Source organism: Onychomys torridus, chromosome 3, assembly GCF_903995425.1.
Source record: "Onychomys torridus chromosome 3, mOncTor1.1, whole genome shotgun sequence".
In the NCBI taxonomy this organism is placed as follows: Eukaryota; Metazoa; Chordata; class Mammalia; order Rodentia; family Cricetidae; genus Onychomys; species Onychomys torridus.
In genome coordinates, this window is record NC_050445.1 from 55,717,611 (window position 1) to 55,783,172 (window position 65,562).

Here is a 65,562-nt window from a genome sequence, read left to right on the forward strand (position 1 = left end):
GTGGTGAATTGTGAGTTGTTTGCCTGTTTGCTGCAGCCCTATCTATTTGTAGAGAAGCAACTGATGCTTTTGGTGTCTGCACATCAGATACAGATGGATCATCAAGTGCACCACTGCCAGAAACTCTCTGATTCTACCTGCCAACTTAGTTTAAATATACATATTTAACTTTGTCACTTGACCCACAAGAGAATGACCCCATAACCACATTTCTCCACATTGTCAACATTTTTTATGTAGCAAAAGTAGGCCAGAAATTTGTAATGTCTAGTTCTCATGCTGTACACAATATTTGTTGGACATTCACAATGAACCAGGTGATTTAGACACATTTATATACTTAAATTCCAAATGTTATTTTGATCCAAAATTTTATATAACTTTATATAATTTATATTTTTTAGGAACATTATAAATTTAAAACTTCTCTTTATTTGTTTTTGAGACAAGGTTCAGTGTAGCCCATACTGGCCTCAAACTTGCTATGCAGCCAAGGATAGTATTTCACTCCTAATTTTCCTTCCTCTACCTCTCAAATCCTGGGACTACAGGCACATGGCACCAAATTTGACTCAAAACTTTGGTTTATTAAATGACCATTTGATCATTTTACTTGAAATGATCAAAGGCCAAAGTAAACTGCTCATTTCAGTAACTCAAACCTATTTAGTTACATCAAATGGTCTTTTACAACAGAACCTTTGTAATAGTTATAGAGTGAAAGAAATGAATAATCTAGTGCAATTTATAAAATTAAAATAATAAATTAAAAATATCTTTATTGATTCTTTGAGAATATCCTCATGTATACATGTATGATTATGTTCAGTCACCTTCCCCAAATCATCTCATATCCATATCACCCAACTCTTCCTGTAGCTGGAGAGCTTCTCTCCAGGTGCCACCAAGCCCCTGCAGTTCCACAGCCCACTTATAAAATAATCACTCAGATTCTTATATTACTTATAAACTTTATGGCTGTGGCAGGCTTCTTGTTGTCTACTTCTATCTTAAATTAACCCATTTCTATTAATCTATAACTTGCCACGTGGCTCGTGGCTTACCTGTACCTTGTCATGGCAGCGACTGCCAGTATCTCCCCGCCTCAGCCTTCCTGTTCCCAGAATTCTCTTCTCTGCTAGTCCAGCCTATACTTCCTTCCTGGCTACTGGCCAATCAGCATTTTATTTACACAGAGTGATATCCACAGCACTTCCCCTTTTCTTTTTTTTTTTAAAGGAAGGTTTTAATTTTTACATAGTACAATTACATATAACAAAACAATTATTAAGTAATTACAGTTACAATATTAAGGAAGATATCCTATCTATCTTATATCTGTGAGTCTAAGGTTTTTATATCTAACTTACCTTTTATCATAACTAAGGAAAATTGTAACTATGTAGCTTCAACTACATCAAAGACCTCAGAAGGATATAGTATTATCTGAGAAATGGGAGAAGGATGCAAGCAACTTTTGGGAGTCTTGCAGGGTAGACAGAGACAGCTGGCAGCCTAGACAGTCACCTCATGTTCCTTTGTAAAGTTGGGGCATCTGTCTTCAGCCCACAGGGCTAGAGTCTCTTGGTCACTTTTCTCTGTGTCCTGTAGAATGTCTGGAAATTTCCTTTGCGAAGCAGGAACCTGAAGGACCATTTTGTCAAGCAAAGTTCAGTAGTCACCTTTCTATGGGTCCTGCATGTCCAGTCGACCAAGCAATCCAGGCAACAACAGTTTCTTGCCCAAATGGCTATTTTTGCCAAGGTAAAGATAAACTCCATATGAAGTGTCTTCAATGCCCATCCTCCTCTCTGAAGTAAAGCTGGTGCTGCCAGGAGCAGACATGTCTCACTGTCCAGAAAGTCTAAATTTTTAAAAATATTTTAAATGCCTTATTCTGTAGGTCTTTGAAGTATTTAAAGATTACCTATCCATCTGAAATATGTCTATGTATACCTAGAAGACTTAACTAAAATGGCTATGAGTATGATTATCATAGATGACTAATTATTAATCTATTTTTAATTATCCATTTCAATTTAAAATGAGCTGTACAAACATAATACCTTAAACAAGAGTAGAAATATACACACAGTATAACAAAATTAACTTTAAGTTTGTATCAATAAACTAAAATCTATACCAATGTAAAACATTTTAAACAAGTTGTTACTCTTTAAAAGTAGGTTCAACAATTTACCCTTTTATCCTATCCTATCTATATCATATCCCCTTTTTTTCTTTAGAAAGAGATCGAATTTACAATCAACCTGATTTAAATAAAAATATTGGTTTTTCTCTGTCCCACACCAGAGGGCTCTTTTGACTTGGGACACAAGAATCTCTTAATCTTTCATTTTAGCAATATGCCTGGGTTTAGAGAAGGAGTGAACCAATTCCATCTCCAAAGGCAGCTTGATATATTTGGGAATTTGGGCATAGTTTCTCTTACTACTTCCTACTGGAGGGGGGTGCTGTATCTTATGGGGACATAAAGAAAATTTTAGAATTATGGAGTAGTCCATGAGAGTGTATCGTTTGAGCCAGTTGCCTTGAAATTGGTTTGGATGTTGGATCATCTGAGCCATGGTGTCATTGGAGACCATTCAGGGGGTCTTGGCTGGTCAAACCTGATGTATCTTAATCTGGAACAAATCCACAGCCTCTGTTCTTTCTGTGGAAACAAAAGCAGAGACTCTTTTCCAAAGCAACATATCCTTATATTCACATTTTGAAGTCAAGGTACCTTTAAAATTTACATATTTGTTTAACTCAACAGCTTTTACAATCAAATCTTTTTCTGCAGTTAAAAATCCCAAAGACAACACAATCCAGAGTCTCTGTGTAATATCCATCTTTACATGGCTTATTTTTATACTACCTATACTGTCTCTTTAAAGACTTTGTTTTTAAAAACTACTTTTTTTTGGACAGAAAATGATTATTTTATTTTCCTGGAGCTTAGTGGTCTACAGTTACCCTGGGCCAAAATCAAGGTGGTTTCTTCTGGAAAGGCTGAGGAGAACCTGTTCCCTCACATTTCCCAGATTCTTGAGGTCCTTGGGCTGCCTTGGCTTGTACTCTCATCCTCCATGTTCTAGCATCACTGCAAATCACAATCTCTTCTTCCTGCCTTCTTCTCTTTTTTCTTTTTTTTCCAAATTATATGGTTATCTTTATTTTTTTGTCATTTTTTTGTTATAAAAACTACTTTTTTATATAACTGTATATATTCCTTTTTTCCCTCTTTTTCAGGCCTACATACATTTTTACACACATTGTAAAGCATTTAAAATCTTGTTCCATCTGAATTTGTCTTTTTGTGAATCAATTGCTTTAAACTGCAGCATTTCTAAGACTGAAAAGGTGCTGTGGCTGCTGGCTCCGCCCCCGTCAGCCTCCCAACATGGCCGTGGTACAGTTTACCGTCAGCTCTGGGTCTGGAGCCTTGTGTACTATCAACTATCAGAAACAGTTCTATCAAAGTAGTGCATAGCCCAGAAACCATTTATTTATTTATTTGTTTGCTTGTTTGTTTGTTTTAACTAGCAAAGGCTAAATCCACCATGCAGTAGAGGAAATTGCTGCTTGTAGACTCCTTATTCCCGCCACACTGCAGGTCAGACGCACATGCCAGGAACCCATCATAGTAGCTCAAACAGGCAGGCTGCTGCTAACTTGAGAGAGACAATTAGGAAGCTGTTTTTAGCTCTGTTTTAGAGTCTTTTTTCTCAGGTTTTAGGTGGAAACTCTTGTCAACATGTTGGGCGCCATTTGTAGATGGAGAGTCTCTCTCCAGGTGCTATCAAGGCCCCACGGTCCTACAACCCACGTATAAAATAATCACTCAGATGCTTATATTACTTATAAACTATATGGCTGTGGCAGGCTTCTTGTTGTCTACTTCTTCTATCTTAAATTAATCCATTTCTATTAATCTATAACTTGCCACGTGGCTCATGGCTTACCTGTACCTTACATCTCACTTGTCATGGCAGCAACTGCCAGTGTCTCTCCGCCTCAGCCTTCCTGTTCCCAGAATTCTCTTCTCTGCTTGTCCAGCCTATACTTCCTGGCTACTGGCCAATCAGCATTTTATTTACACAGAGCAATGTCCACAGCATCTTCCCATACCCACCTTCCTACTCATCCAACTTTGGATCCTCATCATTTTTCCACCTTAAAGCCGATTTCCGCTGCTCACATACTTGGGTGTGTAGCCCTCCTTGTTGCCTGCTTGACCTACTACTGATTTTTTCTGCCTTGAATTTATATAGGTATTGTGGTTTCTGTCATTACCACTCTGGGTCCATATGTGCAACTGCCCTATTGTGTCCAGAAAGTAGTGTTTTATTCAGTGTCTCTGTCACTTACACTCTACACCCTATTCCACACAATCATCTCTGTATCTTGGAGAGAGCTGGTGTGAAATAGATACTCCATTTAAGGCTGAGAATTCCACAGTCTCTTATTCTGTAACACTTGACTGTTGTGGGATCTCTGTTCTTACTGCCCAGTACTGCAAAAGGAAACACTTCTGATGAAGTTTGAGAGATTCACAAATCTATGGGTCTAATGGTCACTCCTGAGGAGTTGGTTTAATACTATTTCCATTAAAATCAGGAACAAGATAAAGGTGTCTCCTCTCACCATTCCTATTCAATATAGTGCTGAAGTTGTAGCTATAGTGCATTTTTGTTTGTTTTTTAAAAGATTTTTATTGATTCTTTGTGGGTGTCAAATCACATGTTCCTATCCAATTCAACTCCCTGTCCCTTCATATTTGCCCTCTGCCCTTGCAACCCCGCCTCCACCAAAAGATACACATTTGAAAGAAAAGGCAAAAAGCAAAAAAGAAAAACAAAAACCAACCAGCCAACAACAAAAACCAAAATAAACCAAAAAAAAAACCAAAAACAAACAAACAAACAAAAAACAAAAACACTAAAACCAAACCAAACAAAAACCCAAAGATCTCAGTGTGCAGGTGAACCAGCCCTAAGGTCACGAGAGCAGGAGAGCTCACTCTTCTACCCCATGTATGTGACATGGTGGCAAGGGGGAAGGAAAGATGCCCTTCCTTCTGACCCTTGCCACCTGCAGCAGGCTGGAGAGCAGGTCCTGCCCCTTACTAACCACAGCACTTGGGAGAACAAACCCTGCACCTTCCCTAGGCAAAACTACAGAGCTGGCCCTCGTGGTGTGGGTGCAGGTGAGCTAGACCCAGGGGCATGAGTGAAGAAGAACTGGCCTGCTCCTTGTTGCCTGCTGCCTTGGGTGAGCTAGCCTGGCAATGCTGGAGAGCTCTTCTAGGTGGTGACGATGAGGGAAAGCTGGCAGGCTGACTAACTCAGCTACCACCCAGGCCCAGAACCAGGGCTGTGAGTTAGCCTTCCCCAACATCCACCTCATCTATGAACTGCTAGAGCATGTGAAGTGGCCAGACCTTCAGAGCCAAAGCTATAGGATCTCCATGACATAAGACAACAAAATGATATCTAAGAGGAGTCCCAGTGAGGGCCCATTATCCATTGTGTAGCAGAAGCCAAAGGCCTCAAACCAGAACAATGACTCATTGAAATGAACACTTGTAAGTAAAGATGTATGGACTAAAGGGTGTTCTGTGTGACTCACTGGGCCACACTACAGCTTCCATGCTGAGATTTTTGTTTGTTTTTGAGACAAGGTTTCTCTGTGTAGCCCTGGCTGTCCTTGAACTTGCTCTGTAGACCAGGCTGGCCTTGAACTCAGAGATCCACTTGTATCTGCCTCCTAAATGCTGGGGTTAAAGGCAGTGTGTAGCCTAGCCAGGCCTCAAACTTGTGATTCTTCTGCCTTTGACTCTTTCAGTGAATCTTACCATTACGCACCACCACAACTGGCTGCTGTAATGCATTTAATGTAATACATATGTGCTGACTAGAGGAAGGATAAGTTTGGACTCAGCATACTGTGACTGTAGTTATACTGTTGGATGGCTAGGATGTGGAGATGGGCTTTTCTTTCTTTCTTTTTCTTCTTTGTATAAAATACACAAAAATAAATAAGAAAAACAAAAATTATACAAGTTGTTTAAAACATAAACAATCACTTTCATTAGCATATTTACTTACATTATTCAAAAATTATAAATATGAATTTTAAAATGCTTAAAAATAAGTCATTAGGGTAAAAGAAATTATGCAAATAAGCTATCTACAGTCTTTGTTTATATGATTAATATTCAGAGCAAACATATTGTTAAAGGCAAGGATAAACCCGTCCTGTCCTGTAGATCAGAATTATCCTAATTCTGAAGAAGTCAGTTAACGAGGTGTTTTGCCTGTTCTGAACAGCACTATCTGAACCATTAATGCACATTCCATATAGCTCATGGAGATGTTTTATGATGCAATCAAGAGTATTCACATGGATCACATGCCCCTGTCTGTTTGCTGGGGCTCTGTTTATTTATTCACTGATTTATGAAGTACAATGTGTTGCAAAGGCTTTCTTGGTAATTATAGAAAATTACTAAGGTTCTCTGCATAGTATTTCTCATTATGCTGTAACAAGTGTTTCTAGAGAATTCAATTATGTAAACTAAAGATTAAGGATCGTGTCCAAGTATGAAAAAGGCCCATTAAGCAATCTAAATTTCAATTAATTCAGAAAAAGAATCTCATCCAACACTTGATTGAATATATAGACTAGTGATTAGTAATCTTTTAATGAAAATTATTGATCCTTTCCCCCAGAAAATCTGGGCCATATAAGAAACTCTCAGTAGAGAAAATAAAAAATAAAATAAGGGATTTTTCATTTACCAGCCAGTTGGCATGCAGCAACAGGCTGGCCCCAACAGTCGCTACCTTCTGTTCCTGAGCTATAAATTCTTCTACCTCTATATTAATTTCTACCTATCCCCAGGTTCAGATTGGAGTTGAGTAAGGCTTAGGCTCAGAAACTGTGGAACTGCTCTTTTTACTGGTACTCTCCACAACTCTGACATTAGAAAAATAAGGCTCTCAAAATTATTCCCAATGTCTTATAGCTTTCGTAAACCTACCATGTTCCCCTTAGAGGACCAAAGCCCTTCTAGGACCTCCTGTTTCCCACAGTCTCTGCTCAATGCATCCTTGAATACGGAGCAGTACTCTCAACCCCACTCTCCCAAAAGTTGCTTCTAGATTCTCTACAGATTTATGAATCCCACTGTATATTTAACATCCCTGAATATTTTCTTTATGATTTCACTGTAAATGAAACCAAGCTATTTCTCAAAGACATTGCTTCCCTGCAATCTTTAAAAAAAAAAAGACTACCCTTTCACAACTCATTTCCACAAAAATTAGAAGGTGAAATATCTTTCATGTTTTCCATTATAGCCTCAAATCATTCCACATCCCCTCATGCAGCTCTGGACCTCAGGCTCTTATCTAAACTGTTGGTCTTACTGAGATGATCTCCTAGTCTCTGAATTCAGTTACTTCTTTTTCAGAGCCTAGATTCAAACTCAGCATCTTTCTCACCATGCCCACTTCTGTCACCATTTCTAGTGGGGCCAACATCGACATTAACACTGGAAAGCTCAGCATCTTAATGACTGCACTGCAGTGACCTCAGATACTACTTCTCTACAGTCTTGGCCGCTAGTCTTATGTTTGTGAGCCCTATCACTTCACAATCTCAGAGATCCCATTTTTGAGTCCCACCTTATATGCTCCAAGCTCACATATTCTATTAGAAACCTCATTCATTGCTGCAACTCTGCATCTTGATCTTCTTCCCATTGCTGAAGCAACCATCTCCCAGCTCCATCTCCCTGTCAGTTACCATTGTCACATTCTTGATTTTCTTCCTTCTATGTACCATCCCTAAAACTCTCTGGTTAAATTTAAATGTCTCTTATATTTAGATGAGGTAAGGACATTATTTTAAACCCATGAATATAAATCTCAGGTGGGCATACAATAATTCCTGGAATATCTGCTATGTTTCTCTAATAAACTTGCCTTCCAACACTATCAAATAAGTATTTCATAGCCCATCCCCTCTCTGAAGCCCCCCTTCACTTTCTTCCCATTTGTCTCTTAATTGGTAACCTTGAATCATTCTTTCTGAGAAGAGAGGCATCATTAGGTATGAACACCAGCAACTGTCCCATCCATAAATTACTTTCTCCTTGTCAGTATCTGGCTCTCCATCTCTTTTCCTATTACAATAAATGTGTCTTCTTGTCCTCAAAAACTATTCTTCCCTTAGCTTGGGATTCCAACCCATCAACCATGAGTTATACAGATCCCTCCTAATGTATATTAAGACATATAAGAACACTAACAGGTTCATGGTTTTTAAGTGTTTTATTTAAACTTGAATCTCTACTTCCCTAAAGAATAGTATCAAATATGAATACTGTTATTATTTATCCCTGGACCTAATCCATGTGCACCAAGCATGTGGTGAGCCTAGAATCTTGGGAGTAATTTACTAATTTTCTTTCCAACAGCTAGTTGTTCATTTTGCATAGCAATCAACAAACAAATCCAATGTCTCTTATGACCTAAGAATCAAGATATCAATATTATCTTCTGCTCCATACAGAGAATCATGTACAACATCCTTGCTATTGGTTTTCAATGAATGAATCTATTAAACACATAGCAAGCAAACATAAAGGAACAACTAAAAAGTAGCAGATATATAGAACCAGCAGATTAATAGTAAGACATCATCAAATCAGGTACTTCCAAGATCCATCAGCAGTGGCTGGAATAGCCTGACTAGGAGATCAAACAAAAATAATATCATCAAATCAGTCACTGACAACACTCAGCATGAAGCTATCATGCTGGAATTCCTAACTGAGATATTTCCAGGCAGAGCAACATTCTCTTTATGGGTAACCCTGTGGCTTCTCATTCTCCCAACACAGGCTTTTATTCCATGTGATAAACAGTACTAACCTCTGTTGAATATAGTTTACCTTCTAGCTGTTCTCTGATCAAGAATTCAACATTTTAAAACCCTTGCTGTTTTCTGTTCCCCATTTTCTCTGTCACAGAAGTAGGGAACCAGTGTTCCCCAGGGAAGAATTTCAGAGGACACGTGAACTAAATATACTTGAGTCTGAGATAAAGGATTTCTTGTTTTCAGAGCTGGCTTTCAACAAACACATATAACACATGACAATTTTCCAACACAATGTACATTATACTACTTTTGAAGGAACATAAATTGACCTTCTCTGTTCCATACTCAAGATGATAGGATCTGGATATCTGTATTCGCTCAAAATCCCAATTTTTATACCTAACCTTCAAGGTGATGATATTAAGAGGAAGTATTTAGATTTTAAGGATGAGACCTCCATATGAGGAGTCCTTATGAGGTCATGAATGAGGACTTACTAGCCTCAAGAGTTATGAGAGCAAGACCTCTCTTTATAAGCCAATTAATTTATGTTATTATATTTGTCTGGATAGATTAAGAAATAGATACAATATATTACAGTACTTTCTAATTTTTTCCAATACTTGTTAGAATCAGAAGTTTAATAGTCAATGAAGATATTAGAGATTATTTTTTCAACATCAGTTTACAGGCTCAGAAAGCAGAACAATTAGGTCAAAGTTATAGGTTAAATACTTGTGATCACAGTGTTAGCCTCATGATCTCTAAGACAGATGCTTCTGTTTGTGACTATGAACTTCTTGCTAAACAGAGCATATATGACCTCTGCCCCTCACCTGCTGTTCCACAGAGGTATCTCCATGCTTTCTATCACTCAAGAGTATCTCTTTATTTTGAAAAAGGCAATCATTTGTCATCTGGTAGTTGCATTACATAGACGTCACCTTATGCATCACTTAATTTTATGTAATCCTTTAAAACTTAGGCATATTTAAGTGGATGTCATATCTAACATCATGAACAGCATCAAATGATTAACAAACTTTAAATCTCTAATGAGTCTTATTTAAATTGTCTAAAGCAAGAAAGGTGTAGAAAATGCTAGTTTAAAATGAGAACTCCCAAAAGATGCTAAATAGAAGATTATGAAAACTTAGCAGTGTTTGCCTCTACCCATGACAACAAGGAGAGAGTTGGCATCCACAAGATCTATTTTTTGAATGATGCAATTTCAGTTCACTGAATTAGACCGCTCACTAATGAACTAATGACTGTTTAATCACATCAAAGAATAATAGGGCTCTGTTAAGTTTATGCTTCTGATTTTTTCACTGATAATTTTAAGTAATTTTCATACTATAAAATTTACTAGTTCTGAGTGTACAATTCTATGATATTTTGGGGGGCGAAGGTTGTTGTTTTGGAGACAGAATCTGTGTTCGGGCTGGCCTTGAGCTCACAGCAGTCCTCCTACCTCAGCTTCCTGTGTGCAAAGATTACAAGCATGTTCCACTGGCTTTGATGAGTTTTAACGAATATATCCAACCATGTACTTAAAGATATCATAGGGACATTCAACAATGTTGTCCATAGTATTTGTTGGTGATGGTGGGAAGGCTTTGTATCTGCCTTGTCTAATTTGGTAGCCATTGATCACATTGGCTATGCTGAGTGCTTGAAATGTGACTTCCGGATTAAGAAACTAAACAAGCCACTTCACTTAATTTTAAAATGATAACTTTAAGCATCTACAACTTAATTTAAACAAGTATGAGGAGTGGCTTCTGTACATTTTCTTTACCCCAACAAGTGACTTATCATCACCATGCAGTGCTACTCTGGTACCCTGTGCTGGCACCAACCTGCTTTCCATTCATCTGCAAATGGAAAGGGTCACTGGATGTAGGCAGACTCCCATTAAAAACCCTTCCTTACAAGGTCTTACCTATTGGAAGATCATAAGAGTTGTAGTTTTAGAATAGAAATTTATATACGGACATCAAATGCCTTTAGCAGTTATTTAAAGAAGATGATGTTTTTCCTTTATTAAAATAAATTATAATATTTGTCCCAAATCACTTCACTTTATATACAACAGTTTACAACTCTGGTTTGTATATCTGTTCTCACACCAACTAAGCTGTCTTATTTTGAAAACAGTTGCTATAAGTCATCTAAGTTGCTCTTTAAAATGTTTTTAACCAGATAGATACTTTTTAAACTATATATTTTTTAAACAGATAGTTTTCCATTGTATTTTAGAATTAGCTTGTCAATTTCTATTAAAGGAAAATCCCACTTGTATATTTAATTGAGTTTTTTAACTCTATAAATAAATTTGAACTTAGTGAATATTTTAATTATACTACATCATCCAATCCATGGATTTTGCTACTATTTTAGATTATATAAAACTTTTCTCAGTAGTGTTTTGCTATTTTTCTCAGCTTCAGATGGTATGCTGGATATTGGATAAATTAAAAATATTTACCCCCTTAATAGGGTAGAGGCTAAACTCTCTTCTGTCTTTCACTTGCTTTATAATATTTCACTTTGTTTCCAGTGTCTGAGATGGAACCCAGATTTTATGTTAGCCAAACATTCTATCACTGAACAATGCCCATTGCTGTTCTAGTACCTAACACTTAAAACAGTATTTAAATTTAATATTAAAAAATATTTGACAACATATTGCAAGTATGTGCTTGAAACTTTTAAGAATATCACCTCTTCATGATTCCTAAAAGCAAACTCCATGATAATGAATGTTAATTATGAGTCAAAAACAAAATTTAGAAATCTACTTTCATCAACATTGTGGCAGCATTTTCAGAGTTTTATTATCTAACTGAATACCAATAAACACACTGTGGTGATGTCTTACTTTTCAACTGCTACATTCTGAAAGTTAGGAACAAAATAGATAACTCATCCTAGTTCCTATAAAGGGTCTTATATTACACAGGCAATAATCCTAAGCTACAGTCATTCTGTTAAAATACTATGATTCTGTCTGCCAAACTTTACTAAATTAAGATGTATGACTTCAGCACATCTGCATGATACAAGAGCCAACTTACAAAATCTCCCCTCTCTTTCACAGCACAAAAAATGTTCAACACTGATTATTTTTTAGATGTAAGATCTCAAACTATTACATTACTAGGGGAAAACATGGGATTTATTAAATATGTCATGAGCAAGAATAGTTTGTAAAAGAACTCAAAAGAACAGGAAACAAAGTAACATTAAATGAGATCTCACAAATTTAAGAAGCTTCTCTACAACAAAGAAAGCAATCAAGAGTATGAGGTGATACCATGCACAAATGAGAGAAATTGTTTGGAAATGACATCTCTGATAAGGGACTATCAATACAACATGTAAGGAACTCAACAGCAAACAAAATCTGATTTTAAAATAAGAAAAGATCTAAAAAGATTTTCAAAAAAGGACATACAAATGGCTAAGAGCTGTGATAAAATGTTCAAATCACAAATTATCAGAGAAGTATAAGTTAAAACCACAAGATAGCATACCCCTGGAATTAGAAAAAAAAAAACAGAACAGAAGAAGTATTTAAGGAAAGGTGTACTTGCACACTGTTGTGGGCAATGTAAATTAGAACCCACATATGGGAAACAGTATGGAGATTCCAAACCATTGAAAACATGGCCTAGTAATCAACTTTTGGGTTCTTTGTATAAAAATATGAATCATTACATTGAAGAGATACTTTTGCACTTATGCCCAGTGCAGCATGACTCAAAATGGCCAAAAATGAGAACAACCCAAGTGTGCATCAATGGTTAAAGAGGAAAAAAAAAGATACTAACACCAAATCCTGTAATGCACACAAAGGGTTAAATGCTATGGTTAATACAACTTTTACAAATCAAGCAGCATAGAGGAACTTGAGGACATTATTTTAAGTAAAATGTAAAGTAAAAGACAAAAATTATATGAGATCTTACTTGTATGTGGGATCTAAATATTCTACTTGCATATCAATCTAGAGTAGATGTTGCTGGGGTGGTGGGTGATTTAGTGGGTGAACTGCTTACTGTGCAAGCATCAGGACTTAAGTTTGGGTCCCAGGACTTTTGTAAAGCTGGTTATAGTACCACACCTGTAATCACAGCTCTCCTATCTTGAGATGGGACATGAAGACAGGAGACTCTGTAGAAGCCCCCGAATCAGCTATCTTGGTACACTCAGCAGAGAGATAGGAAGACCATGTCTCACATAGCTTGGAAGGTGAGGACCAACAGCCAAGGTTGGCCCATAACCCCCACATACATACTGTAGAACTTATGGACCTTCACTCATATCCATGAACATGTGCACACACATTCACACACAACACACCCACATAGAGATAAACAATAGAAGTTGAGAGCACAGTGGTTGTTACCAGAAGCTACAGGATGTAAAAGCAGAATGAGAAAAAGTTGACTAACAAATACTAAATCAAAGTCAGAGAAGATGAGTTCTGGTGTCCTTTACAGTATATAAAAGCAATATATTGTACATTTCAAAAAACTAGGAGAAAAGATTTTGAATGATTTTACCATAAAATTATGCATTGAGGAGTTATATTTAAGTATCATACAATGTATACATGTATGAAAATGTCACATGACACCCACTAATATACACAATTTTGATGTATGAATTAAAAAATTTTAAAAGTTTTCCTATTGTAATGAATGGTCCCCAATTAAATGAAACCAGTCCATGTAAATGAACATAAAAACAATGAAATGCTAAAGAATAAAGTTAATGACAGAACTGTAAAAGTTTATTATCTGAAAAGAACTAAACATCATTGAATTAAATTCAAGAAGACCTAAACAGCGAGGAAAATGTCCCATGTTCATGAGTTGGAAGTCTTGACATTGTTCTAATGGCATTTCTGTCTAAGTTGATCTTTAGACCAAGTAACTAGAATTTCAAGTGATGTTTTGTCATAATTTTACAATGTGATTTTAAAACTCACATAGAATTCCAAAGGGCCAGAAGAGCCAAAATAATTATGAAAAAGAACATTTTTGCTGACTTTAAGATTACAAGGTAACAGCAGTTAGATAACACAGTACCAGCACAAGTATGGCTATCTAGATTGAGTACAGAAAAAAAAAACCCACAAATTTATCTTCAATTGAGAATATAACTCATAGAAAAATTATGAGTGGTGCTGAGGTGCTGGATAGAAATAAGTTGAAACAGCAAGCCACACACAAAAGTGAACTCAAAATGGGCCAGTAGTGTAAGTGCAAGAGGTAACGTCATGAAACTCTTAGAAGAAAATGGAACAAATTTTCACAAATATGAAATATGTTGTAGTTCTTTAGATATACACAAAAACCATGAGAAAAACACAAAAAGTAGAAAACTGGGCTCCACTGTAGTTAAACAGGTACTTGAAAGTACATCATAAAGGACGTGAAAGGACTGTCTTCAAAATGGAAGAAAATGTTTTTGCAAACCATATTTCTAAGATGTTGTATCAACAGTACAAAAAAAGTCTTATCATTTAATAATAAAAGGTTATGAGCCCAATATAAAATGAACGCAAGATCTGTAAAGACATTTCTCTAAAGAAGATGGGGTCAGTTACACAAGTCCATCGGAAATGGCAAATCAAAACCAGGAAACATTGTTCAATGATTGCTCAGATGACTCAACTAGAGCACATAATTACAGGTGCTTGATAACTGTGCTGCTGCAGGGAGTCAGAATCACTTAGTAAACAGCATGGCTCTTACACAAATGATGTTATTTTGTGCCAAGAGATGAAAATAACGCATGTCCACAAAAAAATTAAAAATCTTGTTTGTGAATGTTTTATACCAACATGGCCAAAAGCTGGAAAAAACTCATGTCCATTAAAGGACAAAAAGATATCTGCCCAATGAGATATTGGTGGGCTATACAAAGGATTGAGTCCTACAATGGGCCTGCACCTTAGAATCACTATGCTAAATATGTGTGATTGATAGAAGCCAGTGACATGTTCTTTATGTACTTTATCTGTTCCTGTTGTCTGTTATTGGTTCCTGTAAAATGTCCACAGTAAGGAAGTCTAAATGATATACAGGGGATTTGTAGTTCAATTTAGGTATAGGATTGTTGTTTAGGTATAGGATGGAGTAGAATGTGATGGAATGTAGATAGGATGACTTTAGTGTACTGATTAGGTGTTCCTTTGTAGATAATAAACATATTCACATTCTGCCCTGGAGACATAACTCAATGCCAGGGTGCTCTTCTAGCATGTGAAAGACTCAAGGTTCCATGTAGTACCAAAGACCAAACAAAAAACTTCTTGATATCTTCATGTTTTTAAAATTGACTCTGGTAATAGTTTCGTTTATCTGTGGTGACTATGTTACAAAGCTACCACGCTGCTCACTTTCATTGTGTGAATTATATGGCATGTGAACTGTATGCCATTAAAACTAACAATAAAAAGCTTCCATTTAATTAAATAACTTGTTGGTCATTTCATGCTGTCATTCCATTTATTTAAAGTCTGAAAATTCGTAAAATAAAATTGTAATGTTTTGGGAAACAGATATAGTATATGTCAAAATAATATGATCAAGAAGACATATTTCAAGATAATGGGTAAGCTAAAAGAAAGACAAAAATGTGTGGCTAAGATTGGGAAGGGGTCTTCAAATGCATTATAATATTACATTCTGTTATAAAAGAAAAACCAGAATAACATGACATATTTTTCAAGGAATTTATCAAATCATTCTTTCTGGTTTTACTAGGACAATTGACATGAGGCAATTATCCTAATTGCAACACTACTATCATCAAGTTTATATTACTAGAAATGTAGACTATGGGATTTCTGTACCTTGTATGTTTTGAAAAGAATAAGGACTTGGATGTCTGGTTAAGCATGACTTGCTATGCTTTATTGCTGAGTATTTCCTGAACTCTGTTCAGTCCCTACCCTCCCATACTATTTTTTCTTAAATCAAAATTAGATGTAATATAATTAAATGAGGTTATAATTATATATACATCATATTATATATAATTGAGGAATTTAACAGGTATCACCCCAGTTAACATGGTTAACTCTGAAGATGACATGGGCTATGGGCTAAGGTATTGGTAGTTGCGAACCTCAGACAACCTTGAGTGATTAACATACAATCCTGACCTATCAACTCTGTGATCAAGTATTTGGTTAGCTAGACTTCTTGGTTACTTGCTATAGGAATTATAATTTTTTCAGTGTCTTTAAATACATTTTCAAACCAAGTGTTAAAACTCTACCCTGTATCACTTAACCCCTTAGTCCACAAACTTTACTGAAAGGATGTTCACGACCTCTTTTGCCTTTACCCTGGATGTTTGCATCTTTATGTGGTTCTCTCTCATACCTATTTGCCATGGTCCTAAGACTCATACTATTTTGCTATGGCATAACTCTATCAACATTTTTATTTCTTATTATATTTATTATATTGTCTTAAGTGTCCTTATGATGTATTTTCCAAATTTGAGTCAAAATAAGGTAACAACATTTTGTTTATTTTTGCTGTCTTTACTTCCTAGTCCAAATGCTAAGGACAAATATTTAGACGGCAATCTTTGCATTTGATGTATGTGATTCAATACATTCTTTTACAGTGCCACTAATGCAATTTGTAGAGTGATTTCTTAAAATGTCAGTTTACAATTTTTTTCATGATTGAGTCCTTATTACTTTTGGTGGCAAGACATGTATTCTCTGGACTAATCAGAAAATAGTGACACAATAATCTGATGTCACCACAGAACAGATTAGTATTACCTGCTTCCTCTCTAGCAGTGACATTCCCCAAAAGATTAATCTGAGTGAAAATTTTTCTGTCAGTCAGCAAAATTAAAAAAGAAATTATTTAATAATTTTCAAGGAAATCATCTCAGGTTGGGTCAAACAAACAAAAAATCCCAGTCTCATAGGATCTAGAACAGTGGATCTCAACATCTTTGGTACCGTCAATATTAGATATTTACATAATGATTCATAATAGCAGCAAAAGTACAGATAAGAAGTAGCAACAAAATATTTCAAAAAATTTTTTATTCATTTTACACACTACTCACAGATCCCCCCTCATCACTCCCTGCTCCCAGCCTCTTCCCCCATCCCCTCCTCCAAAAGGTCTTCCAACCAAAGTCAGCAAAGACTGGTATATTCAGGTGAGGCAGGTCCAAGCCCCCCGCCCATGGTAATGGGCTCCAGAAAGCCAGCTCATGCACCAGGGATAGATCCAGATCCCACTCCCACCAGCCTCTCAAACAGACCAAGCAAGCTACACAACTGTCTCCCATATGCAGAGAACCTAGTCTAGTCCCATGCAGGCTCCACAGCTGTTGGTCTAAAATTCCTGAAATCCCACAAGCTGCAACAGAATAATTTTATAGTTGGGAGTCACTACAACATGAGGAACTGTATTAAAGGGTCACAGCATTAGAAAATTTGAGAATGACTGATTGACAAAGATGAGGGGCTTAATTTTCAGTTTCTATGGTAATTCTTCATCCAACGTAAGAAAACTGGTTTCAGGGGTGACTCTTCTCTCTGTCCTCAGCTTGGCCACAGAACCCTTTTCTTCAGTCCTCAGCATCCTATATCTGGAAATCGAAGTGTTGGAACTTTTCTAAGGATGTTCAATCTTACACAACAGACACTTACTCTCAGGCAGCCTGGTGTTTTGTGGGATAGTTTGAAACCTTCCTATTCTCTTTATGTCACTAAAGAATTCAGATGGCCTATCACTGCCATCTCACCTCTTCGGGTTCCTCCACTCTAAACTTCATCTGAAAAGGATTTCCTTGATCTGCTTCCAGAGTAGTTTTCTTCTTTTTGCCCTGACAAAAGCTTTCGTTATTTTTCTTATTCCTGTGTTTCTTCACACATGCACACCCATCCCCACAAGATCTCTCTGTACGGAAACAGGGAAAGGGCACAGAGACATCACATGTTTGCACAGGTGAGTTTACAATATGGTTTGTGAGGTTGAGATTGGGAATTCAATAAGTTAGAGTTTTGTATAAGATGCAGACAAAATGACCTTACAATTTGAGTTTTGCTTAAAATATTCTTTAATGGAGCTGGCTCCTTTGATCTGTAGAAGACCACAGTGCATTTGTTCATTACTGTTTTAAAAGGAGCACTTTTAAGGATCCAGTAGTAGATAATGTAAATTTGAGGTGATGAATGATGGTGTGACACAGACCATCAAGTGAAGAGCCTGTGAAAATTTACAACTTTGGGAAATAGTTTACAGGCATATGAATGGATGAGAAGCTATGGTTTAACAGAGAAGGGGGTAGGACCGACCACACTATGCAGCACGCTCACTCAACAAGACTGAAGAGTAAGGCTGAAGATGTAGAGAAAGGATCTGTGAGGCCCCAGGTAACAAGCAAAGTGAATTTAATGAATGAAGATGTGGGCAGTGATTTTAAATAAATCTACTTAAACATTACCCTCTGGGAAGGGAACAAAGGCTCCAGAGGCAGCTGTCTCTCACTAAGAACTTAAGCACTGCTACTGTGATAAGATCATGTTGTCTGATTATAACTAAAACTTAAGAGAAGATGGGATGGTATCATTTGGTGGAAAGGGAGAGAATAATCTGTGACATTTCTCCTAGGTACAGAAAGATAACCCTGTTGGGCATGAGTGTGATCTTCATCTACCTTAAGACCTTCTCTAGTTCTCTCTAGATGAAAAATCCCTGTAAGATCTTTTTCTGCTCTAGTTACCAGTGAAATAGGTACACTTAGGTGACCTCCAGAGCAGAGGTGAGATTTTTATTGTAGGTACTAGGGAAAATCTTGGGCTAAAGGTGACTCTGGCCTTCTTCCACATTGAATGAACAACTTTTAGATTTTAAGATCTCTATTGAAATATCTCTTGGCTTTGAAAATTAAAATTATTTGTTTACATAGTAATTACTTTAAATAAATTTTCTACTGAGAAACAAATGCCTTTATCTCAGTTTTCTGATTCCCAGATTATTCTACAAAGCCATTTCCAGTGACAGAATTTTTACATATTCCCCCAATACCCTTAAAACTATGCTCATCCTATAGTTAACAATATTGCACTGTGCTCTTGAAAATATTGAGAGAGCAGATTTGTAAAATATTTTGTCACAGCAAAAGATTAAATTAAAAATAGAAATAACATGTTAATACTTCTCTTCAAAGTCATTGCACTTTGATCAAGTTAAGCCACTAGCTTGCTGCTGCCAGAGACAAGAACCCAGCCCAGCCTGTGTCACCTCCAACATCCCTTCCACTTTCCTCGCTATTTTATAATATTAAGCAATTAATTTAGTTGTTATAATTAATTGAACTTCCTCTTTTGACTACAGAATCTATAAGATGAGGGTATCAGTATCACCTCCCTAACCTTCATTTCATCCCTTCCATATCTCATCTACTAATAGCAACCTTTGTGATTTTCCCTTTTCAAAATTGGTATGATTTATATTTTTCCTGTCTTCATAATTGCATGTTCCATAATTTTTAAATACAGTTTTCTTAATCAAGTGGTTTATAGCAGTATGTTAGATAGGGTACAGCTCTTACTTTAATTTGGAAGGATACTTAATTTACTTTTTTATTTTTTATTTTTTATTTTGCCGGAGCTGAGGATCAAACCCAGGGCCTAGCGCTTGCTAGGCAAGCGCTCTACCACTGAGCTAAATCCCCAACCCCTAATTTACCCTTTTTCTTTTTGTCATTTTCATACTTGTATACAATATACTGTGACCATTGTCACCTTCTGTTGCTGGATCCTTGGGGGAGGGGGTGAGAAGGCATGGCATCAATGGCACGGAAACCTGGAGTCAGTTAAAAGCAAACAACAAATGCTTTTATTTAATAATGGGGAAGACCTTATATACCCTCCTCCTAGGACCCAATCTGTGTTGTGATCTGATGGCATTGTGTGGTCATCCCTTATTGCCTGAGCCTGATCAGGAACTGACAGTAACCAGCAATTCTGACAGTGCCTCTTGCTATGCACTTGGCCAATTTTCTTGACCCTATGGGCTTGTCCTACTATAGCCTTCCACTACCCTTTCCCATCCCTACCCACTCCTGCCTACCTCCTTCCCAGCTATTCGCTGTTCCTACCATCATATCCCTTCTTCCATTCCTCCCCTCCCCTTCTTCCCTCTGTTCCTTTCTTTCTTATGTAGATGCTCACAGCTACTGTGGGTTCAAGACTGTAACAGCCGTGTCCTATTCAGATGATAGTGCATCACAGTGCTCTTCCTCACCCTTTGACTTGTTCAATTTTTCCACCAGGAGGAGGTGTCATAGCCTACCAGGAGGTGACAATATAGATGCCTTGTTTAGGGTCAAGGACTCAAAAGGCACTTATTCTCAATACTTTGATCAGTTTTGAATCCCTGCTTTGGCCATTGCCCCATGTCAAATGAGACTTCTCTCACTAAGGCTGAAAGACAGTCTATATGTATAAACATAAGTGTTTATGTCTTCATTGGGGTTTCTATTGCTGTGATAAAACACCATGATGAAAAGCAACTTCAGAAGAAAATTTTATCTTTTTGCTTTTGATCCATCATCCAGTTGAAGTCAATGTAGTAACTCAAGGCAGGAACCTAGAGGCAGGAAGTGACACAGAAGCCATGGAGGGGTGCTGCTTATCGGCTTGCTCTCCACGCCTTGCTCAGCATGCTTTGTTGTATTATCTGGGACTACAGACCAATCTGATGCATGCATTTTCTCAATTGAAGTTCCCTTTTTCAAAATTACAATAGCCTGTATCAAGTTGACATAAAAACTAGTTACCACTGTTTAGAAGGCAGTTTAACTGAGTGTCATTTTAGAAAACTGTCAAGTCCTTGGAGAGCCTTTGATCTTCCTAATCATAGGTTTTCAATCAGGAGTATCATACATGTATGTATTTTGATGGAATAATTTTGATGTAACTTTGCCAAATGTAAAAATTATATTTTAAGCAACAACAAAATAAGCTAGAAACATATACAGTAGACTCCCCTAGGCCACATCAAATCCCTGAGCATGAAAAAAGGTGAAAAATGTATAAGATTATTTATGACAAGTATTGCTTGATCTTAAAACAAATACTAAATGACATGCACATTAGGCCACCTCAAAATGTCATGTACCTTCTATCATTTCTACATTTATTTCGTTAAAGTATATCTCCAGAGGAAAATATTAGAAAACTCCATCTTCCAAATTTGGGGCAGACTAGACAGCCAATCTAAATGAGAATAATAGCAAAGCCTTACAGTAGAATATGTCTAGCAATGTTAATAGCCCTGTGGGGAGATGTTGTAAAATTACAAAGAAAAATGCCTTATAAAAATGAAGTCTCATCTGAAAATGCCAGTGCTAAGTCTCTTGAATAAAATATAAATTTAAAATAGAATACCATAATCTCCAGTTCATCTCTGGTCTTCAAATCACCTAAAAATGTTATTATTCTCTTTTTATACATGTTCTCCAAACAACAATTCAAATGACTTCCCTGAAGCCATAGTCGTGTACTAAAGGGTTTCCACTATAATCTAACCTCATAAAGACTGAAGAGTGCTGTAAATCAACCACACGCTTGGACCTGGTACCACAAATTTTAAATGAAAAAAATCATTATGTTTTGACAAATACAGAAGTGTATGTTATGGAGAGGATTCATATAGTTTAACAATCAATTTACTTGTCCTATTACATACAGCCTTGTGTAGGTAAGAGTTTAACTTTCCTTCAGGAATGAGGAAAAGAGGCACTTTCTTGTGAGGACATCCTCATGCACATGGTGTTACCAGGACATTTTTTTCAAAGGGGAACAGCAAAAAGAAAGAAAATAAAATTATAAGTTACTTTAAAGTATTTTATTTCAGTGGATACTGATTGAGGCTATAAATCTGCTTAAGACCTCTCAAACGAAGCAATGGTTGCTGCTTCTGCTTAACCTCAAAACGAAAAAGTCTCTGCCATACCTTGGTGGAGTGAGGCATTCTCTTGGTCAGCTATGTGTACGTGACAGCACAAGAGGAAAAGTGCTGGACATTTTGGGTCATGCCAGGCTCTGCCGACTCCCCATGGGAGACTCTGGTTTGGAGGATGTGGGGATAGGGGTGGCTAGGGAGGGAGGGCTGAGGGTGGGGGCAGGAAGAAAGTGGGATCTGTGGGTGGTATGTAGGGTGAGTAGAAAAATTCTTAAAAACAAAAGAGCTGGAGATTGTTCAGGTCAGCGCTGATTAGCAGACAGCCTCTAGGACACCCTGGCTCCGACATTTAATACAGAATGCAAACACAAACAGAAGAGAGTGATCAGAAAGTGGACAAAGAGCTGCCTGCAGGAGGCTAAGGTGAGAAGAAAAACTGCGCCCACAGGATGTTGATTGCTTTTGCTGGGTTACTATACATCAGAAGTTGATGAATATCAGTGAAGTGGCCAACAGCAGACACAGAGACTGAGGAAGAGCAGTGTGTGTGCGTGGTGCAGAGCTCTCTAGAGAGCACCTGTCTCTGGATCTCAGTGATAGATCACATCTGGGTTAAAGCATCCAAAAGGGGAAGACCTGCATGTGCAGTTAACGTGAGCGATCCTGAAGGAATGCTCACATATGCTGACGTGGGGGACAAGCGCATGCAGCAGGCTCTGGGCACCTCTCACACACAAACCTTTCCAGTGTGAATGTGGGCAAGGCCTATTCAGGCCAAAAGGATGCAGACATTTCTGGTCCTATCCAGATGTCACACATCTTTCCTTCCCAAAGGCTGATGTGAGGATCTACTTCTTTGCATCTAAGAGAGATGGAATACTGAATATAATCATATAATTATCCTACAATTTTTTGTTTAATGAAGTGATTAAATGCAACACCAAGCTGACATGGGATGAATGAAAATAGAAGGTTAGAATGGAAGAAAAATTTATATGGATACCTTTTATTCTAATACAATCAAAGAAAATCAGCTATACATCTTACTACCAACCAAGTCAGAGCTCCCAATTCTGATCTCTTACCTTTCAGATGATATGCATAGAAATAGTAATTGTTTCTGTGTGCTTTAAAAAATATTCATTTTTTTTTAAAAACATCCAGCATTTGTGGGCTTATCCGTTTTGAATTTCAGAAGTTCTGTTTGTGGTTTTTTAATAATTGGAGCACAAAAGATTTGTGCAGTATAGTAATCCTGAATTCCATGTGTCTGAAGATATACTTTTTAGTCATTTGGAAAAATCTTTATTGTATATCTTATGATCTGTTCAAGGAGATGAGAATATAATAACATAATGACAGCATCTCTGGGTTCATGGACTTTTATATTCTCATGGTGCAGACAGAGGTAAAAACAAAGTAAGTAAGTACATAACTCAAAGTTGTGGTAAGCACTATGGAGGAATAAAGGTTAACAAACTTGATGAGAAGAGGAGGAGCAGGTCTATTGATTTAGGTACAAGAAAATCAGTTGAAGCCTCTCCCTTTGATAATTGGTGGGGAAAGGTGAGTGGTGAGAAATAGCAAGCAAAATGTACATGCTCATTAGACATGTGATGGGAAGCTGGTGTGGGACTTTCAGCAGGGGCGTGAAATGACTGATGATGATTTTGTAAAATCATTTGAGCTGCTATTAAGGGTGGAGTATCTGGGGTCAAGTGAGGATTCAGGGAGTTTGATTATGAAGAAACAAGCAAGATAGGATGACCACTAGGTAAAGATGATGCAGGACTAGAGTAAATACTTTGACAATAAAGGATGCAGCTGGTGGATTTGGTGGACAGAAAATAGGAACATATACATCTCTCCCCCCCCGCTCTCTCTCTCTCTCTCTCTCTATATATATATATATATATATAGAGAGAGAGAGAGAGAGAGAGAGCCTGTCAAGTCTGTATAATGCTATCTGTACACATGTTTTCAGGGCTGACCATTTGACACTGAACAATCAACAGCAGTGCTCTTCCGCAGGGAAGGCCACCCCTCTCGTTCCCAATTTTCTCGGCGTGTTTGTAGTTCTTGGTGTACGACTGAGGCCTCATGGGGTTTTCTTTGTCTTGTTTGGCGTGTTCGTTGGTGTCATCCTTGTTCAGCTCACCTTTGGGCAGTTGTGTTGATGAGACTTTATGGCTGTAGCTTAGATATTACCAGGAGACACAAACTCCCAGTTCCTCCAGCTCTGACAGTCTTTCCACCCCTTCTTTTGCAAGGTCCACTGAGCCTTAGGTGTGGGAGTGTTTTGTAGATGTATCCAATGGGACTGTGTTCCACACTCTGCATTTTGATTATGTGAGTTCTTGATGGTGCTTATGGTTCCTTGTGAAAAAAGCAAAATAGTTCTTCTTGCCATTTCACACTTCATATCCATTCAAATGCTGACCTACTTAAAATACTCAGAGAGCTTGCACAGAAGCGAGAACTGGAATGCAGTCATGTCTCACGTTTACCTAGCATGAGAAAAGGGCTATTATGAAACCTCTGTGTATCCCATTCTGCTTCAGCATATCTATACAAACTTCCCTCTCAAACAAGAACTGTTCTATTTTCTGATCCACTACATACTTGCAGGTTCACATGTGAAATAGTCTGTATCATTGCCCTTAATTCTTCTGGATATCCACATGTGCATCTAGCCTATATCTACACCTGGTCCCATATGATTGCAGATTTCACCAAAAGGTAGGGTATGCTTATCTACATCTTATTTAAAAATAGTTAAATGTTTTTTGTTTATGTGTATATATTCCTGCATGGGTTTACATGCACCAAGTATGTGCAGGTGCAGATGCCTGCAAAGGATAGAAGTGGGTATCTCATTCTCGGGAAAAGTTACAGGTGACTGTGAGTCACCTGATGTGGGAATTGGGATCCTAACCTGGGCTGTCTCTACAAAAGCACCAAATACTTTTAACCACTGAGCCAACTCTCCAGCCCCCTGAACCTACATCTTAATGTTGGGTTGGCTGTTGACTTCTGTGGTTAACAGAATAGAGCAGAAGAGAAAATGAGCCAATTCCAAGCTTAAATTTTATAAAGCTCATTGTATTTCAAGTTACATTCTTTTGCTGTTGCCTTGAGAACATGCCTTGCCTAAGCTACTGAGTCTATGATAAAAAGCATGAGCAACAGGTGTAGAGTAGGTCAGTGAAGTCTTAACAAGCTAAGATGCTCAAATGCAGATAGATACATTCTGATTGTTGGTTGGCCCAGAAATTTGAGTTGTTTTGCAGAAATATTGTTCCTAGACACATGTCAGAGTCCTGAGATGTAAATTGTGTCTGAATCCCAACTTCAGTTTCTAAGGATCCTGCATTATCAACTGGGAAGTCAAACATAGAAGAGTCAGCTAATGTTGTAAACATAAGCATAGCTGCTGGTCTATCTCTGTGGATCAGGAGTCAGATCCCAGGCGAATGGGGAATGAAATAAATATTGTGAGCTAAGTAAGCAGACAGAAACCAATGCTCTGTTTCTTCTACTTCATGTACAAAGTACAACAGAGCAGGGAGTACCTTAAGGCAAAAATTGGTGTGTGTGTGTGTGTGTGTGTGTGTGTGTGTGTGTGTGTGTGTGTGTGACAAACAATTGTGTCTTGCAAGAAAGCTCTGAAATCTGTAGGCAACTAAACTTTGAAGGAAATGAAAAAAGAACATAGATCTGTTCTTTAAAAAAAGAAAATGGAGATAGAAGGCAGTGGAGATACTTAAGTGCTATAAATCAGGAGCTTTGGGTATAATGCGATCAGTGGCTTGCCAGGACATCAAGTGTGAAGCAGAAAGGGGAGTAAGTAAATAACTTCTGCCCCTGGGCCCTCAGCAACCGTTTTGTAAGTCTGTGAGCATGCGCTGAGAGTCACTCCAGGCATTGGCCATCAGATGTGGCTCTGAGCCCAGCAAAGAACAGAGAGGGGTTTCTTAATGGAGAAAAAGGATCAGGATAGAAAAACAAAGTGGAGATACAATCATAGCCGTATTAACTTTAACGAGTATACAGGCAATGTTAGTCCTGGACTTGAGTGATGAATTTAAAATGAGAAAGTTATTATACAGCAGAAAACGGATTATTCAAATCCGCTTCATGGTAGCAAAGAAACAAATTGGTAAAACCCCAAGCTGTTTTTGCCTTAAACATAGGGGACTCTATCTTCTCTAATCACTCTTTAAGATATATGATGAAAATTTGTACATTTCAAACCAAGAAATATTTCTAATAGTGCTTATAATTTTATTTGCATCTAATATCTAAAAACCTCTGATTACCAAGCCATTTCTGAAACTACTAAAATAGGACAGAGATGCATTTTCAAAATGTATGTGCCATTAATGGAAATAAAAATTGATATATTATTATTTTATCCACTTATAATAATACATATAGATAACCATGTCTTTAATATTTGCAATCCTATGCTCATTATATAGATCAAATGCTAAAATCTATATGGAATAAATAGCAACATATTGTAAGCCAAAGGAACTTTGACTCCTCTAAAAAACTGTATAATTCTGACAACAATACACAATTCTTAACAAGCATCAAGCTGACTGAAAGTCGAAGCAATTAATAATTATTATAGTTGCCAGGAATCATGAGGACAGCAGAGAGGCCAAAAGGGGACTGCTGAGAGTTTGTCAAACAAGCAGTACATTTGAACAACAAATTTTAACAGGCTATCCATAGCAATTCAAGACAAGATGGAAAGCTGTCACAGATCCCTCCAGAGCAATAATACTGGGACTTGAGCTGCATAGTAGCAATGGTTATTTGGTGAGTTTAATGAAAATGGGGAAGTGTCTTCAGCTTGTGTTTGCCCCTGTGCAATCTCCTGAGGCAAATAAATTCTCTGAAGGAAAGTTAAATCCTCTGCTCTGGCCTGTACCTACCGAATCTGATGTCCTCAAATGCACCAATTATCTATATTTTTAATGGTCTTCTGGATGGTTCTGTTGTTCAGTCAAGCTTGAAAAACTTTGCTTTTTGAGAGAAGAATAAAACTTATTTATGGCTGACACATTTGAACATGGCACTTCATAGCCATTCAGAACTCTAGGAAACCAGAGCTAGGTGTGGCTTCGGGGCCCTGAACTTGCAAACCTCTCATCTTTGCTCCCAGAGGTTAAGAATATGTCTTCCTTTAATCATGTTGGAAAGAGAAGGCATCGTTATCTACTATACAAAATTTGAAAACTGTTTAAGATGCCTTAGGTGAAAATCAGATCATCCAATGAAGTGAGTAATCTGTGATTAAACTGGCAGAGAATCTGATCAAATGAGTCTAAATTATTAATTATTTGCATTATTTATTTGGCCTTTGTAGCAAAAGAGAACTATTGCAGATAGGGCTTCTCATTAAGTGTGTGTTTTTGGACTCTGTTCATGTCGTTTCACATTTGAAAAAGTACACCCCACACTTAATGCTCAAATCGTTCCCTCTCTGTTTATTGATCTTTAAGTCCGTGTAGCTGTAACTGCACCACTGGTCATGCTACACATAAACTGACAATAAGTTAAAAAAACAAAACAAAACAAAAAAAAACCAACTAAGCATCGCCTCCATCTGTCCATGCAGTTCTAGGATGAGCAATCAAGGCAGGTCACGTGGAGCTATGCTTCTAGTACCAGGACTTCAGGCAGCCTGTGCTGGCCCCTTGTTCCTCAGGGGAAGGATCCTAGTGCTGACAGAAACAACATCACTGAGGGGTGGACAGGAAAACACAGTGGACAGTCTTACCTTCAAAGATGTTCTCCTCTGATGCTTGCGTGGGTTCAGATATGGCTCTTTTAAGGTAAAAAGTAAGCAATGTCTAAAGGATGCATATCTAGGGACCCAGAGATCTTTGGCTTTCCATAGCTGGGAGAACAAATCTACATCTCTGACCTTTGTACAATGTTTTTGAAGGCCAGTTCAGGATATTCTAGAAAGCAGGTGGCGAAAGAGGAGCCCTTAAAGCAATTACAACTATTTTATGATGCAATGCAAGTAGCCCCTCCCCCCTCCCCCACTCCCCCCACCACACACACTCTAAAGACATAAACATTTGTGTCAGTATGAAAGGTTAGATACAAAGAAGCACCAGCAGGGGCAGACCTGATCCAGTTCTGTTTACACAAGGAACTAAAAGCTACTTTGAAAGACTCTTCCAAAAAGAATCAAGTCACATAAGAAAAAGAAGACTTGGAATCAGTTAATTTGCAGAAAAAGAGTCTGAAGTAAGAGTTAAAATATGATAATTTTTTTATATCACCAAATTCCTACTGAGACACAGAGTTTAAAAAATCTACACCAGCCTACTTAATAGAACCAGGGAGAAGGGCCAAGCATGCCCTCTGTTTGGGGCAATGTCCAGCTCCACAGTGGAGGGAGACTGCAGCCTGGGCATGGAGGATGAGCAGCCTCTTTCAGGAATAGGGGACTGGTAATCTCTCCCACGAGTAAATGATGGATGGAAAAGAGAGGTCAGAGTCATGGGGAATGAAGGGTAATGGCAATGTGCATAATTAGTACATTACACAAATGTAGGAAATATCACAATGGAACTATTTTCTAATGTGTGTCAATAAAAGAAAAGAGAAGAGGGAAAATTATTTTATTTGTAAACTAGAAATACTTGGTTGGTTGTATGATAGTCCATGATATATTTCCTCCCTCCCTCCCTCCCTCCCTTCTTTCCTTACTTTGTTAAGACAGGGTCTCACTATGTAGCACTGACTGGGCTAGAACTTTCTATGTAGACTATGTAAGCACACCTGTCTGTCTCCCAAATTATGTGATCAAAGCCAGGTACTATCACACCTGGCTGTATATTTTCAAAATGTAAAAATTTAGTGATCCCTTTTGCTTTCCCACAGCTCAGAGAATCCTGACCTGCAATATCTGATGTTAGCCCCTGTCTGCATGTGGGTAAAAGCACTCACTGTGAAATTGTGAAGACCCACATTTGAATACCCAAAACACACAAAAGACAGGCATGTATGAGTGTAGGAGAGCAGATATAATACCAGTACTCCTACATCAAGGTGTGTGTGGCGGGGGGGGGGGGGGGGCAGAGACAAAAGAATCTCTGGAAACTCGTGATTCAGATAATCTGTCATTGACAGCAGAAAAACAAGAGATCCTGTTTCAAACGAGGTGGAAGGCGATGACTGATATCTGAGGCTGTACTCTAACTTCTGCGTGTACACTGTAGTATGTATGCACCCCTCCTCACACTTTAAAGTGCAGCATGAATCTTAAGAGGTCTTGCCAGTTCCTTAGCTGATCCTGTTTCCTCAGACTGGAAGCTTCTGTCCAGAATGAATCTCAGCTGAACTGTTGCTCAAAAGCCTCAAAGCTTAACCAGCTCTAGTTCCTGGTCCTCACACCTTATATACCTTTCCGCTTCCTGCCATCACTTCTTGGGATTAAAGGCGCCTGTCACCATCCCTGGCTGTTTCCAGTGTGGCCTTGAACTCACAGAGATCCAGATGGCTTTCTGCCTCTGGAATGCTAGGATTAAAGGCGTGAGTGCCACCATTTTCTAGCCTCTGTATCTAGTGGCTGTTCTGTTCTCTGACCCTAGATAAGTTTATTAGGGTGCACAATATTTTGGGGAACATAATACCACCACATTTCCTCTTTTTTTGTCTAAAATTTTAAAAAGCTTATAACTAATACAAGAAAAACTATCCAATAAGTATATATAATATATACAGTAAAGACTTACATTAACAATGTCTAGTCCACCAACATTTGACAAATTCAGACAAAAACCTCCATTATATATATTAACAATGTCCAGTCCAGTAATATTTGATAAACTCAGACAAAAAATTTCATTACTTATCCCATTTAAATCAAGTAGTTCCTTTTTAAAAGTAGATTCAATAATTTCCCTTTTTATCTTATCATATCCATGTCCTCTTGCTGCATAGAAAGCCTCCTCTTCTCTAACACATGATGGCATGGTTCAGTGTCTACCAGCACTGCAACAAACCTCAATCCTCCCCAGTGCTGTATTCTGCTCATTCAATGCCTCTAGAACATCTGCCTGCAATAGGCTATACTTACTTTATTCGCTCATGTGTTATCAAAATACGCTTTTCCCTTACCACCTTCCTTGCAGTCTATGTAGAAGACTAGATACACAGGTACCTACCACCACTCAAAGTCAGGTGCACTCATGGGAGATTATTAAAACTGTAGCATAATTAGAAGGCAACACCCAGAGCTTGCAAGACAGATGTTTTCCTTCCAGAGACAACACTGGCAGTGATCTAGGGATAGCACCTCATGACCCACACTGGCAATGAACACCCCAGCATTGGCCTAGGATAGAAGAACTTCTTGGACTGTGAGCTACTTAGTCAACAAATTCCATCTAAGCCCAAATTAGCAATTGTGGGTTCAGTTGCTTACAAATAGTATTCATAGTAGAAATTCCTACCCACATTGGCATTCACTCTGCAGCAGTTGGCCACACACAACAAAATCTGAGTCTTGTGTTGGACTCGGTGGGGACTGGAGATAAAGTCCCGACTTGTTTTCAAGAGGCCTAAAATTCAAGGAAAAAGACAGTAGTAAGCTGGTAAGAATACTAGACACAACCACAAGAAAAAAACTGCTTTGGCATATTGGAGGCCCAATGGACAAGGGAGGGGAGTGCATTGCAAATGGTTCTAAGAAGATGATGTCTGAACTAAGCTGGAAAACCAATGGAATATTTGTTAGATTGACAATAAGAAAAATGGGGGAAATGCATGTGTAAGGAGAGTAGGGGGCAGGCTTCAGTGCTCAGGAGAGACAAGCAGAGCATGGTGGGTGAGGGGAGGAGACGGGACATCAGGCAGCAAAGCTGAAGATAATGATAGCAGCCAGCGTGATCTGAGTGCTCACAGCATACACTGGCCTAAGTGCCCTCCCTCAGTCATTCTTTCCTCACGGCAGCTGCAGATCGGGAGCCCTGTCATTCTCAGTGTCAGACACAGAGAAGTGATTTGTCCTGGTCATGCCTCCATGGAGGGTCAGCCAGAAGAGAATTTGTACCATTTAATCTAGCTCCACCTATTCAAAACATTGACATATATAATCGAATATCTTCAGAGGACATCATACAGATGCCACAATCTTGATGACATCACCCACTGAAGTAGGTACCAATACTGACTAGAAGTCATAACCCATCTAAGGCCCTAAGGCAGCAATGATTGCATGTATGTTTTAGGACGAACACAAAGTATTAACAGAATGGAGACGAGATTAAGGATGGGAAGCACAGCTTGAAGAGCTGACTCCACCTCCCACAACACACACACACACACACACACACACACACACACACACACACACACACGCATACACACATACATACTTGAGTACCCTGGGGCCTGTCATGCAAGCCAGGACAGGATAACCAAAAAGGAAGCTTTCAGAAGAATGATCCAAAAGCAAGGAAGAGAGAGCAAATCTAAAGTCAATCAGGGTCAGATCCACGGCTCTCAATTTAGCACCTTTGTGACCCTGAGCAAATTGCTATGCACTTTAAACTTCATCTCCACATAAGCAAAGAAACAGAAGCAAAATTGTCATTCTACACTTTGGGGAGGGATCAGATGTGTTTTCAAAAATAATACTTTTATACTATATAATAGAATAACAGTCACATACTGCATATATTATACACACACAAAGTATAAGAGGGCCTCAGACACCACGATGGAAGTACCATTCGGGCCTGGAACCCAGCACATCAGCAGCACCACCTGCCATAACATGAACAAAGACCTAATCCATCAAAGTCCATAGTTCTAGGAAAGTTCTCAAATGTATTAACCTTGTTTTTTAGTTTTAGTAGTTTTGGTTCTGGCTAACTATTTTGCTAACTGGGATATGTCAACCCAAGGTATGGCTTTTGCACTTAAAAGCTCATCTTGATAAGAACTCAAGACCACACTTGGGTCCCAAACACCAAGTGTAGTCACTGGCTGGCTAACAAAGACTTTCTATTGGCCTGGGCCCATATCCTAGTGGTCTTCTCTAATGGATACCTCACAACAAAGTAAGGTTAAGACAGTCCTTTATAATCATCCATTGATTTCTATAGTAAAACATAGGGACATTTGCATTAAGGATAAATTCAAACTATACTTGGATGTGGTACCACATACTACTAATCCCAGTTCTTATGATTTTGAGGCTGGAGATTAGGAGTTCAAGGCCAGCATCAGCTACATTGCAAATTGAGGCCAACCTATGTAAGCTACATGAGACTGTCTCAAAACAAACAAAAAAATATAGATAATCTCATATAAATTTTCACAATAACCTTCTGTAGTGGTTTGAAAGAAAATGGTCCCCATGGAGAGTGGCATTACTAAAAGGTGTGACCTTGTTGGAGGAAGTGTGTCACAGTGGGGATGGACATTGAGGTCTCCTATGCTCAAGCTATGCCCAGTGACACAATTCACTTCCTGTTGCCCGAGAATCAAGATGTAGAACTCTCCGCTCCTTCTCCAGCACCATGTCTGCGGGCACACCACCATGTCCTACCATGATGATAATGGACTAAACCTCTGAAAATGTAAGCCCTAGACCCACTTAGTCATCACCTCAGCCCCACAGTATTTTTTAAGGTAAAATATTGTTAAAAATAAGAAAATCGGAGATAAGAGAATAAGGTGGGAGAAACATTCCAGAAGAAACATATGAAGCACACACACATATACAGAGAGAGATAGAGAGAGAGACAGAGACAGAGAACCTTGCTAAGCAATGATCAATGAGGAAATAGAATTTGTTGAGTATACCGGTGGTTTTCATCCCCTCTTCTCAAGCCCTCATTCTGCTGGTTAGCCTCTATTGGCCCTGTTCAAGTCATCATTACCATCACCATCCTCCTATGAAAACATTGCCATAAGATTTACTTAGACTTTTTTGCATTGCATCTTGCTTCTGTCTCAAAGCCCTATACTATTATTTAGTCATTGTTACTAAGCCTATCTCACAGGTGATACAGTGGGTTCTGGGCAGTGGTGATTAGAACCTGGGTTTTTAGCCTTCTCTCCAACTACACATTACTTTGAAAGGCAGCCCCTACAATTTCTGCAAAATTCTGAAGTTCTTTTAAGTGGAAATCTTAGAAACAAAGCCACTGGGCAAAGCTCAGTAATTTCTACCACACCCCCTAACTAAGCACCAACATGCTTTAGTTGTTTGCCTCCTGAGCCAGACATCAGAACCATCTGTAGAGTGACAACATGCAAATAGCCTTCTTTATTACCAAGAGCGCCAGTTTTTGTTTTTGTTTTTGTTTTTGTTTTAATCCTGACTAACTTACCTGGGAGATTCTTAAAACACAGAGTTCTGGGCTCCATCCCCAGAGATGGTGAGAGTTCTATGCTTGATTATACAGCTCAGATGATGCTGGTACAAAGGTGGTCATGGGAACCACTGACCCAGAAAATCAGAACACACCAATGTTGGACCAGTCACTTTAATTTCTGGCAATTTAAAAATGTGTGGCCACACTGGGGTGAGAGGACAGATGACCTTGGAATGACAATCCAAGCAGTTATAATAACTATTCACTATTCACCATTGGAAGCTTGCAGGGGTGGGTGGTATAAAATTATAAACTGCAGAGCCCCAAGCCACGTAGAACGGTGAATGAACATTAGGTGCTAGAAGATGCTTCTGGAAGCCGCACACAGGCTTGTTGCTGTCCTCCTCCTTCTCCCCCTTCTGCCCTCCCCTCCCTATCTCAAGTGAAGGCAGCTTTCAGTGGCAGGATAACACTTCAAAAATCAAACAGAAACCAGAAAATCACTTCTCTGGCTAGCATCTGTGTAGCAATATGTTTACCACTTCTTTGCAGCTCAGAGCCACTGCCAGGAGGGGAAAAAAAAAAAAAAAAGAGGGCAAGGGCTCTATTCATCTAATTACTTCTGCAGAAGAAAAATGTGTTAATTAACTGACCTTAATAATTCATATGTATCTGCACTGAAGGATCATTAGAACTGCATGTGAGACCTGGGATCTGAATCGAGGGTCATTGGAACACCCTCACAGCCTCATTCTGGAGAGATGATCTATTTCTGTTTTCTCAGGAACAAATCTCCCAACCCCAACATGATTGAAGAATCTCTCTGCAAATTATGGGTTGGCTATAATACCTTGATTCCTTCAATTTTCCTCAGCACCTCCAGGGGATGGGAAATATTTTTAGAATCACAACAGCCTAACACATTAATTGGATTTCATTATGCTGGCTGCTGATTGGAACATTATACAGTAAAGGTGAATGTGACTATGTGTGTCCCCTGCAGACTTCCAAACCAGAAAGAGGAGTAACACCAAAGAGGCTTGCTTTTAGGGGGAGTTAATAGAATCATTCGAGTCACAGATCGCCACCAAATAAGCCATTGCATACAAACCTGACAAGCAGGTAGTTTAACAGGCCTTAGCTTTAGAAGGCATTCTAAAAAAGAAAAGGGATGTGGATAATCTTAGTCTCAAAATAGCGGGGATCCCTAGGTGCAAAGACAGTTTATACTTGACAGTTTGGGTCCACATACAGGGAAGGGGGATGAATCATGATGTATTTTCAATGAAAACAAAGTCATTTTTCAAAATCATTTATAAAACACACCAGCACCATATATGGAGACACACATAAATGGAAGATGTGGATTTGCTTTAAAGTGGCTGACAGCAGCTTTTCCAGTCTGTCAGTGATGACAACAGAGATGCAGCTGGCCATGTTGGCAGGGATAGAGCACCTGCCCCCTGGCAGCTACTCTGGCCCATCTAGCCAAGGCTATCACTGCAGTGTGTGGCCACAGCTGAGCCCTAGAGACAGCAGCAAAGCCAGAGGACACCCACCAAACAAGAGACTGTGCCAGACCCCAAGAGTATTGCCAACACAGGATGCCATGCAGGGCTTCTAGGTGCTAGGCATTGCATTGCTTCCTCTCCTCATGCATATGTTCCTTGTGTCTCAGAACAGGGCCTTATTTGGAAATAAGGTCACTACAAATATAATTAGTTAAGGAGAAGTCATGCTGAAATTAAAGGGTAGCTGCACTCAGTACATCTCTATAAAAAGAATATCACAAAAAGAAAAAGACATGCTGGGAAAATGGGATGCGCCAATATGGGTCTCTGCTACTTGCTAAGAAACCAGCATCACCTAGGAATGAGGCACAGAGCAGATCTTCCCCTAGCACCATCTCAGGCAGTGTGATGACATCTTGATTTTAGATTCTCTTGAACTATGAGACAACAAATGTATATTGTTCTAAGCGTCTAGTTCTGATGTTTTGCCCTGGTACCCCTAGCAAACTGATGCACTGGGCCAAAGAAAAAACTTGAGTGAATAGCCAAGGCTTGACTCCAGGCACTAGCATCCAGCTGCCATGGTTCAAAGCCCAGCTGTCAGGTCTCAGACAGCTTGCCAACTCTTCAGGCCTATTTATCCATCCGTATATTTATTAGAATGCTTGCATAACACCTCTTGCTAAGTAGGTTTGCCCTGAGGCAAATGAGATTATGCTAAGGATGTGGTTAGCCTCATGCCTGGCAAATGGTAAGCATTCAGAATAAATGAATTATCTACCAAGAGGATGCAGGATAAAATTAGCAAAGGAAGGGAAGCTGTGGAGATCTATCTGCAATCCTTTCCCTCCTATGGTTTACCTCCCGTACTCAGTAGCTTGCAATAGACATTTCCATCATGGTGGCTCATGTTATTCATATGCATGACTGAGTCACTAACATTATATCTCCCCTTTCATCCTCCTCTTCATATCATTGCTTCTCTAAATCATGCCTGGCTTTCAAATCCCAGCAGCTCCTCTCTCTGCACCTTGCTCACTGGGGACCTTCATCCATTTGCATCCACCTCCTCACTCCCAGGAAAATGTCTCTTCTGCCTTGTCCTTTCCTATGGCTTAGCTCCCCTCCAGTTGTCAATGTTCTTGCTCACTAGCTGTTCAGCCTGGTTCTGCCTGGAGTAACCTCCCGTTGCAGCCTCCCCTCCCTTTTCAACCCCCCTCTCACCCTACCTCCTCAAAACAGCCATCTACAGGGAAAGGCAGTGAATGGAAGCTGGAGGCAGGTTTTCCCACTCATACCTAAATATCATCAATTCCCTTCTAACCCTAACCCACCCACAGCTGACAAAAATAAGCCTTTCCAACAGAGAATGAGGCATATTAACCCACCTCTCCTCATGGCATCATGAGGAGTTTCCTTTCCATCCCTGTCTGAATCTGCATGTGCAAAACAGGAAGAAGGGCTTCTGGAGCAGTGATCTGGCCCCATGACCTTCTCTGCCCTGCAGTAGTATCCATTGCACACCTCCTGGACACCTGCACACCCACAGAAGGGAACTCACTTTACCCAGCAGCCCGTCCTTCTTCCACCGCTGGAATTAGCGAGAGTCAACCTTTTGGAATTTTCCAAAAATTGTTTCAGAAGCCGCCTTCAGGACAGGCTTGAATAAACAGTATCACACAATTCTGTGGAGAAAGATGTCCTCGGTATTCATCACCATGCAGGCAGTTGATCATTTGGTTGCCTGCTAGTGCTTCTGTATTTTTTTTTTTTTTTTTTTTTTATGGAGGGGGGGGTGGGGTCGGTGGGGACTATTCCTTATCACTTTCATAGGAATCAAATTCAAATGATGTAATCTAATAAAACCGCAGAAGGAAGGGGGAGGGAGAGTAGAGAGAGGAAAAGGAGGGTGGGAGAGAGAGGGAGAGGGAGGGAGGAGAGAGGGAGAGAGGGAAAGAGAGAACGAAATGGAGAGAGGGAGAAGGAGAGAAGGGGGAGATCACTAATACTGCACAGCATGATCCCATTCCACTGTCAACGATGATTGGACTAGGGATAGGCACATGACCTAAAGTAGACCAATTCCTAACTCTAAGCCTAACCCTAACTCTAACCCTACCCTTTCAACATTTAGACTCGAGTTCAGAGAGAGGCCTTTTCTCCTTGGGAGAGCTAAACTGGAAGGGTGTTTGTTTCCATTAACTCTCTACCTCAACACAGCAAGAGATTTCTCTGCAGGAAGTGAGGAACGACAGAAGTAAAGGGCCAGAGACATCTTCAAAGCTAGGGCGGCACCACTCAAGGCAAGCTTCAGGCCATAGCCACCCCACCGCAGACTCTGAGCCCCTCCGTTTCAGAAAACTTCTTGCTTAAAAGGTACGTAGGAGTTCTAGCATCCACAAGCTCATCTGCACCTGTGTGGATGTATTGACGGTTAATGGGCCACATCTGTTCTGTGTTACTGCTTGTTTAATATTTTGTTCAGCACCAACGCTCTGCAGAGGAGTCCTGACCCATCCGAGTGGGTGGCTGGCAGTGCTAAACAGGCCGTGGGTGGCAGCCGCTGTTCTCTGTGTACTCTGGTGGCCTCTTCAGCGTTACTGCCTCTCTACCTTCACCTCAACGGAGACATCAGAAAGGCTGGAAAACTCATTCCCTCCTCGAGAATGTGAAAGGAGACCTGCAGGAGCTGAAGTAGACTTGTTATCTTCTCATAATTATCAGAGGCGCTTCACCAAGAAAAATACCCAAGGTCTTGTGGACATATGCTACAAGAAAAGTCTAGACAGCTTACAAGTGTCAAGTCAAGATATATATATATATATATATATATATATATATATATATATATATATATATATATTCACACACATACATGCACACACATATGTCACATATTTCAAAAGAGAAAAATCCACAGGTTAGGACTCATCAGTCTCCTGGGGAAGGTGGCCCTGCCAACATAAGAACAAATGAACTTTCACCTTTCTAGGGTGACTGAGTTTGAGTGAGGGGTTTCTGAGTAGCCCAAGTGAGATAAATTCAATGATGTCTCCTAAAACTCATATATCAAAAGTCTATTCCCATTGTGACACTATTTGAATTATCTGCCTTTGGTGGAAAAATTGGTTTAGGTAAGGCTATGAGGCTGGGCCTCATTGATGAGACTAATGCCATTTTAAGAAGAGGCATGAGAGAGCCTGTTCTGCCCTCAGTCCCACTTCTGTGTAAATACACAATGAGAAAGTTGCCATCTACAAGCCAGAGAAAGGGCTCTCATCCTGTTCCAGGCTGGCACCATAATCTTGTCATTACTGGGTCTGTAACTGGGAAGAAATAAATTTCAGCTGTTGAAGATACACAGTCTATAATATTTTTGCTTTGCCTGCTAGGGTTGACTAGAACTTATGAAATCAATAATCTGATTCTGAAGCAATGGAGTAAATTGAAAATGTTGAGAAGGCAGTGATTGAATCTGTCTCAGCTTTCTAGACCTTCAGCTAGGAGCAAGCACTCCACAAAGAACTGTGCTGAGTGTCCCTACATTCTCCCCAGCCTCTACCTATAAGGGATGCTCTGTGGATACCCAAGTCCAAGGGAATCTATAGCATTGTCTCCCATGATAAGGCAGATACATTAGGTCCACAGGAATCCTAATACTCTACCCTTCCCTGCCCTGTGTGGCCTTTCTGCCATCAGCTGGCTTAATCCCTGAGGGTTCCCAGTTTTCTCAGAAGCTACTTATATGAACAATAGCCGGTCTGCAAGTTACACTGGCACAATAGTGGCACAGATGTTATAGGAATAACTGCCTACTTTTTAAAAATTATTGGATTTAGGGACCTCTTCAGGAGATAGAACCCATACCTGACAATGCTGGAGTGGCCAAGAACCTGAGACTAAATAGATCATAGGCTCTGTGAGAAAACCTGCTACTTTTATTCCACTAAAGGAACACAGCAATAAAATGACTCCTAAAGAAATATTGCTATGCCCACAGAGCAAAGCATCACTCAGCCCTCATCAGAGTATCTTCTTCTTGCAGTAGATGGTGATTAGCTAAGAGACCTATAGCTAGACAATGTGCAGAGAATGAGAGTTTTTGGAGTATTCAGCCCCAAATGGAATGTCTTTATCAGTTCCCACCCCCTCCATTCAAGGCTCAAGCATCAACCTAAAAGATTGTACTAGCTAGAGGAGAGGACATGAATGATTTGATGGAAACAGTGTCCTCCAGACACAACAGGACAGATACACTTATGAATTTTAAGAGAGAGTGAAAGCATGCACAAGAGCTATACAGCTTTAAACCAGAAAAAAAGAGTCCAAGCACTGAGAAGGGAAAATGGACATAAAGTTTCATCCTAACAAAGAAGCCATTTTTAATTGATAGCTGTTAGGAAAGGGAAAACCAGTTTTCTTCAGTGGAATGTCACTAAGCATGTCAACCATACCCCAGGGCAAGTCCTATGCCCCAGAGCAGCTGCTCAACACAAAATAGACTCCATGCCTTGTTTTGCTTGTTTTGTTTGTCTTTTTGTTTGTTTGTTTGTCTTTTTGTGGAGGTTTTCAGAAAGTGAAGTAGAAAGAACATGAACTTAAGTGGGGAGGTAGGTGAGGAGGATCTGGGAGGAGCTAGGGGAGGAGAAATAACATAGTCAAAGTATAGTGTAAAAAATAAAAATAAATAAATTTAGAAAGGAAAGATAGAGACAAGGAGCAGTAGCCTTTCTCTAGGTTATACTCAGTTACTGAACCTCATGAGCCCCAAAATGTTCCAGGCCTTGGTCTAGTGTGGACCACTTGGTAAAGATTCAGTGTTTTGAGTCAGCCTGACAAATTAAAAGTCCAGATCTTCAGAAGAAGTAGATGTCACTCTATGGTTTCTTATGTCAGTCAGCCTCCTCTCCCCTTGCCATGATCTTATACACCAAGAGGTAGATTGGTTCTTCCAAGTCAAACAAGAAGTTCCCTCACTCTTTTGGGCAGAGTGAAGGCAGTTTGACTTATATGATACATTCTATGAGGAGCTCCGTCACTGACTCAGATTACAGATCTGGTTCCTTGGGGCACGACTCACTAAGGTTATGGCTATTGGGTTCTCAAAACAATAAATAGATACATAGATAGAAACAAAATAAATGGTCTCAAGGAATACTATCAGGGACCTTGTTATATAAGTGGAGGCAAATAGATATTTAGATATATAATTGGAAGCTTTACCATCATACTTCAGGCCACATACATGTGAGTGTGTGTTCCAGTCAAGGCTTGTGGCACATGTTCAGTCAGTAACAGGAATTCATAAGGCCCAGTAATGAAATTTCCATTTAGGCAACTGGGAGAGATTGGAGGGCAGATAGCAATCCTTACAGAGTACGGCATGAATGTCAAAAGTGACCAGTTGCCTATAGATGTATGAAAGACAGACTAGTGTAACAGGGTGACCACTAGTTCTGGGGAAATGATGCACCAAGCTGGAGCCCACCATTATGGGGGTACCATTATGTTACCACTTTGAAAAGTTGATGTACTTGTTTCCCACCTCTGGTAATATCTGCCTACAGCACTGTGACATCCCATTTCTATCCCTGGCTTTGGATCTTGCTTGCCTTACAGTTATGCCACCATTATCAGGAGATCAGCCTAACAATGGCAACTCAATCACTCTGTAGAGGTGGAGCTAGGGTCTTGGGAAATTTCACTCACTGGGAGAAGTATAAAATGTAGAGACAAACCCAAGGGAGGCATCTTAGCTCTGTTAATTCCCCAAAACACTTTTACAAGGGAAAAGGTAAATGGAGGCTAAAGTTAAGTAATAGGTAATGCTAAGCAAAGGTACATGGGTCTGCTAAGGCACTGAGCATCACCAAGTTCCTGTAAGAAACTAACCCGATGTCTGTCATAGATAAAAGTTTTGAGTTGTGCAACAGGTACTTTTGAGATGGGAGAGATTATGAACTAAAATTGTGCAAAACTACCATTCTATGTGAAATAAATCTCAACCATGTTAATTGGTTTCATTGACTAAAAAATAACTCACATTTATATGGTAAATAAAACCTATCCTGCAGGATGGTAGAATGCCTCCAATGAGGTGGCATGTTATTAGCGATGCTATAAAGAGTGGTTCCTCAAAAATGTCTGGTTGTGGGAGGAGGCCTCTTCAAGGTAATTTCCTAATCCCAGAGTAGGGCAGACAAAGAAAAAAAAATATTCCTGAAAACTCCACTCCCTTCTCCCTCCAGGTTGTGCACATAGCTATTCTTTCTATCTCTGCCACTGGTTCACGTCCTTCCACTGATACAGGTGGGCTACTTTGGCCACCACTACCATTATGGGGTTAGTTAACATTTAGGATGTAGACCTATCACCTCAAGCTCTAAACCTGAGTTAGCACTCCCATTTCTTCCTCCCTTCCATCATCTTGCCATCCAGGTATTTTCGTGGCTTCATTTCTCACCAACAGCACCTCTGCTCTCAATCAACCCGACTCGATCACTACCAAATTGATTTTTACTCCTTGTTCAGCAACCCTCCCCTAGTTACACTGAGTAGAACTGCCCTCTCTCCAGAGTTGGGAACCACTGATCTGTGTCATTTCATTGCAATAAACCTTAAGAATTAATTGAATGTAATACCTTCCAGTGATTGCTTTAAGTCCTTCTTGCTAATTATCAAACCTCAGGGTGACCCGTCCCCACCCTTGGAACTTGAAATTAATCAGAAGAGACCTCTAAACAGGCTTTCAATCTTCTGCTTGCTGGTCTTCCGTTTCCTCCTGGCACTCTTCCATTTTCGAAGTCCATCTAAAATGATTATTTTTAGTACAGCACAGGTCTTAGCTTGTATGTCTTCCTTAAAGACTCATGATTATTCCTCCTGCCCTGAAGGAGCTGCTGCCTAGAAACCATTACCACCTTCCCATCTAGGCTCACCACTTACAAATTCCTACTCATATTCTTAGCCTCAGAGATTCTGAGTTCCATTTAGTTGTTCACTGAAATTCATCTATTGACTCCAGGCATGGACTCATCTATCCCTTCTGCCTGGGATACTTCCATCTCATACAGTTAAATTATATACATTCTTTAATTCCACATATTCCACAACACATTAACATTTTGCCCAGCTAACTTTCACACATCCTTTAGGTCCAGATAATTCAGAAAACACTCTGAAACATATTGAGTTTTCCAAAGATGGCTACAATATCTCTCACTGTACATATGTTTTGGAATCCTCACCTGCCTGTGGATGGGATTTTCATGTTGTGAAGAAGCTCAGGTCACACAGAGAGGCCATGTGCAGGTGCTGCAGATGATAGTCTCTGCCCAGGTGCCAGACATGTGAGTTGGGACACTTCCCACAATTCCATTTTCCAGCCATTTGAGTGTTGCTGGCAGAGATCCCAGACACTGCATCAGAGAACTGACCTCAATGCACCCTTTCCAAATCCCTGACCCACAAGGTATTTGAGCATAACTAGGTGGTGAAATCACTCCCAAGGTATGTTATTACACAGAACCAGTCATTTATATAGCTTCCTGGATTACCCAGGTGTTGACTAGCCTACCATTCTCTAGATTCCCATGATCTCTTAAGAATCTCCCACCTGAACTCCCACACTGTCATCTCTACTTCACTGTAGCCGTTATGTCCATGAAGGACAGATCTTATGTAGCTGGAGAGCTTCTCTCCAGGTGCCACCAAGCCCTGTTAGTCCAACAACCCATTTGTAAAATAAACACATAGACATTTATATTATTTAAACTGCTTGGCCGTTAGCTCAGGCCTACCATTGTCTAGCTCTTACTCTTATATTTAGCCCATTTCTATTAATCTATACACGAGCCATGTGGCAAAATATAGATGAATAGAAATGGGTTAATTTAAGATAGAAGAACTAGATAGCAAGAAGCCTGCCACGGCCATAAAGTTTGTAAACAATGTAAGTTTCTGTGTGTTTACTTGGTTGGTTCTGAACATCTATGGGCCTGGCGGGTGAGAGAGATTTGTCCTATGGGCCAGGCAGAAAAACTCTAACTACAGTCTTACTCATCTCATATACCTTCATATTCTCAGTATTTTGCAGAGTGTTTTCTCTGAAAAATATAAAAAATAATTGTCAACACTTCTTCAGTAACGAAGAGCTTTACTTACTTGCTAAAAGCCTCAGCTTGAGATGAATACTCTCATCTAACTTGCTCTTCACATAGGAAAGGGCTGCTGGGTGATACAAGGGTTAACAGGTACCTAAGCACTGTTCTATTAAAAAATGTACTTTCATCCTGTGAATTTTTTATGAAAGGAAGACAAGGTCTGCACAGGAAGAAATACTCAGATAGCAAGAAGGTTAAGAGGCCTAGGATATGCTCTAGGTAGCAAATGATCCTAGGGAGTTTGGACCACTAAGGGACTCAGGAAGAAAAACAATATCTGACTGACCTTTATCTAAAGCATGGAATTAATTATTAACCAGAGAGCCTGACCCAAACCTGCTGAGGCTAGAGTTGAATTCTGATTTCAACAGGGGCTTTTAGGACACTCAAAAGATCTAAGGAAAAGGGCAAGAGTGTCATCCAGAGGAATGGTGACAGGATCGACATATAAGGAACAATGGAGGCTGTTTAGGGAGAAGTCAACACTGTCTTTGGAGAAACTAGACAGAAACAGAAGCGCTACAATTCCTTGGTCAAATGAAAGCCTAAAAAAACTTATGTAACTTTATTTCCTGATTAGAACTACAGATAATGTGTTAGTGTCGGCGTTCATTGGATGACAAACAAGGATCTCTCTCCACACAACATTTAAATCAATCGGACAAGGGAGACTAAAGGTTCAAAATGAGATTCCCTCAAACAGAAAGTAGATTCAATAACAATTATGTTGTCAGAAAAGAATACTTTTGAGATATTTCTTTGTCCAAGACTGAGTTTTCTTTCTTGAAATATAAATATATAAAGACAATGCTTAACCAAATACCAAATTCTGACCAGTGAAGGGTAAAAATACTTGTGGAAAGGCATATCATGGTCAGAGGACAGGAGCCTTATATAGGTTTGCAATGTGTCTTTCAAGAGTAAAATGTGAAATTTTAGTGAATTTTGCTGTGCTAAATACTCTGACAATTTAAATTTCAATAAAGATGAAATATAAAAATATATATTCATGATATAGAATACAAACTAATTTAAATAGTATTTTTTAATGTTTGAAACTGTTTTTCTGAAATTTGAATAACCTTGAACTGTTTTATTTGGAACCTACTTCAACTATTCCATCAACTGTAATTTCATATTTCCATACCCAAACCCAAACTCAGTTGAACTGGTATGTGGTGGTATAGAGTCATTTTCTGTAGGAAATTTAATTCTTTTTAATTAAATTGCTTTCTCTACTTCCCAGCATGGCTGAGACTCAAGACCATGGCAAACTCCTGCCACCTAGTGGCAAAAATTGTCATACTTTCGTCTACCTCCATATCTGAACGTACATTAGCTGTTAGTCCTCAGATCACTGCTAAACTACCTTTAACAGAACAAGCCCTTAAAACACTCCCATGAAAAAGTTTGACAACGTTGGACCCAAGGCTTCAGAAATGTTAGCACTGCAGAAGAGGTGGTGGCTACTGGGCACTGTGGAGGTCTATTTACATCATTAGAACATTGTTCTGCTTTCATGAATATTAATAAACATTAAAATATAGTCATCATTTGGTGATGTGGGATATGTTTAATATCCTGAATCTAGTAGGATGATAAATTATTAACCATATCTGTCTGTGGGAGTCATTCAAAGAAGAAAATCAAGGTTTTTCTCTTGTCTTAAGTTTTTGAAACAGGGATTCTATTCAGAAAATTTTGAAGTATTTTTATTGTGATTATGCTGTGGATGATTGACTGATAAATAAAACACTGATTGTCCAGTAGCCAGGCAGGAAGTATAGGTGGGACAAGCAGAAAAGAGTATTCTGGGAAGTGGAAGGCTGAGTCAGGAGATGCTGCCAGCCACAGCCATGAGTAGCAACATGTAAGATACTGGTAAGCCACGAGCCATGTGGCAAGGTATAGATTTATAGAAATGGGTTAATTTAAGATAGAAGAACTAGATAACAAGAAGCCTACCATGGCCATCCAGTTTGTAAGTAATATAAGTCTGTGTGTTTACTTGGTTGGGTCTGAGTGGCTGAGGGACAGGTAGGTGAGAAAGATTTGTCCTGACCATGGGCCAGGCAGGACTGAGAAAACTCCAGCTACAAATGGCACTCAACAGGTTGGCAAGAGTTTCCACCTAAAACCTGAGAAACAAGACTGTAAAATGGAGCTAAAAACAGCTTCCTAGTTGTCTCTTTCAAGTTAGCGGCAGCCTGCAGGTTTGAGCTACTATGGTGGGTTCCTGGCATACGCATTTGACTGGCAGTATGGCGGGAATGAGGTGTCTACAAGCAGCACATTATGTTGTGTGGTGAATTTAGTCTTTGCTAGTACACACACACACACACACACACACACACAAAGAGGTTTCTGGGCTACACTCTGCTTTGATCGAAGCATAGTACACCTGTTTCTAAGAGTTGATGGCTCCTAGAGCTGGCAGTAAACATACCACCACCAAGTTGGGAAGCTGAAGTGGGCAGAGCCACCAGCCAAAGCTGCTATTTTAGCCCTAGTAATGCTGCAGTTTAAAACAATAGATTCACAATAAGACAGATTCAGATGGAACAAAATTTTAAATGGTTTACAATGTATGTAAAAATGTACGTAGGCTTGAAAGAGAGAGAAAAGGGAACATATACGGTTATATAAACAAATAGTTTTTATAAATAAAGTCTTTAAAGAGACAGTAAAGGTAGTATAAAAAATAAGCCACATAAAGATGGATTATTACTACACAGAAAATCTGGATTGTGTTGTCTTTGTGATGTTCAACTGCAGAAAAACATTTGATTGTAAAAGCTGTTGAGTTAAGCCAATATGTATATTTTAAAGATACCTTGACTTCAAAATTTGGATCTAAGAATATGTTGCTTTGGAAAGGAGGCTCTGCTTTTGTTTCCACAGAAAGCCAGAGGCTGTGGATTTGTTCCAGATTAAGATACATCAGGTTTGACCAGCCAAGACCCCCTAAAAGGTCTCCGATGACACCATGGCCCAGATGATCCAACATCCAAAATGGTTTCAAGGCAACTGGCTCAGACAATACACCCTCAAGGACTACTCCATAATCCTAAAATTTTCTTTGTGTCCCCACAAGATACAGCGCCCCCTCCAGTAGGAAGTAGTAAGAGAAACTATGCCCAAATTCCCAAATATATCAAGCTGCCTTTGGAGATGGAATTGGCTCACTCCTTCTCTAAACCCAGGCATATTGCTAAAATGAAAGATTAAGAGATTCTTGTGTCCCAAGTCAAAAGAGCCCTCTGGTGTGGGACAGAGAAAAACCAATATTTTTATTTAAATCAGGTTGATTGTAAATTCGATCTCTTTCTAAAGAAAAAAATTGGATATGATATAGATAGGATAGGATAAAAGGGTAAATTGTTGAACCTACTTTTAAAGAGTAACAACTTGTTTAAAATGTTTTACATTGGTATAGATTTTAGTTTATTGATACAAATTTAAAGTTAATTTTGTTATACTCTGTGTGTATTTCTACTCTTGTTTAAGGTATTATATTTGTACAACTAATTTAAAATTGTAATGGATAATTAAGAAATAGATTAATAATTAGTCATCTATGATAATCATACTTGTAGCCATGTTAGTTAAATCTTCTAGGTATACATAGATATATTTCAGATAGACAGGTAATCTTCAAACACTTCAAAGACATACAGAATATGAATATAACATTTAAAATGTTTTAAAAATTTAGACTTTCTGGACAGTGAGACATGTCTGCTCCTGGCAGCACCAATTTACTTCAGAGAGGAGGATGGGCATTGAAAATACTCCATATGGAGTTTATCTTCACCTTGGCAAAAATAGCCATTTGGGCAAGAAACTGTTCTTGCCTAGACTGCTTGATGGACTAGACATGGAGGACCCATAGGAAGATGACCACTGAACTTTGCTTGGCAAAATGGTCCTTCAGGTTCCTGCTTCACAGAGAAAACTGCCAGACATTCTACAGGACACAGAGAAAAGTGACTGAGAGACTCTAGCCCTGTGGGCTAAATACAGATGCCCCAACTTTACAGAGGAACTTTGGATGACTGTCTAGGCTGCCAGCTGTCTCTGTCTACTCTTACAAGACTGAAAAGTTGCTTGCATCCTTCTCCCATTTCTCAGAAAATATTATATTCTTCTGAGATCTTTGATGTAGTTGAAGACTAGATAGTTATAATTTCCTTAGTTATGATAAAAGATAAGTTAGATATAAAACCTTAGACTCACAAATATAGGATAGATAGGATATCATTAGTTTTGCCAAATACAAATAGACTAGATGTTGTAGCTGTGACTCTTGCTTGATAATTGTTTTGTTGTATGTAATCTTACTATGTTAAAGTTGAAACCTTCCTTTTTGAAAAAAGACAAAAAGGGGAAGTGCTGTGGATGGTTGACTGATAAATAAAACACTGATTGTCCAGTAGCCAGGCAGGAAGTATAGGCGGGAAAAGCAGAGAAGAGAATCTGGGAACAGGAAGGCAGAATCAGGAGATGCTGCCAGCCATTGCCATGAGTAGTAACATGTAAGATACTGGTAAGCCATGAGCCATGTGGCAAGGAATAGATTTATAGAAATGGGTTAATTTAAGATAGAAGAACTAAATAACACAAAGCCTGCCATGGCCATACAGTTTATAAGCAATATAAGTTTTTGTGTGTTTACTTGGTTGAGTCTGATTGGCTGAGGGACTGGCAGGTGAGAGAGATTTGTCCTGATCGTGGGTGAGCCAGGACTGGAGAGAACCCCAGCTACATGATTAGACAACAATTTTATGATTATTCATAGATTTGTGTGTATTAGAATATTAGAAGCATGTGCATGCATATATGTGAGGATGAGCTCTCTATGTGTGCACCTGTGGAGACATGGTAGAATAAGATGTCTTTTCTAGCACTGTCTACCTTATCATCTTGAGAGAGGGTCTCCCATTGAACCTAGATCTAATACTTTGTCTAGGCTCTCTGGTCAGCAAGCAGGGGGATCTGTCTGTTTCTGCTTCCCTACTACACACACACACACACACACACACACACACACACACACACACACACACAGAGGTTACAGAAGCTTGAAACAACACCTGGCTTCATCTTGTAGGTGCTGTGAAACTACTAAAGAACACCATAGAGGAAGACTTCGAGATATTCACACAGGCAATGACAAACAGTACATCAAATTAGAACATGCCAAACCAAAACCCAAACCTGCTCCAGTAGCAAAAGACACAATGAAAAGAGTGAGGGATCCAGCTGAGCTGCCACATTGTTGCTGCTGCTGGGGCTGCTGAATCCATTGAGAGTAGAACCACTGTTTCTAAGCATTCATTATGGTAGTGACTCTTCTGGACCTTTCTGAGTTTCTAGGACTGCCAGACTCAGACTACAAGGCACCCTGCCCTGTGGACTGAATAACTACCATCAACTACTGTAACCATAAAAGGAGACAGCTATTCTGAGACTACTCCAAGTACCCTGTTCTCAGTGTATGAGGTGTGATTTGGCATCATTATTAAAGTTCAATATCTGTCTCTGTCTGCCTGCCAGTATATCTATCTATCTATCTATCTATCTATCTATCTATCTATCTATCTGCCTATCTATCATCTATCTTTCTATTATCTATCTATCTGTATATATTTAGAGAACTGAACTAAAACACATGTCTTGGTGAGATTAAAATTTTTCAAAACCACACAAAAGTAAAATTATATAGTGAATCCCCAGGAAACTGTCATATAACTTGAAATAGTACAAACTCTGGCCAATCTTGTCTCACAACATTGTTTCCCACTCATCTTCTAGCTCACTTTCATATTCTACTTGTTATTTAATGTGTCATATTCTTTCATAAGTAATTGTTTTATAATATTTCTCCAAAAGATGTTTTAAAATAAAACATGGGCATATATCTAACACAACATGTTTAATGAAGGATCAGGAATTTTTTGATAACATGATCTATTTTATATTCGAAGATATTCCTATTTTATAAATGCTATAATTTGTTTTCAACATTTAAATTTGTATTGTATTTGAAGAGATAAATGAATTACTAATATTTATTCCAAATTTTTCTTTGACCTTAGCATTCATTCCTCTTTTTCATACTTTTGATAGAATACAACACTACTTTGACAAAGATCTCTTGTGGCTGGCGTCTTCACATTTCAACTCGTATTTCCTGTAATGTGATTACTCACTACTAGGTGGCAGTACATTACTTTCAATTTTGTCCTACTTGATTAAACTGAAGAACAAGAGTAAGAATTTCTGTATTCTTTCCTGAAATTTAATTTAATGAGATTTTTTTCTTTTGAAAATGTCAATAAACTTGTATTAACTAAACTTTTTACAACTTTTGGTAATAGAATTAACATACTATCTGACTTTATCTCTGTTTTTATTTTACAGAGAGTTTCTTGATCCAAAGTTTCTTGATCCAAAGCATATATTCAAGTACTTGTTTGTGATGACTTGACTACTATTATGCATTTGGGACTAAAACTACATTGTGGTATGGCTCTATATTTCAACTGTATTGGAAACACTTATCTAGTGAAGATAAAACTATGAGCACATGCTGTAAGATAATGTACGAAATGACATGTGATAATGCTTTTCTGTTCTGTATGAGAAATGAACAAATGAAAGATATTTAGAGTATGACAATGTCTTTGAAGGTTTATTAGAAGAAGGATGAGCAACACTGATATTGATGATGGCATGATGCTTCATAACCTGGAAGCAAGAATAAAGGACATCAGCGTGAATAAGCAGCAGGAACAACTTCTCAGAATTCTTTCTAGCCCTCTTAAGAATGCACTCTCTGAGATGGAGATATTATTACATCATCAAAGACTCTCTCCTTTGATGTAGATAATTCTGCATATATAATAAACTTTTTACCACATGAAATACATGGTTTGTACAAGCTATTTTCAGTTCCCAACAAAGCTAGGAGGGTAATATGTGAAAAAATGGAAACTTTGGGGCACTGAGGTTTGTATCTCTGGGCTTTAAGCAATGTGATTCATCTGGAGTACTGAGTACTACTTAGATAACACACTTATACCAATGGGGTAACTGAAGAGTCTTTGAGGAATTAATTTCTATAAAATGACAGGTAACTGATTGAACTCCTCTATAACTTAGCAGGGGCATTAAAAAGGACTTAATTTTTTTTCTTTTAGAAAAAAAAATAAGAATAGTTTCTTTATAGGGCATAATAGTAACTGCTACACTCTTGTGCTGTTCGCTTAGACTAACTTTTCTCTCCATCAAGTGCACAGTTTCATGTTGGAGATAATAGGTGTGATGGAAAAGAAACAAAGATTAACATAGATGAAGAGAAAATGGCACAGCAGAACTAGATACATAGATTCAGGCTGGAAAATGAAAAGAATTATCTGTCAGGACAGTAGGAGAACTGGTAGTGGGAAAAGAGATAGTAACTTCTAGAAAGTTGTCAGGAGAACAAGGACTCAATATTGAAAGTTAGACATGTGTCAGTTTATCCCTCAGACAAGTGTGCAAGGTAATCTCTGTGGCCATCATGTGCTATCATAGAGAAGGCGAAGCTACAACCACAGAAGGGATGAGGAGAAGCCCTGCCTTCTGGTCCTTTTGACTGCTCTTGATGGACAGGCAGTGGACCTACTATGCTGGACACACTGGTAACGAGGATTCTTCTTGTCCTTTATCACACTACAGGCTTGAGAGAAAGAGCAAGTGAGCAGAAGAAACATAAACAAGGTAGAAAGAATACTGTCTTTATGTAGAAGCTGTTCTCAAAAGGCATTTAGGAAAGTTGTTTGGCCAACATGTAATGATGTTGGGGACTTGAGAACAATGGGTGTTTCTCTTCTCAAAGGAAGAAGTGAGAATCCAATTGGAGCTCAGAGTAGAAGCTCTGAGGACAGGAGAAGAGAGCCCAGTTCTAACTGCCTCAGTGTCTGGATGGAAAAAGGTAAGTTTGGATTCATTTTCGGAAGTCACAATTGCTGCACACAGAAGACAACTAAAGTGTTTTTTTCAAACATGAAATCACTGATTTCTGTAAAGAAAAAGAACCTTTTGATCACTCTCAGAAATGCCAATCAATTCATGGTAACTATGTCTACAAAGCAAACCTTGTAGGTGAGCTGGATACCTCTGGTAGTATGTGATGTTATCAAGCTATACCTACACTGAACTTGGCTGTGTTCTACTGAGGCTGAGGCTGGCTATGCATGTTGTTGATGCTCAAAACTTAGTAACAAGGGGCCTCTTAAGTGTACCAGTCCTCCTGCTGAGGATGTTCAAAGCATAATTATTACAATATGGTGCCTTGACCAACATTACTCAAAGGAAATATTACCTTATCATTTACTTATCAGAGCAAGCAACCACAATGCACAACAATGTGCTACAGATGATGGCAACATGGGCATCACCATCCATGGCCTTCCCTAAAGATCAAGACAAAATGCCAAGCATTGTCCTCTCACTTTGCTTCCTTCCTCCGCTCCCACTCGCACACACCCTGTCTTTTTGACATATGTGGGTGTCTCATATCTTTCATAGCTTCATTCAGTCTTCCATCTTTTCTAACACATCAAGGGGCTCACCAAGTTACTATAACTAATTAGCAACTGGTGACGTATAAACCCATCCAACTGGGTCTCAGAAACTATGTTCTTAACCACTGTAACTATAAAACACCAATTCTCAAAGTGTCCCCCAAGCCAATAGCAGCAATTTTCTACGGAAACTTGGGAGCACTGACAATCTCAGATGCTTCCTGACCCACTGATCCAGAGCACTCATGTTGGGACCAGCAACCTGACTTCACACACATGTTCCAAGACACAGAGTCCAACATCCATTCAAATATGAGAAACTTTTCTTCAGAGAAAAGTGGCAACATTGTTAGGGTATTCACCATTTTTATCTAGCAGTAAACCATTCTACATATTCATACATATCCAAGTTTTTCTTCATCCCAGCAACTTTCAACCAATCCTAATTACAGTTTGTTACAATTAAAGTAAGAAATATTGTTTTGGTTTAAGAGGGAAAGAGAAATTTTCAGGTTTTAACTGGTGTCTCAAGCAAAGGAAATTGTTCCAATAATTATTTTTCCTCCTCAGAGCAAATACTCAAATTTTCACTTTGGGTCTCCAATTCACTTCTTGCTACTGGTCCCAGACAAGAGTTCCAGTCAGGAATTGGGTCAGGTCCTATAGGGAGTGTTTCCTTCTGAGATTTCCATTCATTAACCTACTCCACGTTTTCTCTATGGAGGCAAGTTTCATACTTCAAAAGCTTGAAAAATACATCTTCATTTTGCTAAAGACAAAACAGAAACAGAGATCCCTGTTTGTTCTTGTTTGCTTATGCAGGCTGGCTCAAATGGTGCCTGACCCTCTCTCCCATCTATCCACTTCATGTTCAAAGCCAATGAGACTTTACCCTTTATGCAGGAGAGCTATGGTATCACTCTTAATGTTCAGTATTGTCATGCCATTGGAATTTTGCTAATGAATCTCTTTTAGAAAGTTAAGTGCATCAAACAACCAACTTTTTTTTTTTAATCTATCAGGTCTTGAACTGAATTCAGATGTTTTCCCCCGTCTCAACCAAAAGATGCCCAATTACCTGGAAAGACAGATAGCAAAAGCCAAATATTGATTTACTAATTAATATTTAAACCTTGCTCTAATTTCTAAAATAAAACTGATACTGCAGGAAAATTAGTAATTAGCAGAAATCACAATGTTTTGAATCCACAGTTCATGGATGAGTGATATCCTATCCACCCAAGATGAAATGATTGTCCTGCATGTCCTGGATAGGAGCTGGGAGGAAACTGGCAGTAGAGAGGGCACAGAAATCAAGAGTCCACTGCAATCATGGTAGGGAAACAAGGCAGTCCCCTGCTCACTCCTTCTTCAGGCAGATCATTCTCCTGAATATGTCTTTGAATTTAGAGTTGCTCAAGATGATTATGACTGAATGGCCAGCTGGATATGCTGCCATGACTTCCTTCACCACAAAGAACTGATGACTTCTGTATGGAATTCTAAATGTCATATTTGCCATGAAGGCAGCAAAGTAAGAAACAAAGAAACAAAAGAACGTCACAACAGTTTTTAATGCATTTATGTGGGCTTCAGTTCTGGCATTTGACAGCTTCTGAGATCCACCTTGCATCCGGAATGTGTGCTTGTAAAGAGAAATGAATAACAGACAGGTGCACTTCACAAACACTACGAAGGGAAGTAGTAAGGTCAGGTTAACGAGGAGCAAGTCATTATTTTTCATTACCTTGACATCACTAATGTTTAGTTCTGTGTATCTCAGGACATACCCATCTTCAATTAAAGGGAAACCTACCTCAATACTCACAGTTGCAGTGCCCAAAGAGGCCAGTAAGCTGCCCCAAAGCAGCCAAAATATGAGCTTTGAAATCCTGAATTTCAGCCAAAGAAACCAGGGCTTAGTGAATCCTGAAATCTTGAGGCAGTAAAAGACAGAAAGACAGGTGGCAAACCAGAGGCCAATCGAGCTGAAGAACATCCAAATGAACATCATCTTTGAACCATAAATATTTTCCTCATATGCAAATGGGAAGAACACAGAGAAGAAACTCTGTGTCATCAGCATCATCTGCAGCCCGAGTCTGGACAGCCCTGTGCATATCAAGAGGATCTGTAGTATCAGCAGTTTTCTGCTCTTGGCCAAGTCATAGAAGTTCACAATGATAAGGAATCCATTCACTGTTGTCCCTAGGAGGAACTCTGCTGTCATGATGACCATGTGAAGAATAGCTAGGAAAAGGAAAGTCATGATGAATTTCAACGTTTCTCTTGATGACCTCAGACTCTTCCTCCTGAGGGTCTTGCACACGGGAACCTAGAGTCCTGAGCAATCTGGCTGGCTGCTGGCTCCTGGAATGTAGGAGAGGCTTATGCATGTTTTACTAGAAGGAAGAAAATTAGATGATTTTTTGAATTGAGTGCTCATCATGTGAAACTAAGAATGCAAATCCAAACATTTGAATGATGGTTGATTCTTCTAATTATATCCTCAGAAAAGAACTGCCATGTCTGAACTACTCTGTTTTCTAATTTTGTCTTGTAAAAAAAAAAATTTGATTGTGAAGATGTTTCATTTCAACCACTGCCATTATGTTTTTGTCTTTCATTTTCTCCTAGTGTCAAAGACAACATCCCTAGGATACATGCTTATTTCTCTTTATTGTAGCATTTAATCCAATCTCAAATGTCGCTTGTCCCAGGATAAAGGACTCTTTATCCAGCCCACTTTTGACTCACACTATTTCTGGAAAACTTTAATAAATTTTCTTCTCTTTATTCATGGATAGGACAGAGGAAGGAGTGGAGGAGGATAAGCAATACCATATGGTGACCTACTAGTTTATAAGCTTTCAAATATAGGTGTTTATGTATGTGCATATGGATGCATGTACACATATGTATGTGTACATATAGTTGAGTTTAAATGGAGTTAACCCTACCCAGGGATAATGTTTCTCACAGAAGCCATAGGTTCCAAAATAAAAAGCACCAGTTCCAGGTGTGGGTAACTTCTCTTGAGTTGTTTATCAGACAGACCACAGAAATCCACCAAACAATACACTTTACTGCTATTGCTTTTTGTTGCCCACCAGAACTTGAGGGTAAGATCCTATTGCTGAAGATAGCACACACTTTGGTCACAGAATTTGGAGAAATCAAGCTGGTGCTGATCTGGAAGCTTTGTGTATGCTGGTTAGCTTTTATAGTATTGGAAGCTGCTATGCAGGCTGCTGAGGGAGAAAAGTCATCATTGGTCTATCTCAGTTGTGAACCCTGTGAACTACAATAAAGATTGGCCTGGAAAGACATGCCCATACCTGCAGAAATGTCTTGAATGCCCTAGGAGTAATCAATCATTTTCTGATGAAATGTAAGGTGCACTGTACAGGAGGAAACTTAGATAGTATAAATCCGACCAAGAACCTGGGACTAGGAAGCTCATAAGTTCTACGGGTGAATCTACTATTACTATTTTGCTAAATGGACATAGCGTCAAACTGCTGTTGAAATATGTACTTTACTTCAATACCCACAGATTTATGCAGCTCTCAGTCTTCATTGGAGAAGCTTTTTCGTGTGTTGGACTGTAGTTAAAACACAGACACACAACTGGTCAAAGTGCTGAGATCAAGTGTCTGTGGAGTGCTCTTTCATAAATTGGACATTCCCACTGGATATATTACATTCCCTTCCCAGAAGGGGCAGAATGATTATGAGAGCCAGAGTCAGGGAGTGTCAGTGTCTTCTGGATGTGACAAGACAACTGTACTCATAAACTCACAGCAGCTTGGCCACTTCTGGGCACCAATACAAGAGCTGCACAAGATTAAACCAGTCAGCATTGCAGCGTGGGAGGAGGTGGAGCACATGCAACCCTCCTCTGGATGAAGAGCTCTTGAGAGTTGATGGCTATTAGGGGAAAGAGAATCAGGTTTCTTTAGGTCTCTGGTCTCTGGTAGGTTGACCAGACTGGTCCCACACTCATGCATATGGACTCAGTAGATTATGAAAACACAAAGAAAGGCATGAAGTTAGGAAAGGTAAATGGGGGAGATTCTCAAAAGAACTCAGGGGATGGGAGGTGAATATGACAGAAATACATTATTTGTATGTATGAAAGTCTCAAAGAATACATTTAAAATATTATATTAAAATAACAAAATAAAACAAAAAGTTCCCTTCCTGGAGCCCAACTTTCACTTAGGAGAATTGCTGCATTAGACATCAATAGCAATTTCTGGGATTTAGTGCTTTAAAAACAAAAGCCACACCTTTCCCTTAAAACATACCGTGTTTTCATTGCCTTTGTGTTGGTAGAATGTTGACTTTGGAAACATAGTAACAGGTGATCCTGCCATACAAAATAGAAGGTTCAGAAATGTTTAACAACCAGCAGGGGTAATAATTACTGTGGTAAAATAAGCTCCTTCTCTGGGTCAAGAAGAGGTGTTCATATACCCTGTTCAACTCACACCAGATGCAAAATGTATGAACTATTACTATATAAGATGTCATGAATTCTGGATGAGTCACAGCAGACATGACAAATGTTAGTTGCTATAAACATTAAATATCAATCTTTGTAATGTACTTTTTCATATATGTAGGTATATGTACACATATTGTAAAAAATTATATTCTATGAAAAGAATAATATGTTAATATATAATATATAAGATGTAATTATACATTGATATAGAAAATATTATGTTAATACAGTATTACATATTATTATAATATATTAATATATTATTTATACAGTGTTATTGCATAAACACATCTCATGAAGAAATAATTTCTACAGGAAGTTAGAAAGAGAAATATGTAAGAACATTAAAAAAACAAAAGGCAAACAAGTGGATTTGCCACCCTCTGTTCCTGCTGATTATGATTTCTTCTACAAAATGTCACCTACTACCTCTTGAAAGCAAATGTCATTACTCTGTGCAGCATTCTGCCCCAAGTGCTGTCAATTTCTACACTTCACAGATCATCAAGATGTTGAAGATTGAGTCCATCTCTGCTTCTTTGAAAACCCTGCTTTTGTGAATCTAAGTACGAGCCAGGCTTTCATTCTTCCTGGCTTTTTGTCTTGTTGATTTTGCTTATAAACCACAACTTTGATATTTGCCTCCTGGAAACCACTTATAGGGCAGGTAATGAAACTTCAGCAGGATTCCAAACTCCTGGTGAGTAGCATAACCAGAGATGAAGGGAGGAAAGCTTGATAGTTTATAGCTTAGCCTAAGTTAAGACTAAGCTATAAACATTATGTTTGAATGCATATAGACCTATACAGAATTCTTGCTTAAAATAAAAATTCAATTTCAGTCATCAGTTTTTCAAAACATCTGTTTTGGTTTGGTAGTAACTTTGTTTTAATAAATGATCTTGCTGAGCTAAAGGTTTTGAGCCAATGAGAGGCAGCAGTTTGTATATAAGTAAGCATCCAGATTATAGACACATGACATGTTATTAATTATGTAATGCTGGACTAAAATCTTGGAATGTATACCAACTCTAGGGTATTTTATATTAAATCATGACATATTCAATGTGATTTAACTATACTGTTTGACCACACAACTATAATGAAAAATACATAATATGCTTCTATTTAATTTGTATTTTAGTGCAACAATGGAAATCTTTTTATGTCAAATATCTTTACCATAATAACCAGTGTTTGAGTATACAGCAATCTACCTATTTTCTTCCTTGTTCTCTAGTTGTCTGGTTCTAGAGTCTTCTCTAAATTATTCTGGGACATTAGGATTCAAAAAGGATGGAGAAATACACACACATTCTTGTTAACAATCATTAACATTGAAATAAATATAATTTTTTCTGATGATCTTTGTGAACCTGCATTTTTATGCCTACCTCAGAATGAATGTGATTTTTTGAAGCTTCTTTAAATGCTACTTCTTAAACAGATACATAATCTATCAGCTAGAATTTATCTCCATTAAGTACTGAAGTGCTTTAAAATGTCTTGGCTGTGTTAGTTTCAACCCACCTTGTTTTTGTCTTATTGACACTGGTGTGGCTGCTTTCATGGACTGGGACTGATGATTCTGCTCTGAGATTTGAATTTACAGAACTTATTTCATTGTGAAATCCTGGATTCTGGCTCTCATTTGCCTCTTTAAATGCACTATTTAATTGGAGGGAATGGTTGACTTTTGCAAAAACTGCTCTAAAAGTATAATTGACATTAAGCTCCAATTAGTTTGTATTTGCATTTGTGATTTTCCTGTCATATGTCTACTGGTTTGCATTTACTCAGTCCAACCCCATCTTGGAAATGGAGTTTTAGTGAAGAGCTTACTCAGGCAGAGAGAAGGTTCATTGTGACTGAGACAGTCTTACCATGAACAACACATTGGCACTTTCTGAGTTTAGAGAAAGGCAGTGATGAAATGAAGTGCTATTCAAATTAAGAAATGCCGAACACATTTAATGTGACAGATTTCTTTTATGAGGACACTGGATATTTATAGCTAAATTTACTTTTCTAGTCTCTAGAAATATAATTTCTTATAAATATTCACAAGGTTCTTAAGAATTGGTATACCTCTAGTGAAATTGTTTGAGCAGAGTCTTCTGATTCTAAGGTGAGGGACATAAATTAATTGGTGAGTAAAGGGGCTTGCCATAAATTCTGAATGACCTGATTTCAATTTCCAGAAACCACATGGGGGGAAGAGAACATTGAATTTAAAAAGCTGCTCACTGATTTCCACCCAAGCACACAGGCACATACACATGATAGATAGATAGGTAGGTAGGAAGATAGATAGATAGATAGATAGATAGATAGATAGATAGATAGATAGAAGGATAAAAGATAAAAATAGAGAGATAGATATTAGGCAAATATATACATAGATGGATTTAAGAAACAGCCACAAAAAATTGAAATCTAAGATGTAGTTTAATTATTGATATTATTTCCAGCCATTTCTCAGGCACAGAATATGCTGGTTGATTCTTACTTATAATTGCACATGCATTTTTATTTTTTAAATCAAGCACATTGATTAGGTTAGGTGCTTTACAGATCATAGAAAAAGACTAAAATTATGTCCATTCTTAAAGTTGAAAATCCTATTCTGGGTTTACCATTAAAGTTTTGCAAAAAAAAAAAAAAATGGGCTTTTTGACAAAACTCCATCTATTAGAGTAGTTTAATTCTGTAAAAGTACTCAAACTGTTTTTTTTTTGTAGTTGTTCTTATTGGTTTTTGTTTGATTTTTGATTCTGTAAGACCTGATATAAAATTTCACCTGAATTTTGTGTGTTATAATGTAGGTCTGGGGAGTGAAAGAAGGTATAACCAGGCTCCAAGGAGGCCCCTGACCCACATGTTGGCAGCAGTTCACTTACTGTTTCCTTGCTGCAACTGTGTGGAGAAACTGCTCCAATTCTTTTGATATATATGTGTGCATGTCTCTTTTGTGTTCAGTGTAAGTTTTTTATTATGATTTTATTGAAAAATTCCAATAGGTTGTCTGTATAGATTTTGAGCTGAGAGAGGACATGAGTTTCCTTCCTGAGTTTGTGGAATGGCAGAAAGGGCTGGAAGTGTGACAGAGAATCCAAGCGAGGTGATCCCTCATAGTTCCACCTAAATCCTAATTCATGTATTCATGGATATTTGGATTTGATAATAGATCATCACTTTACTTACCACAATAGCCAAGTGGTTATTGTTTCCCACGAATGTATTCCACTTTTCTATACAGGCACTTTACTGTTTCTAGAAAACTATGCAACTGACCTGTACTAAGGAATCGGTGAAGAGACAGGGGCTTGATGATGGGATAACATAGGTGGTGGCTTGTAGCTGACAAATCTTTCCTTCTAAGAAAATATCTTTAGGAGAACCAGAAAAATAATTATGAATGTGTTTTTCCCCCAACAGATTACTATGCTGTTGACTAAAATGTCACAGTACATTCTTAATAAAATACTTTCTTAGGAAAAACCCACTTAAAGTCAATTGATAATCACCGTACATTTACTGTAATTGATTTCCATTTTTGTGTGGAAATAGGAAGAAATTACATTTCCTAGGGGGATATAGTCTATAAAGTGTTCAAACTAGGATTTTGGCCGTGGGTTGTTAGCATATGCAGCTGTTAATCAGTGCTGTGGGACTAACATGATGAATAGAAATCAAACCCAGGCATAATTTAACAAATATTAGTCATTTAATACATCTGTGAAGAATAAGGCACAAGTAAATTCATATGAAAGTTTAAGTGTTGTACATGAGTACTATAGAGTGCTCCTAAGAGAAAGGATTCACATTCGGTCACTGTTTGCCCCCTTTAGAGAGTAACTCTGTAAAGAACTCTAAAGGGCACACAAGTTATTCCAGGTTATATAGGTAAAGACTGATAGAACTTCAAAAGTTCCCTTTTCTGGGGTTCCATGCCCTCCCAAGTAAAACAAATGTATATGACAAACCAAGGAAATCTACATTTCAGATTTTGTCACAAGAGAGACTGATGTTCTACCAAAGCCTTGAAGTAGCTGGTCTACCTCGTAGGAGCTTTGTCTCATCTTGGAGAAATCAAGAGTAGGATTTTATGACACAGTGCTTGCTATTCAGAATGTTAAACTAATGAAGACACAGCATGCATCCTGTTACACCACCAACCTGAAATAGAATGTAGCCCTTCTCTGTGGTGGGTATTGTGTTCCCTGAAATATTGTGTGTTCCCCGAAATAAACATATCTGGGGTCAGAGAACAGACAGCCACTAGAACAAAGCCAAAAATGGTGGCTAGAAAATAGGAAGAGTAAGCCCTAACAGAAGTTGGGCGGTGGTGGTACACACCTTTAATCCCAGCACTTGGGAGGCAGAGCCAGGTGGATCTCGGAGTTCAAGGCCACTTTAGAAACAGCTAAGCATGGTGACCCACGCCTTGAATCCCAGAAACCCAACCTTTAATCCCAAGGAATGGGGGCAGAAAGAGAAAAGTATATAAGGCATGAGGACCAGGAATTAGAGGAGAGAAAAGCATGTATTTAGTTAAGCATTTGGCTGGAGAAGCGTTCAGGCTTTGGAGCAACACAGTTCAGCTGGGAACCATTGGGATGAGGACTCAGAAGCTTCCAGTCTGAGGAAACAAAACCATCTGAGGGACTGGTGAGGTGAGGAAACTGTGGCTTGTTCTGTGTCTCTGATCTTCCAGATTCACCCCAATAACTGGCCTCGGGTTTGAGTTTTATTAACAAGTACCTTTAAAATTCCTATTACACTTCTCAAGAAGGAAAACAGCTTACAGCATTATGCATAGACTCAGTAAAAAAAAAAAAAGCTGCAAGCAGAAAATATGGTGATAGATTTATCTTAGTTTACTTACTTTGTATTGCTGTGATAAAACACTGACTAAAGGACAGGGTTTATTTCAGCTTACACTCCAAGGCAATAGCCCATCGCTAAGGGAAATCAGGGAAAGACTCAAGTCAGAAACCCAGAGGAAGGAATGAAAACAGAGGCTACTGAGGAATGCTGCTCACTTGCTTGCTCCCATGGCTTCCTCAGCTTGATCTCTTACACTTGACCTGGGGTAGCACTTCTTATTGTGGCCTGGACCTCTCATATCAGTTAATCAAGAATGTGCCTACAGACGTGTCTATGGGCCAATCTAATACAGGAAAAATTTCAATTCAAGTTCCTTCTTCCCAGATAACCATGGCTTGTAGTTGACAAAACATCTAATAAAGATAAACATAATAGCCCAAATGTATATCCCTAAACTGAGATCTACTGTAATAGAGTAAGTAAAAACAATTTTTGGTGTCAGATAACATAAGTTAAGAACATTAATCTATGCTCTGTCTTCAGACAGCATTATGACAGACAACCTGTCATTTCCTCTGTTACAGCTTAAATGAAAGTCAAACTTTTTGCTGACTTAATACGTAGTTGATCTGTTTAATGATACCTATATTTTCTCTTTCAAATGATGTAACTTATTTTGTTATTCTGACATTCACATTGTATATAATTTTGCATGCATAACTTTATATTACTTAAAATATTGTATTAATTTATATGTATTAATAAATGTGACTGTGTGACTTTATGTATACCACATGCATATGAGTGCTTGTAGCAGCCAGAAAGAGTTGGATACCATGGAACTGGAGTTATAGGAGGTTGTGAGCCACCTGAAGTGGGTACTCTGAACCAGACTTGGGTTTTCTGCCAGAGCAGTAAGTGCACCAAACTCTACTGAGCCATCTCTCCAGCCATTATATTATCTATTGTAAGGCAGACTCAAATAATATAACTGTTGATACAGTTTAACTATCATATTATTTTCCATTAAATGAAAATCGGAATACTTATTGTATATTTATTCATAAATATTTTCTATTTCACTATTTTCCAGGCTTGAAATTTTATGTGAAGCTTTATAATACATTTTGAATGTCAGTAGACAAATACACATACTTTTTAAACATTTAAGGCATCTTTACAATTGCAGTACATCGTTAAGATATACATTTAAATTAATTATTTTCTTGTTCTTTCATAATTATTACCAGGGTGTAATTTTAACTGTAATTACTAGTAACTGTGTCATAATATAATCTAAATCAGTTGGGCAACAAAAACTATCACTAATTCTTAAATCTCAAGATAAGCTAGACAATATTTTAACAGAGGTGAAGTAGTGTACTGTGGTTTTCAGGGTCATGCATCTAATCTTCATTTTGTTATAGAGGTAGTTTGTGTATGCACAAGGATGCATATTTACATGGGGGTGGGTTGGAGTTCCTGCCATGCCTACTTACATATTGACTCATAGTCTGTAGGTAAATGTTGGTTTGCTTTATGTAAATAAATGAGATGATGAGTCTTTTTTACTAATCCATATTTACATGTATTTTCTGGATTTTATTGGTAACAACAAACCTAGTCAATAGACACAGTCCTTTGTGGAAATGCACAGTGAAACTTTAAACATACCATATAAGCAGGAAGAGACATTTACACAGGTGAGTTACTCATTGCTATTCTTTGCCTTTATGATAGAAATGTAACATAAAATGATAGTCTGATAGACTACTGAGGTAGTCTCTGGTATAGAGAGAAATAAAGTCCTCAAGTTGTGTGAAGACACTAAGTGAGAGAACTTTAGCCAAGTCCAGGAAGAGTTGGTGACTTTAGAGAGGGAGGTGTAGCATTTAGCAAAACAAAACACAATTCTCAAGGCCAAGATGGATCTACCAAAAGACTGCGCTTACTTGGTGTTGAATACCTTTTGTTACCCCTAAGAATGTTCTCCCCAGTCCATGCAAGGAGCCCTGGAAATGTGGTGGATGCCTTTGCAATATTTGTCTTTGTAATGTTTTTGTTGGTTTGTTTTTGTTTTCCAAATGTAACAGGTTTGTGTGAAATAAAGTAAGGAATGTCTCTTCATTTTGTCATTCTTGTGCTTTGCTGTGAGAAAGTTAGTGTGGGCTCCAGAGTTACCAAAGGCATCTAGAATTTTGATTGAGGTAGAAAGAAGTGGAGTTAGGAGAATTTGAGATTCTGTCAGGTCCTACATATGCACGTAGTTCAGAGTCCATCATGGGTACTTCTATTATCCCAAGGTCTTCACATAGGAATAGTATTCTGTCACCACCATTTCATGTCCCAAGAATGTTAGCACCTGAGTCTGGGGGTTATCTACTCTAGAAATGTGTTCAGCAGCATCAGACTGTAAAGTGCACGTGTAATGAGGAAAACATGATCGTGCAATAGGAATACTGAAATGCTGGTCTCTGGGGACCTGTCTACCACCCTCTAGGGGTCTTCATCAGATTCATTATCTCTGCCAGTTAAAGAATTAAAAGACAAGAAAAAAGATTGAACGCAACAGGTAGCATAGCAAACAGGAGAAGACAGACTCAGCCAGTAAAGAAAGGCTTTTAAGGGTGAGGGGTTGCACACACACACACACACACACACACACACACACACACACACACATCCACAAGGTAGACAGGGCCCCGGGGAGCTGAGACTCAGCCTGTCCTCCACAATGGTGGGTTGGTGGGTTTTCAAGTCTTTGAGGGAATCTTCCTCCCCCTTTTAGAAGTGGTCAGTTTCATGCACTATGGACAGGTCCTGATCTCACTGCCTGGGGGCCCCCTAAACAGTTCAAGCTAAACAACTGCCTCACTTATCCAGAGGGCCTAGTCTTGTACCATGGGGGATCCTCAGCTAGTGCATGAGCCACTTTTTTGGAGCCTAGTGCCTATGGTGAGACACCTTTGCAGTCTTGGTGCAGGAAGGAGGGGCTTGGATCTGCCTCAACTGAGTGTACCAGGCTCTCCTGACTCCCCATGGGAGACCTTTCCTTAGAGGAGGTGGGAATGGAGGGTGGCTTGGGGGAAAGGGTGAGGGCTGGGAGAAGGATGGACAGGGGTATATGTAAAATGAATAGAAAATTTCTTAATTAAAAAAAAAGGTTGTGGAGTTCAGTGGAAGGATTGTAGGAATGATCTTAGAGGAACTGGGCAAGGGTACTGTGATCAGAATACATTTCATGAAAACACATGTTTTTCAAAAATCAAAAATAAATCTATTTAAATAAATGGAAAAAATGTGGTCAGTTTGAGCAGAGACAGGGAGGCCTATAGGTCCAAAAGTTTGGAATAAAGACATTTCAGTCTGCCCTTGCCCTTGTCAGACTGATCCACAGGCAGGGAGCCCCCATCCCCTGTCCAAGCAGAAGAAACAGTTTACAAGGCCATTGTTTTAAGCTGCCAGTCTTTTGCCTCAGGTTAGGAGGGTGAGGAAGAAGCCAACTAATCATCTTGGAAGCTCACCCTTTTTTTTCACATCTAATCATGGACTTTCTCCCAATCTGTCTGCCTACCAAGCAATCTGCCCAACTCCTCATCCCTCATGCCCAAGCCATATTGCTCACACATAAAGGGAATAACAGCCTTAACGATGACATGTAGAAATTCTGACATGAAACAGCTCTCACCTTAAAGGGAATAAGAGAGTTTATTCTGAGCCTGTTTTTAGTGACTCTGGCCAGGACTATAGATTAACATTGCTCCAAATTTCCAATGTGGAAGCAGTTTCCAGAAGTTTTATCGTTCATAGAACAAAAAAAGTCATAGATCAAAGAAAGTTTAGCATACACTAGTGGGTATATGAGAAAGGTGGTATAGGAAGATGGGGGAGGCTTTTCTATAGGTCTTAGATGCTCTTTGATGATGTTCTTAGCTTCTGAGCTGGTTGGAGCTGGTGGTCTGCTAAGTTCATAAATTTCCAAAGGTTTTTTTTTTTTGTTGTTGTTGTTATTAGTCACAGGACATCCGTTCTGACACAGAAGTGGGTGAGGAATGGCTGTTGAGGGTGGAGGAGGTGCTTAACTAGCCCAAGAAAAGGTAATTAGTTCTGGATCTGTAGTGTTTCAGTCTCTCCAAAGTACTGAAGTTCTAATTAATCAGTTTCTGAAGACACACCTTCTTTCCAGGAGTTCTTTTTCACAGAACTAATGATTTTCTGTGAGGCCAAAGAAATGTTCCTAAATTATTATTAATAATAAACATTTCTATCACTTATGCTAGAAGTTTAAATTACCTTACTATTTAATTTATACATAATGTCACATCAATAGTACTGTTATCAGAGGAGATCCTCAAAGATGGCAGGAAAAATATTCTAAAAGTGCTTCAAAGCATTATTAAAATGTAACTTTTTGTACATTATAGGACATGTGAGATTTGTTTGCTTTCCTACATGTGTATTGTATTGTGATTTTTCTCATTGTAATGTTTGCTTTTGTATCTTATAAAGTATATATCATCTTATATTCTTTTTAATAAAGTTTCCAGGGTACTTACTATAAGCTTTAAGTTCTCATGTGATCTGACTCTGCCCCCTTGAGAAAGTTACAAAGTATGAGGCATACTGCTGTATTCTCAGGAAGGAACACTGTCCAATGATCTTTCTCTTCAGAATTTCTCACCAAATGTCTGATGTCATCACTCTAATTAGCCTTCAGGATATATATATGTGTGTGTGTGTGTGTGTGTGTGTGTGTGTG

At 38.7% G+C, this 65,562-nt stretch overlaps 1 protein-coding gene across 1 annotated transcript; it reads right to left on the reverse strand.

Annotated features, from left to right (window-relative positions):
- Positions 1-52,823: 52,823 nt before the first annotated feature.
- LOC118579372 (taste receptor type 2 member 3-like) lies at positions 52,824-53,732 on the reverse strand. Its single transcript, XM_036180568.1, has one exon. It carries the CDS (start codon positions 53,730-53,732, stop codon positions 52,824-52,826), a length of 909 nt encoding a protein of 302 aa, XP_036036461.1.
- Between the last annotated feature and the right edge of the window lie 11,830 nt (positions 53,733-65,562).

Bases quoted from the DNA above. Each gene is read 5' to 3' on its own strand.
- LOC118579372 (XM_036180568.1), bottom strand. From the start codon at position 53,732: ATGACTTTCCTTTTCCTAGCTATTCTTCACATGGTCATCATGACAGCA.